The sequence below is a fragment of the Carassius gibelio genome, chromosome A1, assembly GCF_023724105.1.
Source record: "Carassius gibelio isolate Cgi1373 ecotype wild population from Czech Republic chromosome A1, carGib1.2-hapl.c, whole genome shotgun sequence".
Lineage (NCBI taxonomy): Eukaryota > Metazoa > Chordata > Actinopteri > Cypriniformes > Cyprinidae > Carassius > Carassius gibelio.
Window position 1 is genome coordinate 14,664,287 of NC_068371.1, and position 72,089 is coordinate 14,736,375.

Genomic DNA, 72,089 nt, shown 5'->3' on the forward strand with positions numbered 1-72,089 from the left:
AGCTGTCCTATTTCACTCCTAGATGATGGAGTACTGCTCAACTCGTCTCTACAGAGTGTTAAGAGTGTTACGATTGGCTGGAATACATGTCCACTGAAGGATTTTCATGTATATAGTCATTATCATGTTGAACGAAATGCCCAGCAATGCAGGGAATGAGGAGAGTGTATAATCTGTTTCAAGTTTTTTTTTATTAAATCCCACAGTGGTGTGTGAATTCATGACAGCACTGATAAACCACAAATCCCTCACAGCTTCAGCACTCACACATCCTTACTACCACTGACCTTCACTGTAGGAACCAGGCACTTCTCACTGTACTGCTCCACTTGCAACACTGAAACATTCAGAATGATTTTAGATCTGATTCTGAGATGATTGACTGAGTATGGATTCCCAAAAATCCATATTGTGTAAATATGGGCCTTGGAAAAGGCTAAACAAGTTTACTGTGCTTTGGCTGCAGTAGGTAGTTCCAGTGTGGACAACAACCATGCATGTCACATCTGATCGTTTCAGGGGCCTTGTCACAAAGTCCATTGTATTTTCACACTTAAAACTATGGTTTGGTATTCCTCTTGTACCCCTGTCTTCTTTTGTGCAATGAAATAAATCTCCTGACGGTTCTCTTCAGCATTATGCTTAAAGAAATGAGAAATTAAAGCTTGAAATTCTCCAACTTGGAAGAATCTGCTAATCTGCTTTACACAGATCGAAGTAAATTATGTGTATCTATCAGCTTCATAAATAAATTCTAGATCCAGTTCTTTGGTCAAGATAGTTTTATTAAAGGTAGGTTAATGTTTCCTCTTTCACTATTCTTGTTACTTAATGAATAAGACATGTTGTGGTTGATGTTGATAGAAATCCTCAAGCTTTTTCAAGATATTGCCTACATTCAAAAACATAAAATATACACGGTATGATTATAATTGCTTAAAATCACTGGTTGACAGTAGAAGGTCTCCTACAGTAATGAAAAAGGACAGCATCTCCAGAGACAGTAGAACACAACAGAGCGGTTCATTTAACAAGCCAAAGAGCGCATTTAATTGCTAAATCCTACACCAGATGAACAAAAAATCATTTAAAGTCACTGGAAAAGAAATGGAAAATCACAATGAAACGGATTAAAAGTGACCACTCATTCCCATGATGCACTGCAGGTGACTTCTGAAATCTGCTTTAATTTTCTACTACAAAATTTCACGTTAATAATTGTTTTAATAATTTTTTTTTGCATGTCTGTAATTTGTGATTTTGCAATTTCTGAGTGCATTTTCCCCCAGCAAATATTTGCAAATATTTTTATTTTATTTATACATAGAGCCAATAATTTATATTCAATATTTTATTTTACTTGATTTTATTTATAAATACAGCCAATGATTTATTTCAATGTAAAATCTTTTTTCTATTTTTTTTTTTTACTTCAGAATGCCATGTTTAATAAATTATATAACGTTTATTTTTAATTGAGAAATTTACTAGGAATTTATGAGTGAAATGTTTTTTGCAATGTATAGTCAATATTTTTACTTTATTCATACATAAAATGAAATGAAATATAGTCAATTTTGTCATTTTAACATTTAACAAATTTATGTCATTCACAAAGATTCATGGATTAATTAGTTTAACAGAATTAAAGTACATAGTTTAGTACAAGTGTCTTTTGAAACAATATTTAAATACTTTTTTTGCATCAATAAACGTTGTGAATGATAGAGAAAATGAATGGGAAAAATACTTGCGTTATCAAGATGGAAAAAATCATCAGTTGCAGTTGCGCTCTATATACAAAGACAAGTACTTCATGTTGTTGTCAGTTTACCACATTATAAGGCTCTATTTTTAAAGTGCACAATACTTGGAGGAGCACGTAGAGACATTACATGATAATGACGATAATGAGTACATATTAGTGGCCCTGAATGATACAAACTTCAGACAAAAACTCCTTCTGTAAAACAGATTTTTCTGTAGCTTTCTCTTGGATTATTAAAATACACAGTTGTGACGTCAAGCAAATAATGACATTCGTAAATCGAGAAAAACTCTCCCAAGACCTCAAAGTCTCTGACTCCATCAGAGATGGATGTTAAGAAATACAACATGAGATTCTGAGGATGGTCGACTCCCTCACTAACTAGGAAGAGGATTTGATGCTCGCCGATCTCCCCGGTGGTGAGGATGACGACCTGCATTACTGCATGTGTCCTAGTAATTCCAGTGTTGGTCGCAAAGAATAAACAGCCCAGAATTATTTGCTCACTGGTTCACTGATGGGACATAGTCTGGGCGACGGGTCTGGATGATCTTGGGACGCATGCGTTTGCTGCCCTCTGCAGTTTCATCTTCGCCGTCTGAGCTGTCGTCCTCACACACGTGTACGATCACACTGGGTGTGTTGGTGGTTCCAGTGTGGAGCTCATACTGCTCTCCTAAAAATGCATGCAAGCATCATGTTACAAATCCACAGCAAGTTCTACCAAGTAATATTGTACAGATACAGATTTCTTACAAAATATGCATTTGATAAAAAATACAGTAAAAATGTAACACTATAATATAGTTTTCTAATTCAATATATTCTAAAATGTAATTTATTTCTGTGATACAAAGCTGAATTTTCAGTATCATTACTCTAGTCTTCAGTGTCACATGATCCTTAAGAAATCATTCTAATATGCTGATTTTAGCCTCAAGAAACATTTCTGATTACCGTACTATCAATGTTGGAAACAGTTGTGCTGCTTCATATTTTTCTTGAAAATGTAATCACTAACACTGAAAAAAGAAATTACTTTTGTTCAGCAAGGACACATTAAATTGTTTAAACTGCAAGTAAAAACATTTGTAATGTAACAAATTTTTTTTTTTTTTTTCAAATAAATGCTCTTTTGAACTTTCTATTCATCAACCAATCCTGAAAAATAAAATGCTTTCCACAAAAATACTGACTTTTACTGACTGCATATGTTGTTGATATATATAGTTCAGGACTCAAATAGGTTTTCAGTCTCAAAGTATACCATGGACATGAGGTAAATAGGTTATACCTGGCCCTAGTTTAGTCACGGCACACAGTAGGTCATAGTTGACGACTGGCATAGCATCCTGCGACTGTGCCCAGCCAACAGGTGGTGATGCCGGAGGAGAAATTAGGAACTGCTTCTCTGGTTTAGGAGGCTCAAGGCGAGGACTGCCAATATGTACCACCTGTATGGTAGTAGAGAAATAAACAGAGAAAAAAAAAAAATCAGGAAGAGACAAAACATTTGCATTTATATTTCAGACAGTTCTATCCAGTGTGACTCACACTGCACTCAAGATATACATGAGCAATATCCCACAAGTAGTTATGCGACAGTTCGACAGTACGAGAATGGTAATACATAAAAAACAACAACGGAATGTCTTTAACCCCTCTTTTTTGTGCAGATCTAATTCCGCTACAGATTCAAATCTCAGTTTGACAGTTTAACAGTTCAAGATCCGTTACTAAATCGAAAACGTCACTTTAGAACTAGTAACGCAGGAAGATCGAGTTGCTTCATTGAAAGCTTGTATTAAAGTATTAAATGTAGTGTATTATGTGGAGTCAAATATTATGAGAGAGAGATGGAGTGAGCGGCTGTGATTACCTGCAACTGTTACAGCATTCATTCTTCAGCTCAATCTCATATTCAGCATAAAACATTACTTTGAATGTCAGCTGAGGAAAGTGATATCTTTGTCGTACTATCCTTTCATCTGTTAAGGTTGATTTCCGATGACAGCGCTGCTCACTGCATTTGTTGACTGCGTCTTACAAGCTGTTGTAGAAAGTAAAAATAACTTCCTTGTTTACAAATGTTTCAGTCTCTTTCAATATAAAATTATTCACTGTTGACTCCCTCATTAAAACCTCATTGTCGCCATCTAATAGCGGAATTATGTAACTGAATAATATTTAATAAACAACAACAGCCTTCATAAAAGTTGCTAGGCAATTCAGCCAAATGTACAAAGTCAGCACTCTTAATATACAGCATTAAAGGGATAGTTCACCCAAAAATCTAAATTACTCCATGATTTACTCACTCTCCAGTCCCTCCAGAAAAACGCAGATTTTTTTTGTGATTGTTGCGGGCAAAAATCCTTGATTATGCGGCAGGTTTTCTTAAAAAATGCGATGGAATATGCGGGATATTTTTGCAATCTTATGCGATGAAATAGCGGGAACTTGCAAAAACTGCGGTTTGATGAAAAAGACAAAAAAAGGTGACCCCCCCCCCAATTCCCTGTTCTTACTAGGCTACTACCTTACTGTAATGATTCATTTCTTATGACTTCCTATGATAAGCAAGCATACTAAATCACAGCATATTTAAGTTCACATTCTGTTTTATTTCAGACCTTAATTAACACATGGCTCAAACTTACAAAACATTGATTCAAATAAGTTATCTAGCTTTACAAAAGGAATATTCAACTACTTCGTAAAAATGAATACAAATAAAATATACACACAAATATACAAATGGTGTTTTACAGGAATTGCAAAGTGCAATCTCTTATTGCAACGTAAATTATTTTACATACTACTAATATACTTACAACTGTAATGTTTTGGTACTATTCTGTAACAAAAAAGTACAATCTTACAACTGTAGAGGTGCATCAACTTCTGAATGAAACTACAACAGTCCACTGTGAAAATGAAAGCTAACTGCGTAGCCTTTAACACTGGCCTATCATTCGCCATCCTCATCCCTCTCTCAAAATAATTTGCCCCCACTGTCATGTAACACACCGGGTAACTGCTTCGCGCGGTCTTTTGCGCTTATTTTTGTTGGCAGATGAGAATGATTTGCGTCCTTCGTCCTGGTTTCACCGCGGGCTTCACAGATGATGTTCACGTCGCGCAATTACGTCACTTCATAAGCTTCCCATTGGGAAATAATGGTGATTTACTTGTGTGAAGTAAACGCAACATTTTTCAACTTTCTGCTAAGATATATGTGACTTTTTTGCAACGAAAATTATTATGATTATGAAATCATGCGACCTCCACATATTTTGCTTCCTGAAATCGGGATTTTATGCGGAGAAAGTGCGGCGTATTTAAAAAAATGCGACCTCCGCATAAATATGCGGCCCTTGGCTGATTATGCATTAAATCACGCGATCGCATAATCGCGTTTTTCTGGAGGGACTGACTCTCAAGGGATCCTAGGTGTATATGACTTTCTTTTTTCAGACAAATCCAATTAGAGTTGTTTTAAATGCTCTGGCTCTTCTAAGCTTAATTACGGCAGTGAATGGGTGTTACATTTCAAGTCCAAAAGAAGTCCAATAAAGTGCATCTATCCATCATAAAAAGTATCCCACATGATCTCAAAGGGGTGAATGGGATTAATAAAGGCCTCCTGAAGTGAATCAATGTGTTTTTGTAAGACAAATATTCATATTTAAAACTATAAAACCGCAATGTCTAGCACCCATTCACTACCATTTTAAACTGGGAAGAGCCAGGAAATTGGATTTTTCTGAGAGAAGAAAGTCATATACAGGTGCTGGTCTTATAATTAGAATATCATCAAAAAGTTGATTTATTTAGCTAATTCCATTCAAAAAGTGAAACTTTTATATTATATTCATTCATTACACACAGACTGATATATTTCAAATATTTATTTATTTTAATTTTGATGATTATAACTGACAACTAAGGAAAATCCCAAATTCAGTATTTCAGAAAATTAGAATATTGTGAAAAGGTTCAATATTGAAGACACCTGGTGCCACACTCTAATCAGCTAATTAACTCAAAACACCTGCAAAGGCCTTTAAATGGACTCTTAGTCTAGTTCTGTAGGCTACACAATCATGGGGAAGACTGCTGACTTGACAGTTGTCCAAAAGACGACTATTGACACCTTGCACAAGGAGGGCATTGCAAAAGAGGCTGGCTGTTCACAGAGCTCTGTGTCGTGTCCAAGCACATTAATAGAGAGGTGAAGGGAAGGAAAAGATGCGGTAAAAAAAGTTTAAAAGCAATATGGATAACCGCACCCTAGAGAGGATTGTGAAACAAAACCCATTCAAAAATGTGGGGGAGACTCACAAAGAGTGGACTGCAGCTGGAGTCAGTGCTTCAAGAACCACTACGCACAAAAATATGCATAGTGGACATGGGTTTCAGCTGTCGCATTCCTTGTGTCAAGCCACTCTTGAACAACAGACAGCATCATAAGAGTCTAAAGAAAAAAAGGACTGGACTGCTGATGAGTGGTCTAAAGTTATGTTCTCTGATGACAGTAAATTTGTATTTCCTTTGGAAATCAGGGTCCCAGAGTCTGGAGGAAGAGAGGAGAGGCACACAATCCACGTTGCTTGAGGTCCAGTGTAACGTTTCCACAGTCAGTGATGGTTTGGGTTGCCATACCATCTGCTGGTGTTGGTCCACTGTGTTTTCTGAGGTCCAAGGTCAACACAGCCGTGTACCAGGAAGTTTTAGAGCACTTCATGCTTCCTGCTGCAGACCAACTTTATGGAGATGCAGACTTCATTTTCCAACACAGGACTTGGCACCTGCAAAGTGCCAAAGCTACTAATACCTGGTTTAAGGACCATGGTATACCTGTTCTTAATTGGCCAGCAAACTCGCCTGACCATAACCCCATAGAAAATCTATGGGGTATTGTCAAGAGGAAGATGCCATATGCCAGACCCAAAAATGCAGAAGAGCTAAAGGCCACTATCAGAGCAACCTGGGCTCTCATAACACCTGAGCAGTGCCTCAGACTGATCGACTCCATACCACGCCGCATTGCTGCAGTAATTCAGGCAAAAGGAGCCCCAACTAAGTATCGAGTGCTGTACATGCTCAAACTTTTTATGTTCATACTTTTCAGTTGGCCAAGATTAAAAAAAAATCCTTTCTTTGTATTGGTCCCAAGTTATATTCAAATTTTTTGAGATACTGAATTTGGGATTTTCCTTAGTTGTCAGTAATAATCATCTAAATTAAAATAAATAAACATTTGAAATATATCAGTCTGTGTGTAATGAATGAATATAAAATACAAGTTTCACTTTTTGAATGGAATTATTGAAATAAATCAACTTTTTGATGACATTCTTATTATATGACCAGCACCTGTACACTTATGATGCCTTGAGGGCAAGTAAATCATTGGGTCAACTATCCCTTTAAAATTACATAACAAATAACGTGATGAGATTTTGCCCTCAGTCAAAACTTAGGGTTACCAATGGCCAAAAATGTCTGGGATACGCCTTTTGCTTTCTACTGTCAACATTTATTGTGTGCGCTTTTGCAAACTTTATGTATTAAAGTTCAATAACATAGTTGCATGGTTAAGAACACAATTATTTACGCCACAACATGTGACAGCATCCCCTTGACGCCACCCACCCCCCAGGCACCCTAGCCAAAACTATTTTCTCTGGAACAAATAATAGATTGAGACCAAAGACTGCCATTTAGATTAGGCAAAAATAAATGAATAAATAAATATATCTCATGTTTAACCACTATACAGACATCAGAGACATCAAATTCTAGAAGAACTGGCCATAGTTTATAAGTGTTGAATGACTGCTGATCCCCCGAAACTCACATCTCCGAAAACAATTTTCCAATAGACGTTATCTTTATAAACAAACTGCATATTTAAAATCTAAGCATGTACATCCTCATGTAAAAACTCTTAAAACTACATTATCTGACAAAACAGTATTATTTATTATATTAGAGTGGATTTGTGCGTCCTCCATGACACTTGCTGTGAGAAATACCGCAAGCGGAGTGATACAAATAGTTTAACGGTTGGTGTTCTGATATAATTTAAATATTACAATCCTCTCAGCCAATCAGATTCGAGAACTAGAAAGAACTGTTGTATAAATGTAAATAGACCATGCATTCATGAGAATCAAACTAAAAAAATGTAAATGTACTTCCAAGATCATCCAAGATGTAAATCAGTTTGTTTCTTCATCTGAACAGATTTGGTGAAATGTACCATTGCATCACTTGCTCACCAATGGATCCTATGCAGTGAATGGATACCATCAGAATGAGAGTCCAATCAACTGATGACATCATCACAATAATCCACACGACTCCAGTGAATCAATTTATGTCTTGAGAAGTGAAAAGCTGCATGTTTGTAGGAAACAAATCCATCATTATCCATGATTTATGGTTGAAATATGAGTTCATAATCTATAATAACAATTCCTGTTATTGCCTCTCACATCAAAATCCATCCACATATTTGTTTAGAGCTTTTCTGGGCTATTTTGACTTGTAAATGGTGCTTGATCAGTGCATATTTCTCTCCTGATTCAGATGAGACAACTTTTCCACTGGAGGAAACGTTATTACGGTTTATGGACTCGAATTATGGACTTATGGATGTTTTAAAGTTAAAACATCATACATATGGATTTGTTTCTTACAAATATGCAGCTTTTTTGGCCTCACAAGATGTTAATTGATGGACTGGAGTCGTGTGGATTACTGTGATATTTTTATCAGCTGTAAAAATAAAATTAATCTTTCATTCTAATGGCACCCATTCACTGCACAGGATCCATTGATGAGCAAATTATGTAATGCTACATTTCTTCAAATCTGATGAAGAAACAAACTCATCCAAATCTCGAACGCCCTGAGTGTGAATACATTTTCAACTAATTTTTCAACTAGTCCTCTAAAGATGCAAGACCATGAATCTTAGTTCGTAAGACTATATAATTAATAAACTGTTTTCATTACTAAACAAAAAGTATCATGATAGCTTTTAGAGCAACTTGGAGAACGATGTAATACTTGTTTGTTATGGGTATTTACCTGAGCAAAATACAGACGCATCTCCTTTCCATTGAAGTCGCTCTTATGGAGTTTGACTCTGGCCTCGGCTGCTGCCAGGGCATTGGTGAAGTTGATCCGAACCCGTCTGAAGCTTTTAAAGAACTGGAAGGACGTGCTTGGATCAAACTCACGGAACAAAGCCTCAAACTGCTCCTGATAATACAAAAAGAGGAAAAACGTTAAATAACGGGACGGAGCTGAAACTAGACAATCACACTTGCATTTGATGGAGAAATACAAAAAAACAACATAATTTCCTCCATAAAATCATTTTACAAGAGGGCTGTGAACATCATATGTATGAAAGAAAAGCAAACTACAGGCCTCAATCATGAAAAACTTGTGTAGATTAAACTGAACATGTTCATTTACACAACAATGATTTTATGAACAAACAGAAAAATATCCTATTGGCTGGTTTGAATTGGTTTTCTTCAACAGGGCACTGCTGTAGCAAGCAAGAAATTCAAAATTTATTAAAACAGCAACATCTTACCAAATATTCGATATCTTGCTAGCTACGGCACAGTGTGTGGGACGTTTTTTTTATTTGGGGCTTGAATTTCATGAATGAGGTCCAACATACAATACTGTTCAAAATTTAGGGGTCAGTAAGATTTGTGTTGTTTAAAAAAAAAAAAAAAAAAAAAAAGTCTATACTGCACAACAAAGCTGCATTTATTTGATCAAAAATACAATAAAAGCAGTAACACTGTGAAATATTTTTGTACAATTTAAATACATTTTCAGCATCATTACTCCAGTCTTCTGAGTCACATGATTCTTCAGAAATCATTCTAAAATGCTGATTTGGTGCTCAAGAAACATTTCTGATTATTATAAATACTGAAAACCGTTGGACTGCTTCATATTTTTGTGGAAACAGTTTATTTCTCAGGATTCTATGATGAATAGAAAATAAATAATAAAAAAAAAACAGAAAAAAAACAGCATTTATTTGAAATAGAAATTATTTTAATGCATCCTGGCTGAATTAAAGTATTTGTTTATTTAATAATAATTTTCAAATATATATATATTTACTAACTCCAAACTCAATACCACAAAATCAACTGATTAAAACATGTAAGCATTCTGTTTCAAGCTTCAGGCATCTAATCCTTTTGTTGCAGGTAGTGAGAGTAACAGGACAGTAACAAGATCAACAGACCAGATTATAGTTTAGGCATTAGAGTCCTAAATATGAAAGAAACCAATTTTTTAAGTTGTGGAAGCCGACATCTAAAAAAAAAAAAAAGAAAGAAAACATGCAAAGCTTAGTTTAATGTAAATTAGCACCAGAACTTGAAAGATAAATTTATCCGAATGACAATTAACCTTGACTTGACCACGTCATTAATGAACAGTCTTACCCGAATCTGTGGCTGACAGAATATCTCATGGTCCACCAGTGTGGCCACCAGGCAGTAGCTGTTGCACTTTGTAGTCTTAAGATGCATAATTCAGTTTCAGTAGAACGAAAAAAAAAAAGTCTGTAAAGAAGCCTGTGCAAATTACAAGCGATTACTCCACCTCATGTGCTAGCAGAAGTTTCTAGCGTGCAATCAGCAGTGCTGTGAGGTCACGGCTTTAGTCACAGATTTATCTGCTGTTGCTTATAGCAGAGCTGATAGTGTTGAGCACCGCCTCTCTCTCTCTCTTTACCTTCAGCTCCTCCCTTCATTCCTCTCTTTCTCTCTGTCTCTCACTCTTCATTGCTGACTAATCCTAATGAGGAACTGGAAACTCATGACATCATCATCATCTCTCCCTTCAGCATGTTTCCACAAGGCCTGGGCAATCCTATTATCTCTCGCTTTTCCATATGTCATTTAATTTATATTATTTTTTTTTACATAATTCATTACCATTATCTGACAATGTGACATTCTTACTGCACAAACTCTCACGTTTCACCTGACACCAAAACTATTTCACAATAACCTTACTAAAGCAGTTCATGGTTCCCAAAATTTAAAAATAGTTGTTACCTTACCATAAATGTAAATGTTTAACATAACATTATGTCATTTTACTTTTTAAATGTCTAATAAATGTATGGCTTTTGCAAGTGAATTACCATGTAACTTGTTAAAACCAGTTAATTGGTTCATCATAAATAGGCTTCTCATATATGGTTAAAATCAGTAAACTGTTTAACATGACACTATATGCAGTTTGTTAATATATGTAGAATACGGTTAAATGGAAGGTTGTTTTATAAGTGAATCACTATATCATTTACAGTGAAAAGCAGTAAAAGGACATTTATAGAAAATTGTTAAAACCTGCCAATTGGTTAACTGTAAGTAACCTAATCATAAAAACTGTAAATATTTTATCATTGTATTATATGGAGTTTTACTGTAATTTGTTTTTTGCCCCAAGTGAACTACCATAATTTACAGTGAAACAATGTAAAAAGACATTCCTATAAGTGCCTGGGACTTTTGCAATTGCTGCATTATATGGTGTCGAGTGTTATCCTAATTATGTTTAGTCTTTCTGTGTATGCCACCCAAAATACTCTAGCAACCACACAGCAGTGCACAATCTACAGTGAACTCTGATTCATGATATGCCTTGCTATTGTACCACCTGTAATATGTTTATGGTGGTTATCTGAACTACTACTATATATTATATATAATACACATTTTTCATGATTTTCCAGGCCTTGACAAGAAAATTCCCTCCCATTTGTCAGTTTTTAAAGACCGTGGGAATCATTTACACCAAACAGCTACAAAAAACAAGCTGACTGTTGCGAACTCATTCTTGTTTTTGTATCTAAATGTGTTGATGGTAATGACTGCATGGTTAGACAAATCTTGTTTAAAGATTAAACTGATCAGCGGTCTGAGTACATGCTCTGTGTGTTCACTGTGGAAGGATGGTATATCTCTGACTCAATGGAAAAATGGAAATATGAAACCGAAAGAAGTTGATGGAAAAAATGCAAAGGGAAGGAGACAGTAGATGGGTGTTATGCAAAGACAAGTGGAGGTGAGACAGTGGATAGTTGTGCTGATATGTGACCAGCAGTACACATAAGCCCCTAGATGATATTTATATCTAGCTGCTACACAAATGAGCATGATGAAGCAACACATTATGTATTTACCTACAGTAGCTACATGAAAGTATACAAACACTTAAGCTTCTTCAAATGGCAATGCTTTAAATATTTGTATTTGTATATTTTGTATTAAATATATATATATTTTTATGTTCAATTAGATTACAGCATATTCTGATTCTGGTTATAATTCATGTACAATACTTATTCTCATACAAGCTCGTCTTTAAAAAATTTTTTATGATAATGATATTTTATTTAAACTAGGGATGTGTGCTACAACAAGTCTAAAATTAATAAACCCTCAGAAAACAGACCAAAAAAAAAAAAAAAAAAAACCTGTGTGCATATGCAATTCATGTGAAATACTTAATTTATGAATCAAATAACCAAATAATTATAGATAACTTATTTTCCGAATTGTTCTTATTTTCCATAAAACGGTTAAAGTTTACAACACTGACAGCAATAAAAATGGGAGACGGGCTGAATGAAAAATGGAATTTCACTCTCTGATAATAGGTGGCACTTGTGGACAAGCAGAAATACAGCAGTTGCCATGGTTACCCCCTGTAAACAAAGCAGAGAACTTTGTGTTTTTATACAAAGGTGACATGAAAAAAAATCTTAATGAACCCTTTCTGAAGAAAGTCAATTACCTTTTGACCCAATAGACCAGTTTAACATTTTCATTTTTTATTGAAAAGTTTAGAAAAATAATTATTTAGTCAACTACATGACTTTTAGAAAGAAATAAGATTGGAAGTTTACCAGTCTGGTTTCATGAAGCACCATTCTATAGAAACAGCCCTTGTAAAAGTTTTTAATGATTTACTGAGGACTGTGGATGCTGGTGATTAAGCTGTGTTTTATTAGATCTAACTGCAGCCTTTGATACAATAGATCACACGGTGATGCTTTCATGACTAGAAGAGTATGTGGGGATTCAGGGGAATGCTTTAAATTGGTTTAACTTATATTTGACTGCTAGAAGCATGGCAGTAAGATTTGGTGCATATAGGCTACATCAAACTCGACATCACTTATATTTGGTGTGCCTCAAGGCTCTATTCTGGCCCCTCACTTTTTTTACTTCATATGCTTCCTTTAGGAAATCTTTAAGAAATACAACATAGCATTTCACTGCAATGGGGATGACTTGCAGCTATACTTACCATTAACAAATGGTAATAATAAGAACACCTTATGTCACGCATCTCTGATCTAAAAACATGGATGGCCTATAATATTTTATATCTCAATTGAGAAAAAGAAAGATTAGGGCTGGTCTATATGAAGATATAAATCGTATGGACGAAATTAAAAGTCTATCGATTCATATTGTGCTCTATCATTTATTTCGTGGTGCCGCATAATACATTGTTTACAGCAATACGTTTTCATTATTTGAATGACGGCAGTCTACATGCAGTACACGTGTAGTCAAGAAAACTTAATGTTTGCATGCATTTTTAAGCACTGCAGTTTAAAACAACTGATTTTAGGCCGTTGAAACACAAACAACAGAGCTATATGCCATGATGTCTCTGTTTCTGTGTGAGAGGAGTGCGTAAGCCATGCATCAGCTGCTAATAGAGCTCGTTAGTATTTTTGCGGCTTTTAACGATTGCATAAACACTTATATGCATCCAAATGCAAGTATCCTCATACACTCATACAGCCATTTAGGTCTTAAGGCAATGTAAACCGTTCCGAGAGAAAGCACGTATGTAACTGTATATTGGATCTGGACTTATATTGGATCTCGACCCACCGGTCTCGATTCCCACGGAGGAGATGGAAGGATATAAAACTGGAGCGACGACAGTGAAGGATGAGAGAGGACCAGGCCTGGATTTTGTTTGGTTTTCTTTTAGTTTTGTTTGCTTTTTATTTGTGCGCATCAGTCGTCCGTGAGGGGCTGATACACTGTTTTGTGTTTATTTCGAATTATTATAGTTTCATTTGATTGTCCGCCGGTTCCCGCCTCCTTCTTCCCGATGATTATGGAGATTTTATTATTATAATGAAAAAAACTTATACACTGTGTAAATGCATTAGTCTTCACTGTGTTTCTAATTTATTGTATTTTTAGTCCTATTGCTTGTGATTAATTTTCTTGTTCTTATTGCATCACTGACTGTTTATGTATCTCCAGGGAGCTTGAGTTTTTATTTTTATTTTTTTATTATTATTATTATTTTATTTTATTAGTTTGATATTGACATTGGTGACAAGGATTATCAATATTCTATGGTATCAAATCTTAATATCATAAAAATGTTTCAATTATATATTATATCAAGATATATATTGTTATTGAGATGATAAGATTTTTTACACTCCCGATATCCACTTTTCAAAAAAATGTTGTAACAATAAGATCTCCATAATCATCGGGAAGAGGGAGGCGGGAACCGGCGCACAATCAAAACATTTTAATATTCAAAATAAATACAAAACAGCGCACCAGCCCCTCGCGGACGATTGGTGCGTGCAAATAAAAACCAAAACATAAAATAATGTCCCAGGCCTGGTCCTCTCTCGTCCTTCACTATAGTCGCTCCAGTTTTATATCCTTCCATCTCCTACGTGGGACTCGATACAGGCGGTGGGGCGCAGGTGCAGCTCATCTCCAATCACTACACCTGGCCTCAATCCTCGTTCACACGCCTCTCGGCCCCGCCCCACTTGCCACATACCCCCATCGCCCCTCGCAGGCTGGGGGGCACTCGCAAGACTGTGCTCTACTCTGCATAGCACACCCTAGAAAACCACCCAGAACACTGTAGCAACCACACAGCAAAATCCTAGCAACCACTCAGAACACCTCATGTATTATACTGTATGTATTGTACTAAATTAGTAAATATATTCTGTTTCTTGTAGGTACATATTGTCTGGCTTCTAATGCATCAACTTAAGGAGTATTTCATGCTATCTGCCCTGTGGTACATACGGCCATAGGGTGAAACACTATCTGTGCATTAACTTCAAAGCTCACATCAAACATTTATTCACCTGATATGAATAGCAATAGAGAAAATGCAGAACCAAGAGGTTTAAGTTTCTGCACTGACTGAGGCAGAGTTCAGTGCTAGTGGTCAAATATCAGCCAGACATTTCCACTAAAAACACAGAAACAGGCAAAGCTTCACCTTTCAAAACAAGCTGCTGGAATAAAGTGACCTGAAATGTCTAATACTTAACCATAACACATACACTGCAGTTCAAAAGTTTGAGGTCAGTAAGACTTTAATTATTATTTTTCCAGCAAGTCCAGCAAGGACATTTTTTTTTTGTCATTCCGTCTTTCTTTTTTTAATATTCAAAAACTTTAAATAAAATTAAATAACATTTATAGAATACAGGATATACATGAACAGAATATATACAGTATATATACATAAACACATTTTTTGCAATGATCACACAAATGTGGCAATCAAACACTTATGATGACGTGACAGAGATATATAACGGAGGCAGGGCATTTAACAATTTAACAATAAACTTTATTATCCAAAATGAGGCACTGAACGGTAAAATTAAAGTTTATTCAACTTCAATTATATTAAATTCCATTCAACTTTCATTCCATTGAAGTTTATTTCATTTCAGAACATTCATTCACGGATTTGCGCTACTGTCTTCACACAGATGAAACTTAGGTACTGGAGAAGTGTGACATAACATAACTTTGTAAATAAATACAATATAAATTCATATCTCATGCACTTTAATGTTTTTTGAATGTAACATGTACATTCTCTTTGAACTGGAATCATGATGGAATTCCATGTAAAATCCACACCGCAGCGCACTTACGGTCAAATTAGACGCTTGAATGCGCTTGAATGCTGCTGGCTGAACAAGAGACCTCCTTACTGAAGTGAAATTGTTGACTAGTGTGACACTGATGAGCGCTTTTTCACAAACTAAGTAATTACACCATTTCAAAAAATGTATCTGCATTATATGTTCTGTAAAACTAATTTTCATTTTTATAAATGTTCCATTATTTCACGACAGGCTCATATCGGCCACTAATATCGGCAAAACAATATATCTGTCGGGCTCTAAAATAAAGATTTAAAATGTATTCTGTTCAATGTACAAAGTGCATTACAATTTGACTATGGGTAAGTTCAGGTTCTGTTGTTTCTCTGTTGATCTGTATCCTGCTGCTGTTTGCACGTTAAAATAAATCCGTGGGAAAACAACAAAACCAAATTGTAGGCTATCTGTAATGGGTCACAAACACAGTCCATTGTATTATTTATTAAATACTAATTTATTACAATTAACGGTTAATGTTCAGACAACAAGCAATGGTTGCCGGGCAGTGAAATTAACAAAAATCAGCATGCTTAAGTTACATGCTATCTTTATGTCCTTTTGAGCTCTGTTGAATAAAGAACGTCAAAAGTCAATTTTCATCTCTGACTGAACTCAGAACCTCATGTTATGCACAAAATTAATCACATGGATTCTTTCACTTGTAGAAAAAGATTGAAGGAGCCAAACATGGTACAAAATGACAAAGATATTGAAAACGCTTCGTTTACTGTTGAAACAGCTGTAATAAGCTATTTGTAAAATCAGTTTTTATTAAATGAGCAGCTCGCTCTCAAATGTAAAACTGCTGGCCTACTGAGGATCGCGTAGCCTAATTTGTGTTTTCAAAGTCTTCAATGAGAAAGAAAAACTAACTAACTAACCAAATACATCCTGAAATGCGCCTATGTTGAATCATCAAACACCAAATTCATGACATTTAAATGAGTCCCAATTAAGTCACTCAACAGTATCAGAGATATTTAATTATGCTTAAATTAAAAGGTAACACAATAATATCTTACAATCATCTCTGCATATAAAACTGAGATATGAAGAAAACACGACAGACTTCACCTTTACATCAGATTTGGTCAGTGCTTTGTCTTATGAAAAAGTGCAGCTTGTTTATTCATAATTTAGTAAGCCTGACAGACACCTGGCCTTCGTGGCTAACACATTTTCCATAGTTTTTATGGGATAGTTTTAAATTCCACATTTATTCAAAGTTCCTGCTATAAATAAACCTCTTTGGAAATAGCGATATTACATAATAAGCCTGATTTTAAACAACAGTGGGATGAAAGTCATGCATAACAGAGAAAAATAAATGTTTCATAAGTGGCTTCAAGAGATACATGTGAGCTATATAAGACAGCGATCAACCTTTGACCTCAGTGTCAGTGGAAACATGCAAAGCAACAAATGCTATTATTTTCCATGTGAGCAGCTGAGGTCAAGGATATTTCTAGGAGTTTAGTTCCTCACTGAATGTCCCTTTGTATCAGTAAAGCAGGTGTGGAGCTAAAATAAGCCACGGCTTTGTGGAAGCTTCAAACGCGCTCACCATATAAAGACTCCAACGGGTGATAGACATATTATTAGAATGGAAAATGTGGGAGAAGTTGGAAAATGGACCATGTTGGTTATCAAATCACAGCACTAATGGCCTGTTTACACTTGGTTACTTCATGTGGTTTCGCTGATCGGATAGCTATCTGATTTGTTAAAACATTCCATTTTCACTTGGCCACATAAATGTGTCTCTGCAAAATGGAAATAAATCCAAACTTCCATTCCTGCGCTATATGCATGGGCTATGACATGTCATATAGCCTATAAAATGCTTCCACGTTTATTATTCTAACATTTTGGAAGGAGTAAAATTTACATATGTGGTTTTAACAACCAGATGCAATTACAGTTGTCCAGTTTCATCTGAAATGCATCCCATACCACCTCCTGAAGTGGTTTGAGTGATCAAATTTAAAGGGGTCTTATAATGCTAAAAGCACTTTTACAAGTTGTTTAAACTGAGATGTGTGTTGGCAGTGTGTGTACACAACCACCCTATAGTGATAAAAATCCACCAAGTGTTGTGGTGGATTTAATGTTTTTCCCTTTCTCAAATCGAGCTGTCTGACCGTGTGATTTCACACGGTTGGAGGCCCCTCCCACAATTGTTTGATTGACAGCAGCATTTCAGCATAGACTGGACTTGTGTCTTACCTCAGACCCACCCTGAGTGAGCCGTCATCAGTCCGAGATGCAGACAAGCATGACTCCTAAGTGATTGAGGTGTTTTGTTGGATGTAATAATGGACATATCAGTAGTCATTTACTCCCGACATCTGAGCGACTGAATTCGCAGAGGATTAACTTACGCTTGGATCTGAAAGAAATGCGCCCTTGATCTACTTAAATGCCTTTATGTTTGTGCAAATCATTCATGATCCAGCCTCCTGCAGTGAGTATAATGTATTTATATGAATCATTGCAAATTGCCTTGTGAATGCACCAAGGTTTTCAGATTTCTAAAACCTGCACAAAAATCCCTTTATAAATCCCAGTCAGTGCATCGTGTATCTCCACCCTGTTTCCTCCCCGAAAACACCATATATGGAGCATATATAAGTTTTACTATGCATAACCTCATATGCACATTCCATCCATGTGATACCATGATTAACACACACCGTCAAAGGTACAACATTATGATTATAATATGCCATTTTTTACGTATTCATTTTTTTTTTTTTTTGCTAAAAATCATCCAGTATCATTGTAATGTTTTATTATAAATATATCAAAATATCCATAAGAAACTGTTTAAAATAGTTCTCACATAAATATTTTAGTATGAGTTTGAGTTGATCTCATTCATTTCCACTGGTCAAATAGTATATCAATTGTTTTAAACAATTTAAATAAAATTTAATTTATGGAGTTTTGCTGACAAGGTGAACATCTTTTAGCTTTTTTAGTCTTTATTTATTGCATTGTAAATACAATTGTCTGACTCACTCATCACTGACAAAGGAGACAGTTTTTGACTTCAGGAGAGTGCACACTCAGCATGCTCCTCTGATTATCAATGGTGCGACTGTGGAGAGAGTGAGCAGCACCAAGTTCCTGGGTGTGCACATCCCAGAGGACCTCTCCTGTGCTAACAACACCACAGCACTGGCCAAGAAAGCACAGCAGCGTCTCTTCTTCCTCTGCAAACTGAGAAGAGCCAGAGCCCCAGCCCCCAACATATGCACCTTCTACACATCACTGTATGCTAAGGCACCTTCAACGTGTCCAGCCGCAAGTCACATTAACACATAGTGAGAGTAGCTGGGAAGATCGCTGGTGTCTCTCTCCCCTCTCTCCAGGACATTCATGGAACCCGTCTTACCCGTAAAGCCCTCTGCATTGCAGGTGATCCAACCCACTCGACACACAGCTTCTTCAGTCTGCTGCCATCAGGGAGGAGACTGCGAAGTCTCCAGGCCAGGACCAACAGACTGAAGGACAGCTTAATCTATCAGGCAGTCATGAAGCTACACTCCCTCCCAGACTCTTATGTGCTGAACATGTGGAAGAACTGACAATAAAGCAGACTTTGACTTTGAAAGTATTTTAAAAAGGAAATGTGCAAAGCTTACAGTTTTCTTCAAGTTGTATCCTTCAAATACAGTGATATTTTTCATAATGTTGTGGAGATGTTATTGGAAGCATAGTTACAGTTTAATAATCATGCTTAGAGCCATTTAGAAATCGTGTGGAATAGTGGAAGCATAGTTACAGTTTAATATTTTGATTAAAATATAAATAAATAAAACCCGTGTCCAGGGACATTTTTTTCTTTTTTGTCATGCATTGTTCAAAGAGCTCATTGGTGTTGAAATAGATTTGTTATACATTATCCAGGTTCACACGTAGACCTACTCCGTTTGCAGTAAGCGCATGCGGTGCAGAAGCATCATCGAGAGCGCGTTTATGTAACGTGAAAGCACATTAAAATAATGCACGACCGCAAATCTTTCTGTTCGCACACAGATTTCCTTTGCTCTGTCACAAAACCAGACGTGCTTGCTCAGAGACACGCTGCTCTCGCCTGGAGAGAGTGTGCGCACTTAAAACGTGTCTCCTCTCAATTAAACTGTGTCCTGTGTGCACTCACAGCTCTTTCTATGCTCATGTGCTAGTTGTTAATTATTTTCGCACGTTTTTATTTCTAGCCTTTTACCGTGTGCCGTGTGAACGCTCTGATCCGTTAACATGGGCTCGGAAAAAAGGCGCATCAAAGTGTGTGAACCTGGAGTTAAGTAGGCATATGCCCAGTCTGTTCTGTTCTCGCGCTAGGGGTGTTTCATTCTGATTGGATCGGATAGCATACTGCTGGAGGTCAGGGCTGCAGAAAATTATGCTTAAAGCGATTTAGAAATCGTGTGGAATAGTGGAAGCATAGTTACAGTTTAATATTTATTTTTTGTTATTTAATTATATATATGAAATGATGTTATTAAGTTATGACTTAGACATTTTTACATATTAACGATATTATTATTTCTTTTAGTAGTAATTGGTGGCCCACCTGAAATACCACCGCGACTCACTAGGGGGCCGCGGCCCACAGGTTGAAAACCACTGGGTTAGAGATAATAGAAAGGCAACAGTAACTCAAATAACCACACTTACAGCCAAGGTATGCAGAATACCATCTCTGAATGCACAAGACGTCAAACCCTGAAGCAGATGGGCTACAGCAGCAGAAGACCACACCGGGTGCTGCTCCTGTTAGCTAAGAACAGGAAACAGAGGCTACAATTCACATAGGCTCACCAAAATTGGACAATAGAAGATTGGAAAAAACTTTGCCTGGTCTGATAAGTCTTGATTTCTGCTGCGACATACAGATTGTAGGGTCAGAATTTGGCCTAAAGAACATGAAACCATGGATCCATCCTGCTTTGTCTCAACAGTCCAGGCTGGTGGCGGTGTAATGGTGTGGGGAGTATTTTCTTGGCACAAGAAAAGAGCAATTTTGGAATGTGGTGGAACGGGAGATTCACATAATGATTTACAACTATGCTTTACATGTTGTCCTTTTGATCCCCCTCTACAAAACTTGGATTAATCAGTAAATACACATCCATGACTTGTAACATATGGGCATTCATAGCTATTAGTTTATCTTTCTTCGGAAAAAAATATTTACAAAATCAAAAATTTGAGAATTGAGAAGGGGAAGATTGAGAAATCTGGTTGAATTACACAGAATAGGTGCGTTCGACTTCACGCAGCATTGTGCAAACCGATCGCTATATGACTTGAAGCAGTGCATGCCAGTTAGAAATGTTGTCCGTCTTGAGGCGGCGCCGACGCCACATGACTGTCACATGTGGCATCAAAGTACCGCGAGAGCATTTAGAGAGCAGCCGGCTGACTCAGCCGCCTCAGTTCCTCCAGAGCGGCTGCAGGAGTGCTGATGACGACACTGCTGTTTCACGATTGGCCAGATCCACCACATGACAACAACACATGTGTTTCGGGTTAGACAAACCTTTTCGTTTCCAATAATGGCAACATATCTGTGTTTTTAGAATGGTAAAAGCTTTTAAATGTAGTCGCACTGTTGTACTGAGTCCCTGATAAAGGCATATATGCCCCACTGTATTAGTATTTAAATAGCGTATGTCTCTATGTTTAACTTTATTCTTGAAAATATGGCGCAGCTTATATCGAAAATATAAGCAGTATGTAAAAACAATTTCTGTTGCTCATGAAAAAGTTTCTAAAATGTCTGTGTGTTTTACAAATACTGCATTTAATTCACTTCATCTGTGACAAAGTATGCAATGCATTTTTGAACATAGAACCATGGCAGTTTTTGTAAAGGTGGTGCACACATGACATACACATTAATATGAACAAGTATGTGTCCTGTGGAACATTAAAAAGCTGATGTTGGAAATTGTACGTTTATTATAAAGTAAACATGCATCTTATGTTTAACAGAAACATAATCCAATTTCACTTGTCTTGGTACTCTTTGCAAGTCTTGCTCCATCACAATACATCTCTGCTACATATGCCAAACGAACTGAGCCAGTCTCCTGTGCCATGGTATAAGCCACACCAAAAACATTACATACTGTATGTGTAATATTTACAATAAGGTTTACAAGAAATTCCTTGGAATAGTTCACCCAAAAATGAACATTTGGTGAAAATGTCTTCACGCTCAGGCCATAAAAAAGGAATGAGTTTCTTCATCAAAACAGAATTGGAGAAATTTAACATTACATCACTTGCTCGGCAAAAGATAATCTGCAGTAAATTAGTGTAGGCAGAGAGTCCAAACAGGTGATAAAAACATCACAAGTTCATTAGGGAAAATCTTGTAAAGCTGTGTGTTAGTAAAAAACAAATCCATTTTTACATTTTTTTACTTTGAAAATGTTGCTTTGAATAACACTTTCTCCAGTGAAAAAAATCATCTGGTCTGAATCGGGAGAGAAATATGCAGAGATCAAGCATCATTTACAAGCCAAAACAGTTCTACATAAAATTTTGGGTAGGTTTTGATGTGATAAGACGACAGGGGATGGACTTTTTCATTGGAAGGTGGAAGTATTATTATGGACTCATTATTTTAGCTGAAAGCAGTAGTTTATAAAAAAAAAAAAAAAAAAAAAAAAAACCGGGTAACACTTTAGTATAGGGTCCATTTCACACTAATAACTAGTTGCTTATTAGCATGTCTATTATTAATATATTGGCTGTTTATTAGTGCTTATAATGTACATATAATGCATGACATCCATATTCCTACCCAATACCATAAACTTAACAACTACCTTATAAACTATTAATAAGCAGCAAATAAGGAGTTAATTGAGGGAAAAGTCATAGTTAATGGTTAGTTAATAGTGAGAATTGGTCCCTAAAATAAAGTGTTACCAAAAAAGGTCTTGATGGATTTGTTTCTTGCAAATATAGAACTTTTGGCTTCACAATATGTTAATTGATGGACTGTAATCGTGTGGATTACTTGTGGATTATTGTGATGTTTTTATCAACTTTTCGGACTATCATTCTGACGGCTTTACCAAAGTACATGTTAAAACATGGTATTAAAACATGACTAAAAACATGACTAAAAATACAGTATTAACGTGATGCATAAAAAAAAGAGAAAAAAAGAAAAAAACAACATAATTTTTGTTTGTGCAGTGCTCATGTACTAGTCTTGGGTCTGATTTCAGATCTACTATACGGCTTTGATGAAACACTTACTTCCGCGAGGTCAGGTCTCATTGCTGTGGTAAATAGTAATAATCGAGGCAAAGCAGAGCGAGAGCACGCCTACCTTTAACTGCTGCTCATTAAAAACCTCTTCGGGCACTTTACACGCGATGAGCGCGTTGAGCTGGTCGCTGAGCTGGACTTCAGCAGTCGCCGCCCCTCCGCCGCTCTCTGACTGCTGCATGGCAACAGATGTAACCGCGGCGTTCGGTGCCTGAGAACTTAACCGCGGTGCCTTTGATCTCAAACGTTTCAGAGCTCAGCTCATGACGTCATGCTTTCTACTTTCTGCAAAAGCAGCGTCTCCAAACAAAGCAGCGCGAACCCTTACATTGACGCACGCCACTGTTCATGCAATGCTACTGCACATGAAATGAGCTGCATAATACTACTAGTAAACCCGTGATGTATTCCTGAAACGAAAATTACGTCTACACTTGCGACAGACTGCACTGGAGGCCAAAACAGCAGAGGTTACGTCATTATTTCCGCGTACGCACGAGCGATGTGCATGAAGCATTGGCTGATGTAAGTAGCCGTTGTGAAAAAAAAAAAAAATATATATATAATCCAAATGCAAAAAGAGGCGTGGAAGTCACTGAAGACACGTTTAGGTTTGTGTAAAGTGTTCAGTGCATGCTTTTTAAATGTGATTATCACAGAGATTATCACTGTTAAGTGGTCTTTGAGCGCCCTCTTTTGGTCAGATTTGTTGCAATGCAAAAAGTATTCTAAACTTATCTATCTATCTATCTATCTATCTATCTATCTATCTATCTATCTATCTATCTATCTATCTATCTATCTATCTATCTATCTATCTATCTATCTATCTATCTATCTATCTATCTATCTATCTATCTATCTATCGTTTTGTATAAATATTTCAGTTCATTTGAGGTTGCACACAGGATAGAGATTTCCTAATCACTTTAAATACACACTCTTCCCTTAAACCGATCATCTTGAGCTGATCTGGCTCCCAAAGGAGCGGATTTGAGAGGGCAGGCAAGTCATGAGGGGATCAGGGGTGGGGGTGGGGGGGTGGGGGGGGAGAATAAGTCTTAGATACCTCTACAGAACATACACTGCAGAGGTAGACAGAACAGCTTTAGTGTGCTAGTTATACAACAAGGTCTACTGAGTTAAAGCAAAATCTAAACAGTTTTCTAGCTTTTGAATTCTGGCCCAGCACAAAAGTGATATGACAATCAACATGGAAATTTCTAACGGAGCTGTTATCCACTGTCCAGTAGGGTCATGCATGGAAATGATAGATCGGCGGACTGGGGAGGAAGAGGAAGAGGAAGATGAGGTTGAAACTGTCCGAAGAGGTGGATGAAGATATCCACATTGGAGATGATGATGATGATGATGATGATGATGATGATGATGATGATGATGATGATGATGATGATGATGGAGTAGGCAACGCAATGTCTCAACAGACATATTCAACCTAGAGGAGGGGGGTATTGTAGAAGATGTGGAGAGAGCAGTTATTCAAAGCAAAACTACAAAAGAGGTAAAGGCTGCACAGATGGAGGAAGAAGTGGACAAAAGTGCCAATTTAACTATGCCTGAGCTGCAGGTAATGGTTGAACTGGCAACAACAACGCAAACACAAGTTTCAGAACTTCAAAATGACGCTGAAGCTCAAGCTGAAGAGTTTACAGGAGCCATCAGAGAAGTGGACAAGGATCGAGCAGAACACAAGCTGGAAAAGCTGTACGAAGATGAAAAGGAAATTAATGAACCACAAGTGCAGACCTTGAGTGAAAGGAAGACAGAAATACAGGAATTCAACAGGTAAAAAGTAACATACTGTTGCAAGAAGAGGAGTATGAAGAGGTGGAGGTGAAGGTGGAGAGTTGGGAAGATGAGGGTGTAAAAAAAATGATTTTTGTGAAGAGGAAGAACCAGCTACATTTACATTTACAACCAAGATGTCTCTATTGGAGGACTGCAAAGTAGTTGGAGAGCCAATGCACAAAGATGCCTTAGCGACAAATAATGATGAGGAGACGTCCACCACTTACAGTGCAGCAGAAGAAAGGTTCACCTGAGCAACCGTCAAATTATATGATTGGTGAAACCATATGGTCCAGAATTAAGATCAATTAGTGAAAAGCATTGTGCAAAAATGTGAAACACTAGAGCGACTGCAGCAGGTGGTGGGGGACACAGATCTGGAAAACCTTGAGAGAATAGTAGCAGCTATCCAATCAGCCAGTCAATGGACCCGAAAAGACAAGAGGAGCTGATGAAAGGGAATTGAAAGGATTCAAAATGAGTCACAAAGAGTTGTAGTGATTTCTGAGAAGCCAAAGCAGGTCAAGAAGGAGGAGCTTCCTGTAGAGGAGGGAAGCTGAACAGAGATAGAACAGCCGCTTGATAAACCTGAGGTTGTAGAAGAGGGGGTGTGCAAGAAGCAAAAACAAGTCGCCAATGATGAGCGGGAGGTTGCTGTGGGAGATGATGATGTAAAGGAACATCCAAAACAAGTCAACCAAGAAGTGGCAACACCTATAGAGGAGGGGGCAGGGAACTGGCTTGAAGAGCTCAAGGCTGTCATTGAAGATGAGCCCAGGAGGAAAGCCCAGGGGGGATGTAAAGTGACCATACCGGACTGGTCAAAGGCCAGTGAGAGTTCGGATGACCATTTCCATGAGAGAACTGTAAGTGGGGACGGTGAAAAGGAAGTGAATCTCAAGGCCAAAGTTCAAGATGTCACCATGGCCAATGGATTCCCTGGGCTACCAGCTGCTGTAGTTCAACAGGAAGAAGAAAAAACCCTGGTGAAGGAGACAAGGATGGCAACTCCAGCTCAACAGAAGGGCAGTCATCATGGCCAGCAGATCTCCCTTTATGTGAAGGTAAATTTAATGTCACTTCTAGGCATATGGTGGTGATCAAGATTTATCTCTAAAATGGACAATTGGAAGGCAATGAGTGTCACAAAAGTGTAATGTTATGTATTTTTTTTTATTGTGAGTTCAGGTTCTGCTTTAATACTGTAGGCTGGCATAGTCATTATGCAACCTGGTAACGTACATTTTAGTGATGGCTAATACCTAGATATAGCAATACATTTAAATTAAATATTTCTTCAGTAGCAAATCGGCATAATTATATTAGAATATAATATAATTGTGAATGTGACACTGAAGACTGGAGCAGTGGCTTATGAAAATCCAGCTTTACCTCACAGAAATATATTACACTTTCAAATATATTCAGATTTAAAGCAGTTCGCTTTCTTAAATAAGCTACCGCAGTTTTACTGTAGTAATAATCAGTATTGTTAGTAACGGTTTTTGCAAAGAATTTTGAACATATAATCAATCAAAAGGCAAATAAATAAATAAATAACCACACTGACATAAATAATGACGTGAGCATTGTAAAGTATTAGTTTTAGGAGTGACAATGACAAGGCTGTCTTGTTAACACTGCTAGCCATATTAGCATATAGTTTCTTACAATGCATGTCCTGCTCAGCAGATGGTGTTATTATAATCAAAACTTATTGCATGATTTTCTTTGCTCTACTGGTCAGTTGCTCATCTGTTATCTTGCTTCTAGAAAACCAGACTTTAATTCCCAGGCCACGGCAATGTTACTGGAACAAGTTGGTTAAGCTGGTTGTTGTGCAGGAGCACCAGCTCTGTATTATTGCTGGGCGACCTGCCAAAATTAGCATGAATGTGCCAAAAACATACCTTATACTGGTAACGAATACATTTGAACTGGTCTTTTAAGCTAATCATTAGCTGAACCGGCTTAGGTCTAGACTGTTATTATTCAGGAGCCACTGACCTGATGAAAAACTTAAAAAGCTTAAGTCGCAAACAAAATGAAGACTATATATGAAGTAATATATTGAGGCTTAAGGTTCAAGACAAAAGTTTCAAGAATTAAGGTTCAAATCATTAATTCCCATCTTGTTTGTGATGTACTTCATAAATGATTGTTGCATGTGAAATAATGCACTTAGTTAATTGAGATTATTGTCAGGAGGGTGTTGAGCTGATGTATTTATCTGTGAGCTAAAAATGAATCTGACACAACCTGCAGTGTTTCTTTCTTGCTTCTAGAACATTCCAGTAGAAAGTGCCATAGAAAGTATTCTTTTCAGCCAATATTAGGAAAGATCTGGCTGTAGGTATGACCTTTACAGTTAACTTGTTCAGACGTTATTTTAACTGAAACATAGATGTGCATTTCATCTTTTTTATTATGCACATTCAGGTGTTTTAAAAGAACATTTATTTGTTTATTCATTTATCTATTTGTCTGTCTGTCATTTAACAGACAGACAGACTGCGAGTGCAATAGTAGGTTTGTTTTATTTGTATTTTAAGCTTTGGTGTTCTTAACAAAGCAACACAAAAACAATAGTAGTTTTTAATTATTAAAAATAAATAAGTAAATATTGGAACAAAGTGCACACGGCCAAATTCTTGTTCTATGATGGAGGCTGAGCAGCGGGACTTTAAGCCTGGTAGAAAATGCCCTTAAATCCACTCCTGTAACAAAGACTGCCTTTGTGCATGTTTCAGTAGAGCAAAGTGAAAAGTGCAACCTCCACACTTTCTCTGTACATTTCAGATCACAAACAAATAGAAACAAACCTCATTTAGTGTCTGGTCACAGGTTTCTGTTGATGTTGTTGTTTTGCTTTAGTCAGCAGGATCTGAGTGATGGCATTGCACACAGTTATCTACATGTGTCTGTTTATTCAGTGTCAAACAGCAGATTCTTGAGTGTGTGTATTCCTCTATTCTTGTATTTCTGAGTGAGTGATGAGTTTGTGCTGTCACCTCCATGTCTCTGTCCTGATAGTGGACTGGGATAATCGTCTCCAAGCATGTTTGTTGGCCTGAGCTTTTGAATGTTTAGCCAGTGAAGGAGACTGACCCTGTCCAGCAAAACTCGTGTGCAAAACTCAACTTAATCGAGAAATTATACAGCACCGATTCTGCGGTTTTCCGAATACATCTCGATTCTGAGTCGATCCCGAGCTTAGTTTTGAACAGCAGACGGCACTGCATGCTTTAGAAACCGCTGTACTCTGCTCGTTTCCGAATCCTTACACACACCTGAAGCTAAAGTAATCATTCATAAAGTGCGAAACGTTTGAAGCGTGTTGTTCTGAGTGGTGATTAGCATGTAGTTGTGTGGTTTCTAGGGTGTTCTGGATTGTTGGTACGGTGTTCTGGATGATTGCTAGGGTTCTCTGAGTGGTTTCAGCATGTTGCTAGGATTTTAGGAATAGTGCTTAACTATGTAATGCCTTTGCTCTTCCGGATGGCTGCTGTGCAGTTGTTTATTGCTCCACAGTAAATTTGACATAAAATGTGACGCACAATGCAGTTTAATTAATGTAGGTCTAATTGTAGTGCAGTTACAGGCATGCTCATATTCAAATGTGGTTTATTAAATCAGGTTTTAGAATCTAAATTGACAATTGCAGTACTCATAAAATACGATGCTCTGCCCTCTACTGGTGTTACATTGGTCTGTTTTTCCCTCATCACGGAAGCCATTTTTATCCTTTTAATATAGGCAGCTTATCTTCAGGTGACCAGACCTCACATAATCATTCCACACCCTCCAGACTCATGAATACATACAGTAATACAGTAGTAAATCCACTCCATCCTAAAACCGAGGCCTTTAAAGCAGCAGACACTTATGTACACTACTGCAGAAATCATTTGTTTTGTAATTACTCTTCATATTGTTATTCACACTCACACAGTTAGAGAGAAATGCATATTGTTTATTTCTAGATTATTGTGCTGGAAATTATAACAGAGATTCCCATCATCATCATCATCATCAAGTACATGTTTTACAATGATGTCCTATAAAACTGTTTCATAACACACATCTCATGAACGGCGTCTCTATTGCTTTTGACAATGAACAAACGTTTCAGTGTCTCGTCCTGCGTGTTTGACCGTTTTTTCCACCGGCCCCAAACACCCACAGAACACGAAGACAGACTCTTCCCAAATTAAATCAGTCATTCTGGCCGCACAAAGTACATGAGTTTTCAGAAAAAAAACATCCAGTGTTATCTGAGAAGTTGATTTGATTTGTGAGTCATGTAAAAGCAGCATAGCAGCATTATTTCATGATGGCTTGGTTCGATGTAGCAGCTAAAAAATTGGGATTTCCTAGTATTGAGCTGTTTGTGAAGGTAAGACGTTCCCACATTAAACCTTTGAATAAATAAAACATTTATTCCTATTAGATTAAAAAAAGTAGGCTTTTATTTAGTTTCATTATATATTAGATGTCACAAAGCGACTCTTGATGATTCACTTTCTTATGATATGCTTTATTCGACTGTAGTCTCATTGTTTAAGATTAAAACAATATGCAATCAAATACTTTTCTTATTTAAAAGCATTTTCCCAGACAGAATTAAACTGGAAAAATATTGGAACATATTAATAATGGCTGTTCAATAATAACCCAATTCTCTAAACAAACCGCCTGCTGACAAGCAAGTTAAATGGCCTTGTTTTTCATATTTTGAGCGTATGTAGGGTACTGCAATATTAACGCCTATGTTGGGTTGATTATTGACTCAAAGTCTCAAACATTATGGACAGAATTCCTGGTACAGTGCTCTGAATAAACATCTTGGGATGTTGTTTGTTCTGTAGCTGAACAGTTTTAGCTTATTTTGCTTTTTAATGGGTTTTTGTAACGTATTGTGGGATTCGATGAGGCTGAGGGCTTGTGAAAAACTAGACGCTGAGTAAATTATGAAAATTTTCATTTTTGCGTAAACTATTCCTAAAGGGTAAATTCCTAAATGTGCCTATTCACTTTTTTTATTATTATTATTCTATGAGACAAGGGGATAAAAGAAGCTTGCCTGGATTTGAAAGTCATCTAAATATGATTTATTAGTAAATAGACACTTAAAAATAACTCCTTTAGTCAAATATGTACTTTTGTTTTGTATGTAAATTTGCTTATTTAAATAACTTTGAATATGAATAAAATGTAAATACTTCAAATGTATATATCATTAAGTATATTCCAAATGTCAGGTCCCAGTAATGACCTCTGTGGTATTATTCTGATCATCCCTTAGCTAATTAAAAAAATTGTAAAAAGATTGTGGTCATTTAATGGTCATTTTAGTAATTTAAATAAATCTAAAAAATCATCATTTTGCCATACAATGTCTTCATGCATCAGGACATTATTGCAGTGAACCAAGAAAAATTAAATCAAAAGCGCCTCCAAACCCATTGTACTCTATAGTACTGAAGAGCACTCATGTTTGTACTGAAAGGAATAATAAGGAATGAAAGGAAAGATCTGTGTGTCTCCCAGGCCGGCAGTGATGGAGAGAGTATCGGGAACTGTCCGTTCTCGCAGAGACTCTTCATGATCCTCTGGCTGAAAGGAGTCATCTTCAATGTCACCACTGTGGACCTCAAGAGGTGAAGCACCATATTCACAGATAAAAGACACAAACAAGATCTCGGAGAACACATATTTCCATTCAAATGTTTCTATAGCTTAAATACCGTAGAGCAGGATGCAAGCCGTGACAAGGCTGTTGGTTCAATTCCCACTGACTGTATAAACTATATTTATTCCTTGAATGTGGATGCGTTGGATAAAAGCATCTGCCAAATTCATAAATATAAATGTAGTACAATTATGATTCCTAATAAGATAAAATACCCCTGCAGATGTTATTCTGATGTTATATTTTATTCAGACATTATTCTGATGAACTAAATCATGTAGGAATTGATGGATAATGGATGAATGATGTATATCAGGATTTAATTTAATTCTGTTGACATACTTTTGCTTACAAAATAATGAGTATAATTTAATTTGCAATCCTAAAAATATTGCTTTAGGACTTTTTGACTACATTTACTGAGGATAGTGTAGAGTTATTTTAGTATTATTTATATATAGTATTTATTAATTAGCAACAATTGTAGCAATTTTGTTATATACTTTTGACATTTTGATATGTATTTAGCTCTTATGAATTTTTATTTCAGTTTTAGTTATTTTGTTATCAGCTTTTGTTATTTTTAGGTATGTGTGTGTGTATTTACCTTTTTTTAGTTTTCGTAATTTTAGTATTTTACATTAAATCTCATTTAAGTTATTTGCCAACTAAACTATTTTTGAAGTTTATTTTGTATTTTTATTTTAGCTTTCAATTTACTATATATATATATATATATATATATATATATATATATATATATAGTGGTACCCAAACTTTTTAATGTAAAGGGCTAAAAAAAGTTGATTTAAGGGCATGGGCCCAAAGTAAATGTTGTACTAGGCTATATCCAGGTATATTATACTAATATTATTAAATTAAAAAAATACAACAATAATTTAAAAATGACATGTTTTTTTTCCTCTTCTTGTGATATGGCATAGCAGGCTAAATCAAATGTCATTATGAGCCAACTTTGATGGGCATCTGTGCTTTAGTTAACACTAACACCATTGATGATGGCAGGTTTGTTGATCTGTGCTCCACAGGAAACCGGCGGATTTGCAGGATCTTGCTCCAGGAACCAATCCGCCATTCATGACCTTCAACGGAGAGGTGCTAGTGGACGTCAACAAGATTGAGGAGTTTCTTGAGGAACGACTGGTCCCACCACGGTATTTTGGCTTCATTTGTCATTGCTTCAGATACTTGTTACATTTCCTAAAATAACTTTATTTACACTTTGTATTTAACATTGTGACATTTTTTAAGATACCCAAAGTTGGCTGCAAAGCATCCAGAATCCAACACAGCAGGAATAGATGTGTTTGCCAAGTTTTCTGCCTACATCAAGAACCCTCGTAAAGAAGCTAATGAGGGTGAGTTTAATTGGTTTTTATTAAAGATAGACCCTGCTGGTTGTGAAATTAAACTCTTTTCTTCTGTAATTCTGTTTTGATTTGGTCTTGAATATTGATCTGCAAATAGTTGACCTCAACACAGTTACCTCTAACTTTGAGCTTTGACCTGTAGGTCTGGAGAAGGCTCTTCTGAAGTCTCTAAAGAGGTTGGATGAGTATTTGCAGACGCCGCTGCCCGAGGAAATAGATGCAAACAGCGTAGAAGATCCTGGTGCATCAACACGCAGTTTTTTGGATGGACCAGATCTCACGCTGGCTGACTGCAATCTGCTGCCCAAACTGCACATAATAAAGGTGTGTCTTTCCTTTCCATCTCACATTCATTGTCTTTTTGTTGCTTTTTGTCTTTAAATCCTCCCATTCATGAAAGCCCAAGACCTTTTAAGGCGAGACACTGCAGGTGAATAGGGCAAAAAAAAAAAAAAACTAATAGTTATCACCTTACTTACCCAGTTGATTGATTACATTGATTATTGCACAAAAAAAAAAAAAAATGTATTACAAGTTTTCAAAAATGTTATGTTTAAATATGCAAATGAGGCATTATTTAATGAAATATGTGCTACTTTGCATAAAGGTCTAGTACAAAAATCTGAACACTAGATGAAGTCAGTTTCAAATTTTTTGTTTAATTTTTTTTTGACATATTAGAGTCAAATGTTTTTACTGAGGGAATTCTGGTTATCTTTTTTTGTCACTCCATAATTCAGAAAATACTTTGAAAAGCCAGAAAACTTTCACAATTTTGGGGGGAATAAAATGTTGTATATAATCAAGGAACATATATATGAACAAATAAGTTTGGTGTGTGTAAGTGCTACTGAAGTGGAGATTTATGGCTCAGTGTTGAAGAAAAAACTAATTTTGAGAAAATGGCCTTTAAAAATATGTATTGTAATTGAAATCTATTGACACAAACAGATAAAGTGCTATAAAAGAAAAACTTAACAGTGTCTTTTGGATGTTTTCCTTCCACTAGTTTGAAAAAGCACTTTATGAAAAACCAAAAAGCCCAAAATCTCAAAATTGACAGGTGCTTGAAAAAAAACAAAAGTGTTTTTGCCTGCAGTGTCTCACCTTAAAAGATTTATAAATGTAATTTAATCTAATCTAATGAATCAAATTTAGATTTTAATCTCAATGAGAAGTTGAATTGAAAAAATGTGCATTAATACATTTAATAATGCCTTTCTTTGTATTTGGAGTGTAACCCTTTTGCTTTTTTACTGACAGAACAAAATATGATGGTCATATTATCTTGAATCACTAATAGTGCAGAATCTAAAATATTTAATTAATTATACTGATTTTACACAATAAAATTGTTGTACTACTTCAACCACTAGTCGGCGCTGTCGGAAACAATCAGCTACTCGAGCATGCATTAACCATAATGCGTACAAAGTGTTTGCAAGTTTGATGTAAATTTAAGGATTACATTATGGCGTGTTTATGACATTTTTTATGACCTTATCTATGTTGCATGTAAAATTAAAATATGTAAATAGGGGTGTGCCTGAAGCCGAATACCTTATTCTGAATGGCACGGATAATTAGCCTGACTACTTCAGACTTCCTACTTCCGCTCAATTTAATTTCGCTTCTGTACTCAGTCTGATACAGCGTCAGAGCTTTCTGTTTGCCACCGGTCTGGAAACAGCCGGGCCAATAAACGAACAGAGGGCGGGCTGAGAGCCGTGACGTAGATGCTAAGCGCCGAGTTTTACATTGTAGGTTAGAGAAATCGAAAACCGAAATGACTGCGGAAATGGGAAACGAGACACGGGATGCAATTCGCTCTGTTATGGAGAACATTCAACTCTTTTTCAAACTGAAGCCAGAACAAGAAGAGTGTTTAACAACAGGTTTATAGTGGAAGTTCAATCATAGATTTGAGTTCGATGCATGATGTCTGTGCTTCGATGCGGCTGTACAGGCGCATAACATACGTCATAACTAAACGTATCTGATTGGCTTACGGGTAACCAATGATTTTAAACTTCAGACAAGTGCCCCCTAGCGAGAGAGAAAACACTTCTCTATTATGCCATTCCAGACTCTGTCTACGAAGCAAAGTGAAGTAGCAGAGTCTGGTATTACCAGGCTAACGGATAATGGCTTAAAAAATGAATAACAGACAAGGAATAATTTTGCCAGAACACTCAGCTGTAGCTGGCACAGGCTGGAGTTTGCTAGATAACAGTTGAGTCAGGGGATCAGCGCAATATTATACACAGACCTCTAAAGTCACGAGTGTGAAGTGAATCAATGTAAACTTTATGAGTGAAAAGAGCGCAAATCAAACACAGCATTGCTGTTGTCTCTCCGTGCATTTCTCAGAAATCAGAGCTTTGCAAGAGTAATATCACCTATAACAATACATCATACACGTTATATTATTTGTATATATTTAAAAGGCAATTCTTTAAACCTTAGGCTACGATATGATATGAATGAATGCAATAAGCACAGCGCGCTCACCAATCAAACAGCTGCGCTGCACATCTCAGTCTCTCAAAAACCAGAGCAGGCTAATAATCAACTTAGATATGGATACGTTTTCTATTTGGCGTACATGTTTACATCTTTATCTTTTGCTGTTTTGTGCGGCACACACACATTTGTTTAGTGAAGTTCACTAAACATTAAGACTTGCTTAAAGAGTTAATGTAATGAAAATGTGCACAGTAATTTGATGCAGTTGTGTTCAAAAGGATCACTAAACGTTTGTCATGACATCTCTCTGCTTGCATAATAAGTATTATTTTAGAAATTAATAATTATTTTAGTTTAACACGGCATAATTGTTCAGTGATAACTATGAAAAAAGTACTGTAAGACGTTGTATCCAAATGCAGAATACGAAAAATATTGTGATTGTTACAGACACAAATACAAATACTGGTTGTTACATGAAAATGTAAATATGTTATGTCATAATAGTTTTGAGAATTTATATATGTAATTGTTGCATAAGGCTATGAATTAATAAGCATTTATTGATAATAAAAAAAATACTCTAAAATAACACTCTCAGACTCTCTCTCTGTTGTTATAAATAATATATTTAAAATTTATGTAATATAAATAATTAATATTTTATATAAAAATAATTGTAAATAATGAATATAATTTTTTACATTGTGTCTGTGTGTGTGTGTGTGTGTGTGTGTGTGTGTGTGTGTGTATGTATGTATATATATATATATATATATATATAAATAAACTGTATGACCAGTTTTACCAGCTCAATACTCTGTGTTGTAGATTGTTGCCAGGAAGTACAGAGGTTTTGAGATTCCTGCTGATATGACTGGGATTTGGAGGTATTTGAATAACGCCTACCAGAGAGAGGAGTTCATGAACACCTGTCCTGCTGAGCGCGAGATCGAGTTTGCTTACCTGGACGTCGCCAAAAAAATCAAATAGTTCAGGATGACGAGACAAGCTCTGCTAGCTCCATCACATGCTTGTGTGTGTGTCGTATGTGTGTATGTGTGTGCGCTCACTGGTGGAGATGCATTAATACTGTGCATTAGATTGGCACCCATTTTCTTTCAATCAATGGCAGGACCAGAAAAAAACAGTTACTATTATGTTACTAACAGCTTTTTATAAGTATCTATCTATCTGTCTTCATGAATGATATAAATAGACTAGATATTGTATAGTCATGATGTTCACCAAGGCCTTGACCAAATCTCATAATCACTTTTAATCTATGGATCTCTATTTTTATTTCTATTTTTGGCATTTTTGAATTCCTTCTTCTGGTCAGGTCAGTATATTTACATTTCCTATTTACAATATATATAACTCAAGCTTATTTTACAGTAAGTTTAATGAAACCATCCTTTTGTATCATCACCTGAGGCTATTTTCCAGACGTTTATAATTATATTTCTAGTTCATTGTTTTTATCTTTTGTGCTTCTTCATTTATATTTGATATTGTTTTTGTTTTTATTTTATCTATGAACTATGAACTTATTAAAATGTGCTATTTATGCAACTATGTAACCTTGCATGAATGCCTTATGAAGCCCTGACGAGACTTTAATTAAACTAATCAGATTTCATCATTAAGTCTTTATGTTTTTTTTTTTTATTTCCTATTCCAATCATGACCAAGGGTTGTGTAAAAAGATTTTGATATGCGAGTCAGTGATGATGGTTCGACTAGTTCTCTTGTATTTTTTTAGGGTCTCATTAAATGTCCCCCAATCAGATCAATTTAGAAGGCATAGTAGCAACAGCGTGTCTTTCTAGTCGACTCGTGAGGTACATCATCATCATAGTGACCTCTAACTTTGAGCTTTGAGTGCAAGCACTAGTACAGTGAGGCCAATCACAGTAAAGCACGTCACTCTTTAAATACTGTCTTATTTTGCAATGATCACCGGGAGAGATATCTGTATAAAAATAAAGTTCTCTTTATTATCACTGAATCTTTTGAATGCTTTGTCATTTTTATTGGTGCTTGCAACAACAAAGACATTGTGGATCGAAAATTAAGAGCATTTCGTGCACAAAGTCAAAGGTACACACGTCACAGAGGTCAGAGGGGTCAGTGGTGTTATTGATGGTCCGCATCTATGTTTGAGAGCAGGATTTGTTGCTGGGTGAAATGCTGGAGAAATGCGTTGCTCTACTCAGTTCTGAGAGCAGTACTTCCAGAAGCACACTGTTTTTGGAGAAAGATAAACAGTTTATTTTATTATTTGATCATGCACTCAGCATTGTTTGTTATCCAGAACAATTGGTTTGCATCATACCTCTCTTGTTGGTTTTCTTAGTTGATGGAAGAGACTTTTTAAAGGCTTTTCCGTTGAGCTTGGGATCCATTTGGTCAGTGCTGGCCATCGGTGAAATCCCACCACTGTCTATAGTGGACGCTGTGGTGGATTTCAGGCTTCCATCTGTCACTACCTGAAGGTTATGAAACATGATTTAAAGCACAAACTGAACTTTTTAAAAAAAAAAATATATATATTGATTTATAATCTGAACATACCATTTTGTTCTTCTTCCCGGTACTTCGTCCGTTGCCATTTCCTTTAAAGAAAGAAACAACACAACAAGAGGCAAGATTTAATTCAATTAAATTAAATTACATTTGATATTTTTCAAATGTTTGGGGTTGATATGATTTTAAATGTTTTTATTTTTTATAATCTCTTCTGCTCACCAAGGCTGCATTTGTCTGATCAAAAATATTAGTGTTATTTTATCATTTTTATTTAGCCTTATTTTTCATCTTAGCTTTATTTCAGCAGCTGCAAAGACCACAATTTTATGTTTCGTAATTTTTAAAAAAATCTATTATTTCTTCTATATCATTTCAACTTTATTTCAAATAGCAAAAAAATAGCATTTTTTGTTTACAATTACACTGATTTTATACCAAACAATAAGAAAAAAAAATTGCAAATGTGAAATATTATTACAACTTCAAATAACCGTGTTCTATGTGAATATATTTTAAAATGTAATTTATTCCTATGTAGCTAATCTGAATTTCCAGCAATATTACTCCAGTCTTCAGTGTCACAGGATCCTTCATAAACCATTCTTTGAGGAATAGAAAGTTAAACAACTTTTGAAATATTTTAAATGTACTATGACTTTGGATCAATTTAAATTTTAATCTAAAAAAACAAAAAAAAAAAAAAAAAAACAAAAAAAAAAAAACAATAAAATACAGACTATAATCTGTCAAAGTATTTGAGGTTTTGGCTGACCTCTGGTCATGATGGTGATTCGATGGCTCAGGGTGCTGTTCATTAACTTGTGAAGCTCTTCGAGTGCACTCAGCATCTTCACCAGCTCCTCTCGAGCGCCCGGTTCCCCCGTGATGGGATCAGATCGTTCAGCTGCTGATGCAGGCACGTCGTTTTCGTCTGAATCATTCACCTTTGACCGTCTGAACCGTCTGCTCTTCTCCATTTGCCGCTGGGAATCGGGTGAACTGGTTGTGCGGTCAATCCTCAGAGATCCATCTCGGCCGCCGGGCGCTGGCAGAATCTCCTCGTGACCATCAGAAAGCAGTGTTAGTGTCTTTAATGGATTATTGACACCAGTGCCTGAGGTTCTGTCTCTGATATCTGGGTTACTTGTAGCTGTAATTATTTCGTCTAAAGCTCTCATCACTACGGTCTTTCCATCTCCGTCGGGAAATATCGTCATTGGTCTGGTCTTCAGTAGTTTCTCTAAAATCCTCGTTACTCGTGCTGCGTTTTCCTGAATGTCCGCGGCAGTTCTTCGTGTACCTGGACGGAAAAACATGCATTTTAGGGGACTTTTAAATATGATAAAGCAATTGTTTTGGTTTCCAATTAAATAGTAAAAAATTACAATGGAAGTCAATGGGAATTGATCAACTTTCTTCAAAATATCTTCTCTTGTGTTCTTTTAGTGCTCACTGGAATGCTATTTAATTAGTTTCAGCTACAAAAAAGTGTTTGCATGTCTCTAAAATCACAGTTTATGGAGTGATGCATCCCCTCTGTTCTGTGAAAGGGTTCGTCTCATTTAGTAGTGTACCGTTGACAGGGAATTGTTCCCATACCCATAGAAACAAGTCATTGGGAATGGCAGTGCAATGAAACATCCTGAGAACCTTGAATAGAGAGACATCCCAAACTTCAAACATCCCTTAAAAGGCCTATTCTCGGCTTGGACAAACAGACACAACATAACAGATGATAAATGCCTTTTGTCTGAGGAACTTTCCTCATCATCATTCTGATCTTAGAGGTGGATGCTGACAAACGGCTTGTTCCCATCATGTACAAACACATGTGGAGCCGCTCACGGCCTGCGGGCATGTTGACAGAAGTCTTGAGGAAGTCCAGGAGTTGTTAGGACGACCACAGTGCATCTCAGTGATGTCATAAGCGGGGTTTTTGGTCTCGTAGAAAGACAAAAAAAGACGTTTGCAAACACTGAACTTGCCGTCACTCCATTAAAAACTTTTTGAAGGGTCTCTTGATAAGATACTAGTGGTATTATCATCGTTACCAAAGGCAGTCATGACCTTTGTTGGAATGAAAAAAGTGCACTACAACTCTAGATTCAATGTATGGTGCTAAATTAGCATGAAATGAATTGTAGTAATTATTTTATCAGTTTAAGAACTGAGAAAACGATTAAGGCTAGATAACTTCAAATGAGCATTCTACTAATGATGCCGAAGAAACGTTTTGTTCATAATCTTGTCCAACGCTATCTCACGGTCAATTCGTACGTATTTGACGAGGTGGCTTATTCGTACGAATTTGTACGACCTCACTCGTACGATTTTATACGATTTGTCTAAACCCCAGTGACGGTTACGTTTAAGGGCGGGGTTAGGTGTAGGTCATTCGTACAAATTCATACGAATTGTGCAACTCGTAAAATACGTACGATTTGGCAACAATCTTATGATTTTGTACGAGTGTGGTCGTATGAATTAGTACGAATAAGCCACCTTGTGAAAAATGTACGAATTGCCGTGAGATCGGGTTGTCTTGTCAGAACGTTCTGAGAACATTCAGTTTTACCTGGGTTATTGTTGTACACTGTAGATACACAGTAAACATCCAGGTAAAGAAATGAATCAGAATTAACCTACATGAAACCCCTGAGCCAATTTTAGCAGGAAACCTAAACGAGGAATGAGAGATTTAGGGTTTGCACTCACTTGAAGTGTGGACCGCACAAGACCAATAGAAGACCACAAGAGCCGGCGCCACTGGACTAATTACTTTGGTACAGAGCCATCTCTGAGTCTGTAGGCTTGACAACAGTGAAATAACATCTCACAGGAGAGAGACATCGCAGATGAGGTCTCTTTAATATCGCAAATGTCTCTTCTACACTCTTAACAAATAAAGGTTCTTTAGTGGCATCTATGCATCTGTGAAGAACATTTAACATCATGGAAACTTTTCATTGCACAAAAGGTTTTTTCTTAGTGAAATAAGGGTTTACAGATTATTCAAATGTTCTTCAGACTAAGAAAAAAAAAATGTTATTTTAAGAACTGTTCACCAAAACGATCAGGGTGCCAAAAAATGGTTCCTCGGTCTCTGTGGAAACCACACTATCATCAACCTCTCACCTCTCAGATCATTCTTATGAGAAAAATACCCCAGCAGTCTCACATGTGAGTTTCAGAATAGATCTCAACAATGTCACAAACTGTTCTGAGCTACTATCCATATTTTTGCAGCTCTTAAATTGAATATATGACAACTGTTTAAACACTTTTTACTTCAGAGTTTTTATTTCTCTGAAGGAATTTTAGGAGAAAAATCTGTTTATTCTTGAAACATGTATACTCCATTAAATCTTTTCGATTTGTTTGAAGGTTAGGACCATATGGATAGAAATCCGTGTTCCTTTATAGCTAAAATTGCATTTGTTTCATAATTGATTAATTTTACAACATTAACACTGCTATTTTCTTGTTTATTAATGTAAATCTGTATTAGATAAAGCAGTATATAAATGAATGTGACTCGCGTCAAAGTATGGCACTATACTGCTATTTTTTTTTTTTTTTTTTTTTTTTGAATTCAGTTTATTTTCCTTACCACACTGACAGATGTTTTTTTCTTTATTTAAGAATAAATACATCATTTTGGTCAATTTTTCAGAAAAAACAACAACCAAACAAACAACAACAACAACAAAAAACTATAATTAATAGGCTATCTATCAGACCTCAGAGTTATTTTAGATCTTAATTAAATGTATCTTGATTTTAAAATGTTTAGACATTTGTCCTGGAAAACTGGAATAATACTGAGCTAGAAAATCTTTTTTTTTTTGAAGGGTAATGCCAAGGTCATGGGTTCATTTCCCAGGAAGTGCATGAACTAATTAAATGTCTCTTGATAAAAGCATCTGATAAAATGCATGAATGTAAGCCGTGAGCTGGTTTGGGTTGTTACCTGTCTCACCTCCATCAGCTGGTTCTTCAAAGGCATCTGGTTGTCCAGGCATTAACGGAGCAGCATCCAACACTGAGGTGACAGTCAACAGAGCAACGGTGGTCAGTAGTTTCAACATATCTCAGTGACCTGAAAGTGAGACCCTCGAGCTAAATGAACGTTTTCGAGACTTTTAGATCAATCTTTAGTACACCTGCCACACTCTTTTACACTGATGCGCCTCTAAGATGAGAAGGCTTGTCAAGTGTGTTTTACCTAACAGTATTTTACACCGCGCTGCTTCTACCGTCACGCCACATCCACCAGCCCTTTTAAAACGGACACCCACACCGACACTGTCCAATCAGGCCGCTCATCCCTCCCTGCCACGTCCAGGTGTTTTGTGACATTTGGGGCTGTGTTTGGTGTCGGGGTCTTCATTGTCAAGGAGGCAGCAGGCTGTGGGCCCTTCTGCGTCAGAGGCCCTTTTTACTCCGGCCCCTGTGCAAACACATTAAGAAGTGCCTTATCACTGCTTGCACAGCAGCACACCCGATGACTTTGAATTTGATTTGAGTTTGATGTGTGCGCCAATGCAAATAGCCTTCATGCATATGAGAAGAAATTAGCATGACTTAAAGTGCAAGATGCATCTGACAATAAAAAATAAAGTAAATAAATGCACTTCAAACTTAAATTAAACGGAAATTTACCTGTGTTCATGTCTATGCATGTCTATATAAGTCACACCACTTATTTACAGTATCTCAGTGTTATTTTAGAATTATTATTTTTTTTATTTATATAGAGACTTAATTGATTTAATTCCATAATTAATTTATATTTCAGTTTTACCTTTTATAATTTTAGTGTTTTAACTTAAAATTATATATAGCAACAAGCTATAAACAAATTATAAACTTATCGTATTGCAGCTATTTTAATATTAGTTTTATTTATTTATTTATTTGGTGTGAATGCATTTTGAGGTCTATATGGCCAGTCATGAAGTTCTATTTAAAATATTTATAATAAGTATTGACATAACTTTGTCATGATAACATCTGTATGAGTTTTCTCTAATGACAGATCAACAGGCATTTATATGAAAAAAAAAAAAACATAATCATCCATGAGATTTGATGTCATCACACCACTTTTTTTCACATTATCTCAGTTATTTTAGTATTATTTCAGCATTATAGTATTTATACTTTATACTATATTTTGAATTGACATTTATCTATAGTTTTTTTTATATATTAATACTGTATATTATTAATATTAATATAGAGTTTTAATCAATTTATATTTTGGTTTTAGTGTTTGTAATTTTAGTGCTTCAACTTAAACTTTAGCTTAATAAAATTAGTACATTTAATACAACTAACTGAAAACAAATAATAAACGTAAAAACATTAAAATGTTTATTTACAGGTACAAAAAAATGCATTGATATCATAAATGTTCATTGCTATTTTAGAATTAATTAGTCAATAGAGCTTAATTATTTTATGCATATATTTTATTTTATTTCATTTTAAGTTTTTGGAATTTTATTGCAGTTAGGTGCCAAACAACATTTATGAAATGTTTTTACTTTATACATATGAGAAAAAATTAGCATGATCTGACATATTGCTGATAAAAAAAGAGACTACTATGAGAAAATAAATGAACAAATTATAAACATAATAAGAAAAATATATATTTTAATGTGTGTGAATATAAATACATTTTGAGATATATGTAGACAGTCATGAACCTATATTTATAATATTTATAAACACATATGTATTGATATAACTTTGAGATGGAAAAATATGTATTAGTTTTCTCCAATGAAGCTAAATCAATGTAATTTGTATGAATTTTTTTTAACATAATTTACCTTTGTCCATGAGTTTTGATGTCATCACACCACTTTAAAAAAGGACAGTATTCCAGTGTTAAGTGTTTTTTTCTATATTATACTATTTATTTATATTTATTATTTTAAATTAACATAATTTTGTTTATAAAATTGTTTATGAATACTATATATTCATAATATTAATATAGAGCTTTAATTAATTTAGATTTTAGATGTATTTTTTTGGTTTTAGTTTTTGTTATTTTAGTGCTTCAACTTCGATTAGTTTAATAAAATGCATAGCCTACAATTTAAATTTTAACTAATTGAAAAAAAATAAAATAAAATACACTAAGGGGAAAAACGTTTATTTTACAATTGAAAATATTTAACATTCTGTAAACTAGCCATGCATTTTTTTACAGTACCTCATTGCTATTTTTGTATTATTTATATATTATTATTAATTAATATTTTGAGGTTGTTTTTTTTATATCCCTCTACTATTATTTACGTTTCTAAATAAAATTTTTTTTTTATTTAGAAGTTCTAAAGTTTTAATTCATTTTTTTTTTTTATTATTATTATTATTATTCTACAGCATTTTGGCCCATTTTATAGTCTAACGATTTGAGGAATCATTAATGTGTAGAAACCTAAATATGAGCTATAGTGTTTCAGCAAGCATCTCTAATTAAAGCAAATGATTTTAAGATAAGTAATAAAGTACAAGCAATTAAAACTGTAACTTTCACTCTCTCCCGAAACTCTGAACAGTCTGGATGTGTCTGCATGTGTTCCTGCTGGACATAGGAAGTGTCAGTTTGTGTTTGCTCTGACAGTGATGTCACAACAGAGGGACAGAGTGGACGGGTCTCAGTGGAGGTTCCTGGGAAGGGACAAGTTAAACCGAGAGCATCCAGCAAATCATTACCCTTTCAGCCAGAATACAGTCACACTCCAGCCAATAAACACCCACCATCTCTCGAAAGTACATTGTTTTCTCCTGCTGTAACCTTCTCTTGCTTGTTTGTTTGTATATCAGTGTCGGAGTCAGAACCAGATTCGGAGCCAGAACAAAACCCAAGACACAAACTGCCCAGTTTAATGAACCTTTTGCATTGTTCATGTTACTTGCAAAAGCATTCTTTTGCAACATATATCACACATATCGTATCATATTTCATATATGTCATCCCTTTGTTTATATACAGTATATAGAAAAAAATATTATCTTTTTTTTCTGTCAGATCAGGATAATCGCTTTGATCTTTGCCTCTTCATCTTCTGAAATCTTTCACTAGAGGTCAGTGTTGTCTTGAGTATGATGCCAATGTGAGAGCTGGAAAACGATCAGCTGTTTAATCTTAATTTGAGTTTTTTCCTGCAGTATTTTAGACTAAACATAGCCTTTTAGACTACTGAAAACACATCTGTTTACTTGCGCATTCATACTGTGCTGCATTGCACTGCATTAAGTGTATGTCATTCATTTGTGTCACGATTTCAGCAAGAAAACGAAGCAGCGCAACCGTTTCCAACATTGATAATAAACAGAAATGTTTCTTGAGCAGCATATTAGCATATTATTGCAATGATTTCCGAAGGATCGTGTGATACTGAAGACTGGAGTAATGATGCTGAAAATTTGGCTTCAAACACAGCAATAAATTACATAGGCTACAATATGTACAAATAGAAAACTTATTTTAAAAGTGTAATATTTCACAGTATTACTGATTTTACTGTATTAAAAAAAAATAAACAAATAAAAGCTAATAATAAAATAAATGCAGACTTGGAGAACAAAAGAGACCTCTTTCTAAAACATTAGTGGACCCCAGATTTTGAATGGCAGTGCAGTAGTTCGTGAATTATTTATTTATAAGAAATAAAATTTGACAATAGTACAACATCTGAACAGGATAACTAAACTATTTCCAATAAAACCCTCCAGTAACACGTGGTGCTGAGGATGAGCGTGAGGTCTGGAAGGGAAGGTCAGGCCGCAGAAAAGAGCGATTTGTTTTCAGTGAAACCGGAGATCCTCCCCCACTTACCGCCGGCGCAACCTACAGCGGAATCAATTACCACTTGTCAGGATGAAACCGAAGCCATGCAACACAGTAAGGGCACGACCTAAGAATCTTGTGTGAGAGGCCGTGTGTGATTGGGATTTTATTTGTCTTTTATTTGTTTGTTTGTTTGCTCGTACAGAGCAAGGGCCTGGCTCAAATAACGGTATTCATTTATTTTCTATTAAGAATAATACTTTAGCTACTTTTTCTAGTTTTAGGACCTTGTTGTACCTAGGCCTAAGTACAGTAAGGTTTTCGGGCATATGACCTATTATACAGCATAAATATAGCCTATATTTGCAACTGCAAAAAAAATAAAATAAAAAAAATAAATAATTGTGTATTGGTCATAAGCATCATTCATAAATATTCTTATTTATTAATCATATGTGTATTTGATCATATAGCTGTTTGCCACTGTTTTATAACTACAAGTCACTCTATAGGTCGGTTAAAGCAACGTCTCTTTAAGACCAAGACTAAGGGTATTCTGTAATCTTTGGTTATAATTATTTTAGCACATAAAAAAAAAAAATATATATATATTTTGTGCCATGCATCAATATCATACACTGTAAAAATCACACACGTTTAAATCAAAGCGCTACTACGTGCTGTTTACTTCTAATTAGTTGTTTAATCTTCTAGAACTTTCTGTATATTTCAAAATTTATATATTTAAAGTTTCAGCATTCAGACCAAAGTGTATTTATGGAGCAAAAAAATACATTTCCAATCTTACAGTAGCCTACATTTGAACTTTATTCATTATTTAGTTTTATAAAAAACATGGCATATGTTTTAGGGCAAAATATATTTAGAAATTAAAAAAAAAAAAAAAAAAAAATCTGTAATAATGGCAAAAAGATATGTTGGTATAAAATAACTCTTGTGTATACAGCAAATATATATATATATATATATATATATATATATATATATATATATATATATATATATATATATATATTTGCTTTATGGCTATTATCTACTTCATTTTACTTTTACTAGAAATTTACTTAATCTATTTAATTAATTTTTTACTGGCCTATTTGTTTTATTTTACAGTGGTAAAAGAAAAATAAATACAAGTGTGTTGAAAGATGCTGAATGAAGTGTAATGTGTGCATGAATGTGTGAATGAGTGTGTGTGTGTGTGTTGCACGCCCGTCTGCTGTCACTCTACACCTCACGGACGCTGTGGCTCACCAGAGGCCAGTGTGGTTCAGGGAAGGTTTGGAAACGTCTGAAACCTCTAACCACAGGAGCAGGCCGGCCACCCAAGCCGACAGTCTGTGGGCGAGAGCCAATATGTGCTGCACCGGTGCCACCCGCCGCTGTGCCACAGACCAAAGACACTCACCGCAAACATCATTGTGTTACAACAGACAGACCGAAAAATATCACCGTTCTGCGTATCGTTAGGGATGCTTTGCCATTATCATGGGTGCAACAACAACACACACACACACACACACACACACACACACATTTTCTTACTTATTTTGTTTTATATTTTTTTTATTTGTACTTTATTTTTAAGTAAATATACACCATATCTTAAAATACATAAAATGTCCTGTCTGTTAAAGATAATATTACTCACAATTAGGTCTCTTTTGTTCGCCAAGGCTATACTTATTTGATAAAATACAGTAAAAACAATAATATTGTGAAATATTACAATTTAAAATACTTTTTTTTTCTCTCTATACGAATATAATGTAATTTATTGCTGTGATGCAAAGCTGAATTTTCAGCATCATTATTCCAGTCTTCAGTGTCACATGATCCTTGAACTCGTTCTAAGATGCTCCTTTATATAACTTAGAATGACATCTTGATCTACAATATTACAGCCAGTAACAGCACTGTATGATATCACAATGTGTCAGACACGAGATCGAAGCTTGACCGTTCTGAGGAACGCTAACAGATCAGAAAATAAACGAAAGGAAAGAACAGGATGAGTAACAGTTAGGAGCCTTTACAAGCGTCCTGAAGGAAATTGAGGACGACGCTGCGAGTGACTGGTTACTATTAGGAGACACTAATGGGTGTGACATTGATAAGGACCGTAACCCGATCGCATGTTTTTTAGTGCTAACTTCTGCACTCCCGTCCAGCCATCAATCATTCTTGCACCCCGGGCGAACTCCCTCGGCTCTCTAAATATTTAATCAGCTTTAAAAAAGATTACGGGCCAAAAAGGAGAGAAAATCATCATGTTCTTTCCCTTTTCTCTCTCTAGGTCTTTTTCTGTTTTCATGTTGTGTTTGAACAAAGAAAGTACACTGTCAGAAAAAAAGTGCAAATATGGTAACTTTAACATCTTGTAACGGGGGCTATTTTAGTATTATTAAAATAATATTATAATTTTCTTATATTTATTTTCCCCCTTCTGTTTTCATTTTAACTTAAGTTAAGGTTTTAGTAATTTAGTAAAATCTTTTATTTATTTAAATTTCTATATAGTTGTATTCAGTTGTATTTTATTTTTGTTTTAGTACAGTAGCTTAAATTAAATTAAAATGACAAATGTTGCCTTGGCAACTAGTTTAAAATATATATTTGAATGTATTTCATTTTATTTCAGTAACAAAGGTGTCTTATAGTTTTAGTTATTAGAACCCAGCTAAGAAGGAAATGACTCAGAACTTTGACTAATGTTTTGGCAATATTAAAGTTAACTCAAAAGTTAACTTTTTTCATAACTCAAAGTTATGAAAAAAAAAAATATATATATTCTTCAGTGATGTCAACAGAGCATTTGCTCAAAGTTATCTGTTTTTTTTTTTTTTTTTTTTTTGCCTCAAAACATTATTTCTACATCGTTATAGAACTTTTTATTTCTGAAACATGTTATTTGGCCATTCATATAACATTTTTAGAATTTTACTGCTTGCTTCAGTTACATTCTCATAACGTTCCCTCAACATAACATTCATTTAGACATTTGTTCAAGATCTTTTAAGTTCTCAAAACGTTAGCACAAAAACATTATTTAGACATTTTCTGAATTATTTTAATTGGAAGGTCATCATTTTTTTACTACTTGTTTAAAATTTTTCTTTTTTCTTTTTTTACTTAATGCCAGATCTCTACCTACAAATATTTTGACTGACTTCCTCCAAAACAGATGCAGCATTTTAGTGCAGATTCTTTAACTCACACCTTCCCTATCCACACATATTCAGCACTCACAGCTGTCATCCAGGGCCATTGACTCATTCCCAAAGTCACCGGACACCTGAGCCCGTGCTGCTTCCATCAGAGCCATAATTAAAGTATACATTACTGCACACAGCATAGTGTCCGGTGACCAGAACAGAGATCCGATACCTGAGGCTCTGATTCTACAGCACCGGGCTCCCATTAGCAGGTATAAATTATACATCCAGTACCATCGTACTTATAGCACAGAGAAAGCAAGAAGGGCGACAAGAGAGAAACAAGTGACAAAAGAGAGTGAATGATCAGTGAGGGACAGGTGGGCTTTGAATGAGGAAGACTTTAACCTTGACCTAATGTAAATGATGTCATAATGATGTTTTATTTCCTTTCTGTGTAGAATTCAGTTATTCGCAGTGGTGTACTGGTGCTTTATAGATGCTTTTTATTACCTGGAGAGGACTTGAAAACAGACATAAACCATATTTAGTTTTGTTGTCTTTATGTTTCATCAGTCGAAACGTTTCTTTTTATTCAGCTTTACTGAGATTGCTGTGGCTGCGATAGCTGGATGCCTTCATCCACATCAGGGATTCCCTCGCATATCATAAGTTATTACTTCTAGAGTCAGTAGACTTTAAATATTTCACATTATAGCTGGGAAAATTGTGGCCTAGTGGTTAGAGAGTTTGACTCCTAACCCTAGGGTTGTGGGTTTGAATCTCGGGCCGGCAATACCATGACTTAGGTGCCCTTGAGCAAGGCACTGAACCCCCAACTGCTCCCCGGGCGACACAGCATAAATGGCTGCCCACTGCTCTGTGTGTGTGTTCACAGTGTGTGTGTGTCTTCACTGCTCTGTGTGTGGATGGGTTACATGCAGAGCACAAATTCTGAGTATGGGACACCATACTTCACTGTATATCATGTCACTCACTCACTACTTTAAATTTACCAATCCAATGACAGCTTTGAAACTCCTGAAGTGTTTCCTATTTTGCGCGCCACAGCATCAGACATTCAGCCAACAGTCGATGAGCGTCAATGACGTCTGAGGCTGAGACGAGCTCGGTCCTGACCGCATCACTGGCTGTTTTTAGGGAAAATTCATATTTATTCACATGCGATGGAATTAGCTACGCATGTGCTGGACTGTCATGATTTTGGCTAATGCAGTACACTGTTGAATGATGCACATCAGAGGGATTTAGAAACGGGTTTACACAATGCTGACTGATAAAGAAGCGCACACACCGCTGGTTATTCCTAACAACTTTTAAAAATCATTTTAGAAAGATCACATTCACATTGATGCATTTTCATTTATATTAAATTTTTTAACAATTTAGTTTCAGTGACTTTTTGATTTTATTGCCTTTTTATGTTTGGAAAATACAAGCTAAGAATTTAAAGATGAGTGTTTTTGCGTTCCTGACGCCAAACTGCGTTAGGGTTGGTAGGTTACCAGAGCAACAACACTCAGCTCGAGGGTTTTCATGCGACGACTGACGTTCAACAAGACCTGACAAAACATTGTTATCATTTATCATGCTATTCAAGAAATCACAGTTATGTCCTTTAAAGTAGCTTGAGAGATTCGAGTTACTTTGATAATGCTAGATAGCTTTTTGGCTGCACAAGACCAACCTCAGCTGACTGTGTCTCAGAAATAGAAATGCTTTTTAAAAAGATGACTCTCCAATAGTCACAGTATAATACTCTAAATGCACAGTCACTTTCACGTTTTGCCTCAGCCAGCTCAGTTACATCCGGTACAGCTCTGGAAGCCGTTTTTGGGAAGCACAACGAGACACAAATTTTGGGGAAACTACTGGATTCAGTCATTAATATTTAAACTTTCAGAAAGCTATAACTAGAATGAGATGTAATATATTTTTATGTTTATAACATTTAGAAAATACTAATGTTGTTGTTTACAATACAACAAGAAAGATTTTGCTTTATATGGAGGTGAAGTCGCTGGCTGAGATTCTACCGGAAACACACAAGCCGAGTTTGTGCATAGAGTTTATATAGAGACAAACCTAACCACACTCTGTCTATACAGCATACAGAACAAAACTGATGCACCACAATCAGCAGCTGATTTTGTATCGCCCCTCAACTAGCTGAAGCAACTGGATCTGATCAGCACTTAAAAACAGAAAACCTCAGAAAAGCCTCTATTACAGCTAACGAAGACTAATACCAAAAGAGGCTCAGAAACAGCTTTTTCACAGCATGTTTTAAATCATTTATGTCTGTGATCCAGCCCAGAAAAATATTAGGTATGTCATGATTTAATTGCATTGCAAGCATTCCTGAAGCTCAACGCATGGCAGTAACAATGTCAGGGTCATGGGTTCGATTCCCAGTGAATATGTAAACTAATAACATGAATCTTTTTAATGCAAGGCAAGGCATTTAACCATGAATGTTACTACTGCCACGTTCCAGGCAACTCATTACCCGTGTTTTTCCAACCTTCTACCCGTGAAAGTGCACTGGAACAGCTGTCAAACCCGTGACTTCTCACCCGTGAACTTGTACTAGATCAATGTAATCCCAGTTCTGAGTTCTGATGTCCCACAGCACGCAAAACAACACTGGCAGCCCCTACAGATAATATTGCCCACAGATGCAGTGTTTATTCAAGTGGTACATGTTGAAAAATAGACTTTAAGACAATATAACGTTGCAATAAAATTAATAATCTAGCTGCAATTCCTTGTTTTTATTAAAAGTTCTTATAACTTTATGGTTGCATGGGGTAGGGTTAGGTTTAGGGGTAGGTTCAGGGTTAGTAACTAGTTATTACATAGTTATTGTAATTACTGTAATAAGTAGTATGTACATGAGGAACAGGACTGTAAAATAAAGTGCTACCAACTTTATTAATACTTGATGTATGTTCTCATAATGTTGAGAAATAAATGTTCTTAGAAAAGCATTCTTGAAACATCCTCATTATGTTAATTTGATGAAATTTCTCATGATATTGAGAGAACATGTTCTAGAATATTAAACATAATTGCTCAAATTTGAAATTTTATTGTTGAGGATAACCCCTTGAGATGAGACATACATAATGTTATATTTTGGGTAAAAAAATTAATTAGTAGAACATTTTAGACACCTTAAAATAATTGAATCACAACAAGAAAAGACTTTGAACATACTTAGAATCTTAGAAAAATAAACATACAAATAACATTTGTGTGGAAAAAAAAAGTTAGTAGAATGTATGAAATGTTTTAGGAAGTTAATAGTTTTCTAATGACAGCAAGAAAATTGGACATTTCAGCATTTTTAGAATATTAAAAATAATCATACAAATAATGTTTTGGGTGAAAATAAAGTTAGTAGAACATAGTAATGTTCTAATCAAAGTAAGAATCCTGGACATTTTAATGTTCTTAGAATCTTAAACATTCAAATAAGTTCTAATTTGGACAAAAATAAAGTCAAATTTTGTAAGAAATGTATTTGTGATCTTTAAAAAAACATTATAATCATGACAAATAAAACTGGACGGGTCAGCATATATGTTCCCACGACGTTTTATGGATGATTGCTGAAGCATTGCTATGTTGTCTCTAGGGAGTTCAGACTTGAGTATCTTTTCTATGTAAGAGAAGAAACGGAGATATTAAAGAGATCTCATCTGTGATGCCTTCAGGTCCAGGGGTCAGTGGGTTGGCCAGTCAGGCAGCGTGAGTCAAACTCCGGGGTGGGTTTTGACAGTGACAGCCGATACACTTCATCTGTGATTACAGGACTTTTCCATCTCATGGATCTGCCTGCAACTTCCACAGTATTGATCCTCTAATAAAAGTCAACATGGAGAAGCAGAAAGATGCGGAATGAAATTACTGCCATCTCTTCCTTACTTTCTCTCTGTCTTTCAGCTCGTTCTTTGGCTCCTCCTCCATTTCTCTGGGCTGGCACAGAGGATGAGATCCAGTTTTGACAGATGGGGCGACTGGGACTCAAGTGATGTAGATGAAGACAGATTCTGACGTGGATATTCTGGGTGAGGAGAGGGTGAAAGGACTGCTGCACAAGTGTCTGAAAGAATGTAGTCATATTATTTTTGATATTTTTATGTTACCATCATATATATCTTAAAACATAACACTCAAAATTAGTAAAGACTGAAATAATTGTAGCTATAATATATAATGAGAGCAATGTGGTTGAAATATTGTAGACTGTGTTGAAATCAGCAGAAATATTTAGTTACTTCACAGAAGTAAAACGACACTATGGGTCTGATCATTTTGCTGTAAGAGTTAGATATTAATACTTATGGCCACAACAATACAGCTGTAATAAAAATAGCCAGAGCATATTATCTTACTTTCAGATATTTTTACCGTGAAATGTACTGAAAAAAATTTATAGACTTTTGTATTGTTACAAGACTTAATTACTTTAAAAATGCATAATCATTTCAGAGGCATTGAAAAGCTATTGATGTTTTTGGAGTCAATTAACTTCTCAGTTATGCCATTTAAATCCTTTCCACTGAACAAATGAAATGCACACTGCATTCTTCAAAGATTGTTTCGTGCAGCAGAAAAAAAGTTGTACTTGAAGAGTATCACTCAATCATTCTCTCTTACAATCAGACTGTTTGCTTCTAAGTCATGCTTTTATTTTCTTACAAGAATGCACTTTGAAATCTGTTTAAAGACGACAATGTCGCCACCGTGATTTATGACTTTATTTGAAGGTTGGGGGGGGGGGGGGGGGGTTGGGGTAGTACCCATAAGTCCATTTCCAGAAACAGTATTCATTCTAGAACCTGATGGAAGTCACAAAAAATAAAAAATAAATAAATAAATAAATAAATATATATATATATATATATATATATATATATATATATATATATATGCACGTGTGTGTGTGTGTGTGTGTGTGTGTCATTATGCATTATTAGATCTTATTGCATTATATATTATTAGATCATAAATATATCAACGATTAATTGAATATTTAGGTTATTTGAAATAACTTTTTTTTTCAGCAATTTCATTCTTCTGACAGAACTGAAACCTTTTTTTCCACACCATAAAAAATGTAAATGTTTGTTTTATCAAGCATTATGATGCTAAAATGTTTTCTTTTGCATACAATATCATGACAGCATCATGGAATTTGCTTATTTAATTGTTTGTGCACTACTATGCTAAAATACAAAGCACAAAAATGGGATAAATAAATATAGGTTTTTGTGTTGCTTTAAAAATGTTGTCAGAATGCATGACTGCTTTTGAATGGCTGCTCTTACTGGTATAGTAATAACAACTGGCTCATGTTAACTACCGTATTTTCCGGACTATAAGTCGCACTTCTTTTCATAGTTTGGCTGGTCCTGCGACTTATAGTCAGGTGCGACTTATCAAAATTAATTTGACATGAACCAAGAGAAATGAAGTAAGAGAAAACATTACCGTCTCCAGCAGCGAGGGGGCGCTCTATGCTGCTCATTGCTCCTGTAGTCTACACTGAAAACATAGAGCGCCCTCTCACGGCTGTAGATGGTAATTTTTTCTCTTTGTTCTAAATAAATGCGACTTATAGTCCAGCGCGACTTATATATGTTTTTTTCCTCATCATGACGTATTTTTGGACTGATGCAACTAACACTCAGGTGCGACTTATAATCCGAAAAAAAACGGTAGTCAAACATTAACCCATTTGTGTTGGGGGTGGGGTTACCTGTTTGTCTGACCAGTTAGCAGAAGGGTGAATGTTTAGGAAACCTGTTTGCTAAAAAAAACTTATAACACTGCAGCTTTAAAAAAAAAAAAAAAAAAAAACAAGCAAATGCCGAAACTGTGAATATTTATTTTCCACTTTCATCCTTAGGGTTCTGTTTTGCAGTCTGTTTGATACTGTACTTTTGTTTGTTTCCGCAGCATTGCTCTGGCATCTCGCATGGAGCACTGACTAGCTAGTTAAATGAGAGCCCCCGGAGACCCCTGCTAGTTTGAGAAGATCCAAGCGAAATGGGATTGTTCTCTGGGGAACAACAGAGGAGATTGGAAGAGCCCAGGGGAGAAGCACTGAAGAGCGGAGGCCAGGCAGCCCATGACAGCTAAACAACCAAGGTTCCTCCTCTCTCTGCCTCTCTCGGGCCAATCCTGTCTAGGAACTAGTGGGCTGAAACTAAGAAAGGGGGCAAATGAGATGTTTTAAATCTGAGGTTGAATGCAAATACAGTGGAACCTGGTAAACAGACTGTTTCTTTCTCTTAAATAATGTATAATAATTTGATAAAAGTGTTTTTATTCTAATTTTGGTAATACCTACAAAGAATTCCAAAAGTTTATTGCACATAAAAATAAATAAATAAATAAATAATACAAATAATAAAAGAATTATATATATATATATATATATATATATATATATATATATATATATATATATATACGTATATATATGTGTGTGTGTGTGTGTGTGTGTGTGTGTGTGTGTGTGTGTGTGTGTGTGTCCATTGTATACATTTGGCTATAAAATAAATGTCAAATTATTTAAATATATATATATATAAATGAAATACTACTAATAATAATGATATATGATAAATATTGTATAATAACAATGAATGATAATGAAAAAGATAATGTGTTTGAACATTTTCCCAATGTTTTCCTCTTTTTAAACCACAGAAACAGTTTTTCTCTTAAACAATATGTATAATATTTTGATCAAAGTCTTTTTTTTATGTTTTTGGATTTATTAGAGTTTAGGTCACCCCCCCAGAAACTAGTTTCCATTGCACATAAAAATGTAAATAATAATAATAATAATGAAATAATATCCATACATTTGGTGAAATGAATGAATAAATATATAATTTATGGTTTTAAGTACCTGATAAAGCATTAACAGAGGGTAATAACAAAAGTTTATCAAGACATCATTAACTTGGGGCCCATTTTTCTTCAACATTTGAGCTTTGGACTCTTTTTGGAAATCAGTGCTTCAACGCAATCAAGGCAAAAGTTAACACTGTTTATTTAGCCTTTGTTTCATGTCATTAGCCTTCATTTCAAGGTGTCTCCGACATCTTCTGACCTCCCCGAAGTGAAATGCTGAACCTTGACCCCAGTAACAGAGATTCCCTGTTGGATTTGTGTTCCACAACAGGATGAATCCTTGTTACTGAGAGCGAGAGGTCAGATTTTTCCCCTGGAGCTCTGAAGAGTAGAGTTCGCCACCATTCTGCAAATAACAAAAGAAATACAGATTTGACTAAATCCTTCAGTAAAATACACTTATTATGAATAAGATAAGTGCATGATTAATTAAAGCCTCTGTGTGGGCATGTGGTGGTCGTCGAGCGTCCATTGTGACACAGTCGATGGCAGCTAACAAAGCAGGGTTAAACAGATCGAGTAGAGCGTCTGATTGTTTGACCTTAACTCCTGTTGTTCTCCCATCCTCCTGCGTTTGTGTGTTTGGGGAAGGAAACTTAAATCAGTAATTAACATAAATAATTAACTACTCCCTGGGATTAATTATTAATGTGTCAGAGGAGTAATTGCTCCCGCTTGAGATTAAGATAGCACCTCTAGAGCCGAGAGAAGCCCATGACTTTTGCTTACTTTCACCTTTTAGTTTGAGAACTCTATCACTTTTAGGGTGATTTTTCAGAATTGTTTGTCCAATGTGGTTTTAGTATTATTAATATTCTATTATAGTAGTATTTTGACTGATTTTTTATTTCTATTTGTAAATTATAATTTTTGATTTAAATTTTAGTTTTAGTTTTTGAGATCTTAAAGTGTTCCTGTGTTATAATTCGGTTTTTAAACACGTTTTCCTTGTCATTTTCTTTCACTAGCCTTCTAAGCTGACACACGCTCTTTCTCGGTCCTTGTCCTCTTGTCTGTAATCCTGTCTTTACATCTTTATCTACTCTGATGCCTCTCTCACTGTTTGTGTATTTAGAGCATCTGTATCATGTTGCTGAGATCTGGCTCGTTAATTGCTGGGTAATTACAGTGCTTCTGTTGATCTGTTCATTTCACAGCTCTGCTACAAAGCTTTTAGGCTGTCTGCTGGAGCGCAGACTCTATTGGATTTGGCTCATGTGCCCGTCTAACGCTTTGAGAGCTGCTCTAATGTGCTGTCAGCCGCTCCGCATGCACTTCCTCCGTCGTGATGCGCTCGTCTGTCTGGACAACTGTTGAGTGTGCCTAATTTGACCAGCACCCAGACAAACTGATCTGATCTAACATCACACACGCTCAAAGTGTCGACGGTAACAGATTGTGTTTTCTTTGATGTATTGCTAAACACATTCCATTGATATCAACAGATTCACAGCATTTTCTGACGTAGTAAAGTGCTAAGATTGCATTATTTTAGTATCACTGAGATACCACTGTAATATTTTTTTAATATTTACATTTTTATTTTTATTCTTATTTTCAGTTTTAATTTTAATTTAGGCTAAAGTTTTTTAATGTCTCTATTTAATGTATATATGTGTGTGTATGTATATATATATATATATATATATATATATATATATATATATATATATATATATATATACACTAAATCAGTTTTTAATTGAATATTAATAAAATTACATAAACTATGTATACTACATTTTATGTTTATAATATTTAAATTTTGATTATAAAAAATGTAATGAAATAAAATTGGTAAACTATAAATATATATAGTATAGTTTACCAATTTTATTTCATTTGTAGTTATTTTAGTACATCAAAATTAAACTATTATAAACATAAAAAAATTAAATGATGCCTTATATTTTAGTACATCAGCTTAAACATGTTATTTAGCCAAATTATAGGTTTCCATTTAAGTTTTCGATTTCGATTTTTTATTTTTATATTTTTCATCTAAAATTTTAGCAAGTTTTTTTTTTGTTCTTATTTGTTTTTAGTTATTTCTATTTTTGCATTTCAGTTAAAGCTATTGTAGTATATCAAGTTTTTTTATGTGTCTCTGTGTGTGTGTGTGTGTGTGTGTGTGTGTATATATATATATATATATATATATATATATATATATATTATTTCAAGTAATTAAAATGTTTTTTTTATGGTTTTAATTAACTATAAAAACCCTGTTTTAAAATGTTAAACACTTGCACATATGCACTTATTAAAAAAATATATATATATAAAAAGAAGCTTATTTTACCCTTATTGCAGAAGACTTACCATGTGACTGAAATGATTTCAAATGCATTGTTATACTTTAACAATTAATAATTTGAGGCCCATTCTTACCCTCAGATGTACAGCAGAGACCTTTCTTAACTTCTGCTCTTCTTTGGAGATATGACTAAAGGAACTGAGCACCTGCTGATATCGTCCTCCTCTTCAGTGGCAGTCAGGGGCTCTGGACTCCAAACTCTGAACACTGCTTATCTTTACAGCCGCTAATACGAACCCAGTGATGGGACCAGCCCGTGTTAACCATTAACACCCCAACTCACACCCTTATTTTATCCCGGTGAGTTCTTAATGTATTGTTTTATTATGGATTTATCATGTCTTATTTGGCACACATTGTTATGAAGAAAATGTAATTATATCAGCCATATTCCACTGCAATGTGAACAAAGCAGCAGTTTCCCATTTTGCCATGCATCAAAAGTCTCACAGTCTTTAAAAACAACGCAGCCTACATAGAAAGGCAATTCTGCAAGTTTATGATGTGAAATGCAAGTCTTATCAATTTGCATGCCGAACCTTTACAACATCCATCAAGCGCTGGCGATTATCAGCAGACGTGTTCATCAGATTCAAACGGCACGATGTTCTTAAACCAAACGTTCATGCACAACCTCTGCCTTGGTTTTCTCTGTAATCTGGGAAGAGTTCAAAAGTCAGATTGATAATCAGTTATAATTATAACGATAAAAAATGGACCAGAACAAACTGTCCTCAGCAAAGTGACTCAACAAACAGGATCATTTAAAACCTCACAACCATGACAGTCTCCTATAATTAAACAAAGACCATACCATTTATTCTATTAGTATTTTGTTGTTTCTGCAGTGCTTTATATTGCACAGCAGCATAATTTCCCTCAACTAAACGTAGCTCGATCTCACTCCGTAACCAACTTCAATCAGGCTAATAAGCAATGGCCAATCCAGAAGTCTTGGCTGCTATAATAAGGCAATTAAAGAGAGCTGGCAGACAGAGACTTCCCACGATGCCGGGACTCCCAAGACGGGCCCTGCCAATGCCAATCTCTAATAGGGCCCAAAGCGCAGGCCAGGGAAGATGCAATTGGATTTGAAGCCAATCAATCATTCCAGCTATTGACCTATGATTGGATTTAGAAGACATGTCAGGGCCGCTTTGATTTTAGCTCGGGCCCAATGAAGCTGGATGTGAAGGTTTATTGTTTCGGACGGACCAAGAGCGTTGTGTGGGCTTTGACACGCTGCCAGAAGAGATGGATGCATATAATGACTGCTGTATCCATCCATCAGAGTTAGAATCCGTCATCTCATCTTTCACAGGAGTGGCATACAACATCATCCGCTGCTTTTGGGGTCTGCGCTTGTTTGTGAAGTTTCGCAAAAATCTCAGCATCTCTAAAGCAGTTTTGTATTGTTTCTAGCTTGGTGGATGATTTTGCTATTTCAGTGAAATTTTGGTAAAAAATAAAAGATGCTTAGTGGACATGTTCATAGAAAACCGATTAAATGCTTGTAAGTGTGACTGCATTGTGTGGATAATAAACAACCAATAGGAGGACAGTATTTGTCTATTTATGTGTGAAGAGGAAATGTTCATTTATTCTACTTGTCTATGCTGTACCAGGGTTATTATTGTAAAAAAAAAAAAAAAAAAAACATTAAAAAATATTTTCGTTATTTGAAATAAATTAATATTAATTGCAATCTGACATAAAGCACTGATGATATTGCACAATCTGCCTTAGCTTTTATGCAAGATCTCACCTGACTCAACCTGTCTGATAAGCAACAATCATAAAGGTCAGAGAAAAAAGTTATACAGCGTGTGTCCGGGTTTAATATGTAGTTGAAAAAGTACATTTCTAAGTCAGTGTAAAATGATATATTTTTGTGTTTTAGTATTTTAGTGTAATACTTTTATTCAGCATAGGTTGAATTAAATCGATCAAACGGGACAGTATAGACATTTATAGAATGTCATAAAAGATTTATATTTCAAAAAAATGCTGTTCTTTTGAACTTTCTATTCATCAGAGAATCCTGAAAAATGACATTTATCAGTTTCCACAAAAATATGAAGCAACAAAACTGTTTTCAACATTGATAATAAGAAAACATGTATCTTGAGCAGAACAATCTGCATTAGAATGATTTCTGAAGGATCATGTGACAAAGTCTGGAGCAATGGTGTTGAAAATCACAGGAGTCTAGAACAACATGAAAGTCTGGGATAGTATGAAAAGTATTTCCTTACAGTACAGGTTTATCATCATATAAAAAACCTATAGTGACAGATAATGAAGTTGAATGAACTAAACCTTTTTTCCTTTTTTTTACTACAGTAGATTTGAATCCACAAACAACAATGAACTAATATAGTTAATATAGTACCATCTTCTTCTCAAAAGATAGTTATTGATGTTGAAGCTGTTAGGCGAGCATTTCAGTCTGCTAATATCAGAAAAGCTGCAGGTCCTGGTAGGTGTGCTCCAGGCCTTATAAAGAACATGCCAATCAGCTAATCAACTCAAAACACCTGCAAAGGTTTCCTGAGACTTCAAAATGGTCTCTCAGTTTGGTTCTCTAGGCTACACAATCATGGGGAAGACTGCTGATCTGACAGTTGTCCAGAAGACACCCTTCACAAGGAGCCACAAAAATTCATTGTCAAAGAAGCTGGCTTTTCACAGAGTGCTGTATCCAAGCATGTTAACAGAAATTTGAGTGGAAGAAAAAAGTGTGGAAGAAAAAGATGCACAACCAACTGCGAATCGCAGCCTTATGAGGATTGTCAAGCAAACTTGATTCGAGTTTGAGTGAACTTCACAAGGAATGGACTAAGGCTGGGATCAAGGCATCAAGAGCCACCATACACAGACGTGTCAAGGAATTTGCTGAACCACAGACAACGTCACAGGCGTCTTACCTGGTCTAAGGCGAAGAAGAACTGGACTGTTTCCCATTGGTCCAAAGTCTTCTTTTCAAATGGGAGCAAGTTTTTATTTCATTTGGAAACCAATGTCCTAGAGTCTGGAGGAAGAGTGGAGAAGCTCATAGCCCAAGTTGCTTGAAGTCCAGTGTTAAGTTCCCACAGTCTGTGATGATTTGGGTTACCATGTCATCTGCTGGTGTTGGTCCATTGTGTTTTTTTAAAACCAAAGTCACTGCACTCATTTACCAATAAATTTTGGAGAACTTCATGCTTCCTTCTGCTGACCAGCTTTTTGAAGATGCTTATTTAATTATCCAGCATTTCCAGGATTTTGCACCTGCCCACACTGCCAAATGCATCGAAAGTTGCTTAAATGACCATGGTGTTGGAGTGCTTGACTAGCCCGCAAACTCACCAGACCTGAACACCATAGAGAATCTGTTGGGTATTGTCAAGAGGAAGATGAGAAATAAGAGACCAAACAATGCAGATGAGCTTAAGGCCACTGTCAAAGAAACCTGGGCTTTCATACCACCTCAGCAGTGCCACATACTGATCACCCCCATGCTGAATTGAAGCGGTAATTAAAGCAAAAGGAGCCCCTACCAAGTATTGAGTACATGTACAGAAAATGAACATACTTTACGGTAGGCCAAAAATTCTATATTTTTTTTTAATTAGTCTTATGAAATATTCTAATTTGTTGAGATGAAACGTGAATTGGTGGGTTTTTGTTAAATGTGAGCAAAAATCATCACAATTAAAAGAACCAAAGACTTAAACTACTTCAGTCTGTTTGCATTGAATTTATTTACCGTAATACACGAGTTTCACAATTTGAGTAAAATAAATGAATTTTTCCACGACATTCTAATTTATTGAGATGCACCTGTATTTTCTTACTAACAAAACTCAAAGAGTTAAAGTGAACAACATTCAGGCCTGCCCCTGACGTTCATGCAACACCTGTTGTTATTCATGTCGAGAACGTCAGACGGCTAGAAGCATATTAGGAGTAAAAAAAAAAATCTTTTGGAGCAAGAAAGCAGATTGTTTTATTATTTTTACAGTCTGTAATTATGAGTGTTTTTTAGTACTGTAATTATTTATGGTATATGAGGCTTTCTGTAATTTTTATTTTTTATTTTTTTTTATTTTTTTTCATAAATGTAGCCTTGGTGAGCAGAAGAGACTTCTTTAAAAAAAAAAAAAAAAAAAAAAAAAAAACCTTTTAAAAACTTTACTCCATACTTTGTAGCTTGAAAAAATAGTGTATATTTTAAGTGACTATATATATCATCATTCATGTGGCATGAAATATATAAAAAATCATAAATCGTTCAAGGACTAATTTGCTTGAGGAAAGCAAAAAAAAAAATGCTCCAAGCTTTTGCAGAGGTTTTAGAGTATCTTTCTCTTAAACTTTGTAAAAATTAATGTCATGTATGGCGACAGACCTGGTCCGGTAAAAGAGTCTTGTGTTGTTTTTAGTTTCAGGTGGTGTAGCATGACCTAGATGAGGAGACCAACGGAGAAGAAGAGCTATGGTAATGCAAAGAGACCTTCAGCGTCTGTCCCTGTCATTTAAATTACAAGAGCCAGATTAATTTTCCATTTGCGGACCTCTGAAAGATGGCAACATCTTCCCAAAAACATTCCGCTGATAAATGAAAAGCAGCGGCACTCTAGAAATAATGACATGAATTACGGCACACTCTGTACTGCGGCAATCGCAGCGTAGCTATTGGATATAAAGTCTGATCAATATGTCCTCTGAAGGCCTGCAGAAGGACGAGTGAGGAAAGCCAGTCAGGCGACCAAGGACGAAACCTGAATCGAGTAGAGTGACAACGTAAGGATTGTAGTTTTGTTGTGCTTTTTTGATATTACAACATCTGAGGTCTGCATCATGGCTAAAACTCATGGTTCTTGGGTGGAAGGTTGCTAGTTCGAATGAGCCATGAACAAAAACACTGAACCCTTGAGCAAAACACCAAACACCATGTTGCTCCAGGAGTGCCATGCCTGTAATTAGTCTACTGTAAGTCACTTCAGATAAACAAAAACATCTGCTTAACAACGACCTGTTCTCAGAAGAGTTTAACTCTGATTGCTTGGTTAGTTAAAAATCAGTCATTGTCTAGTGCATTGGCTCAGTTTGGTCGTTGCTGACATGCTAATGACTCTAATTTAATGGATCACTAACCACGTGTTTTGTTCTCTTCTTTACAGTGCCACACCATATTTATTTGATGCATTTGTACATGAATTACCTTTACTATTTGCTAGCTGGAAATATGTTTTAGTAATGGGATTTTTGTCAGGCTATGATTCAGACCTATGAAAGCAACATGGGATGACACAATATTTCTGTCATATTTCACCCTAAAATCAAAAGAAAAAAAGGTAAACCTTTAGTTTAGGGACCAGTTTTCACTATTAACTAGCTTATAACATCCATCATATTGTCTGTTTATTTGTACTTGTAATGCACATATTAATGTCTTATTCTGCATGACCAAATTTCAGATCCCTTAAACCTACCCCATACCTAAACTTAACAACTACCTTACTAACTACTAATAAGCAGCAAATTAGGAGTTATTCAAGGCAAAAATCTTAGTTAATATCGTTAATAGCAAAAATTGGTCCCCGAAATAAAGTGTGAACTTAAAAAATAAAATCTCACAATACCAAAAACGTACAAATTTAAGAATTTTTCCTTATTTTTGATTTTTCTATTGCGTTTTATCAGACGCTCTGCTTTTATTCCTACACCTCCTTTCAGTTGGCCCATTGTCTCGCAGGATACAATTGAATTGCCGTCTCTCCTGCTTGTGTGGCCCTTCAGGACTGCAGCTGTGCATTATCCCATTACAGCCAAATAGTTTTGACACCCACTGACTAACCGATCTCATAGATAATATCATAAAGAGTGTGCTCGATACAAATCAGGTCAGGATAACTCATTTAACCCCACCATACATATTTCTTATGTGTAACTTGAAACGCTGGAAAAAATGAAATCGATAGAAATGTTTCTTGTTAATGAAGATGTACCGGGCTGCCGTTTTTGTGGCCTGTGTGGCTTTCAGAGCTCGCTGTTTGATCTTAAATAAATCTCCCACCCACCACTGCGGTCAAATGGGCGGTCATCACAGACCCCTATATCCTCCCCCCTTTAGGCGTTGGTTTGTGTTTAAATGTCTGTGCGACAGGGCATGTGAGTACACAGATCCAGGCTGTTAAACTAGAACTAAATCACATTTGGGATCTTTAGCAGATGCCAACAGCGCTGAAAACTGCTGACGGTCTAATATGAAACAGGTTACTAGTTTAGAGTTATGTGAAATGTACATTAGCACAGCGTTAATACCTACATTTTCTATGAAATTTTCGGTAACACTTTAGAATAGGTAACACTTGTTAACTATACGACATTTCTCTCAATAGATTCTTTATTTGCTGCTTATTAATAGTTAGTAAGGTAGTTGTTAGGTTTAGGTATTGAGTAAGATTAGGGATGTAGAATAAGGTCAAGTAGAGTAAGGCTTTAATATGTTCTTAATTAGCACTTATACATGGCTAATAATCTTGTAATATGCATGCTAATAAACAAGCTATTAGCTGTTAGCTATTCTAAAGTATTACCAAATTTTCTATGAAATACGAAAGTAACATTTTATTTCTAACACAGAATTGGATTAGACGTTTTACAAACGGTGATAAACACAAACAACTGTTAATTTCATATTAATGTGCCAAATCCCATATTATGACGACTTGATTGTTTATATATTGACCTTTTTATTTTCTGTTTCTATTTCTGCTTTGCTTAACAGTGATTTTATCAGGTTGTCACGTTTGGTAAAATCACTTTTAAACTTTTACTTTAATAAATTTATAAGTTATATAAGACTTAGTGACAGAGGATAGTGAGTTTATTATTTATTTATTTATTTTGTTAGTTTTATATATATATATATATATATATATATATATATATATATATATATATATATATATATATATATATATATATATATATATGTGTGTGTGTGTATATATATATATATATATATATATATATATATATTTAAGAAATTATTACTTTTATTCATCAAGGATGCAGTAAATTGGTCACTATTATCAGTAAAGACATTTATTATGTTACAAAATATTTCTATTTCAAATATGCTGTTCTTTTGAACTTTATATACAGTACATCAAAGAATCCTGTAAAAATAAAATGAATAATGGTTTCTACAACAATATGAAGTGGTTCTTATATTATTTCCAACGTATGAATGATTCTTGAGCAGCAAATCAGCATCTTATAATTATTTCTTTGGTTGACGTGCCTGTGAAAACACACACACACACACACACCCCCACAAACACAGAGTGTAGTGATAAAGTGAGAGCGGTCAGCCCCCCTCACCCCTCCTCTATCACATACATCACTGACTCCCGTTTGCATGACGGTACGCATTGATCGGCCGTCATACTGATCACATTACAAGCCGACCAGATTAGATTTGCATTTTTAATCTTCCTTCCTAAAAAACTCCATTGACCGGGAGATGAGAGGGGAATTTTTGAGATGCATAAATGTTGGACAGAGGCCGTAGAGGTCAATGGTGAATTTAAGTGATGTGCATTAAGAGACCGTAAACCTCAAGCACAGATTCAAGGTGAGACTGGTGCTCAAGATCATGATCATGTTTACACAGCCATAATATCACCAACACAGTCCTTAAGATTATCCTAAATTAGCCCTTATGGATTAAAAAGTACAAAATCCCATTACCAATCTTGTTTCCTCATCATGAAAGTGTCAAAAAGGTTTTTCATTTTATTTAATTTAATTTTTTATCAAATACAGGCACACTTGACATGTATTGCACGTTGAATCACCTTTAACTGAACTATTGGACTGCAGTGAGATGTTCAGGATATGTTGAAAATTCGATAAATATTTACAAGTCATGAGGCATACCTTTTGCTTTTTTGCAAAAAGTGACACACATGTACACTACAATTAAAATATTTGTGGTCACTAAGATTTTTTGTTTTGTTTTTTGTTTTTAATTATGTTTTTAAAAGAAGTGTCTTATGCTTGCCAAGGCTGCATTTATTTGACCCAAAACACAGTAAAAACAGTACAACTGGGAAATATTATTAGAATTTTAAATATTTGTTATTGACATACCAATGAGTATATTGTAAAATGTGATTTATTAATTTGATGCAATGCTGTATTTTCAGCATCACTACTCCCATCTTCAGTGTCACATGATTCTTCAGAAATCATTCCAATATGCTGATTTGCAGATCAAGCAACATTTCTGATTATCATTAATGTTGAAAATAGTTGTGATGCTTCATATTTGTGGGGAAAATGTATTACATTTAATTTTTCAGGATTCTTTGATGGGCATAAAGTTCAATATAATAATAATTATTATTATTTAATTTGTGTGTGTGTGTGTGCGTGTGTGTGTGTGTTTTGCAGAATAAATGCGTACAGGTTCGGAACTACACTACTAGGTGAACTATCTTTTTTTTTTTTTTTTTTTTGGCAGGCCACTTTGAACTTTCAAGAGTCTGTCCAACATTATGTTGGATTCATAATCAAGTAAAAAGACTGAATGAGACTATAACCATGGTTGAGTGAGACTGACCGCGAACTAAGAGTAACCCTAATCATTAACACTATAATACATACAACTGGCTATAGTAGGGAACATTTAACCCTTTGTTTAAAAAGATAAAACCTTTTCATTGTTGCTTATCTTGAATTCAGCCTTAGTCTTGATAACAATCGGAGTGTATGCTGCTTTGATAAAGGCTTATTGCTTGATAGTTTATGGCCTTCTGCCTTTGATTTCACAATAGGTTGGCTAGAAAGTGGTGGAAAAACAAGTTCATGCAAACCACATCTGAACTCATGTTCCTGAGATCACCCACACCACCCACTATGCCATCTTGCCTGATCAAGTTGTATATCAGTCTCTGATCTCAAGAGGTGCACTAGCAACAGATGCTAGAGGCTGCGGTCTTTAGCCTCGTTAGTGCACCTGGCTCCCATGCCAGTGACCTGGGTTCGAGTCCCACTCGGAAGGGGTGCAAGTAGGACCCATGGGGTTATATATGCAAGTATCCATGGCTAAAATATTCTCTGAACATATATTTGTATAATACATATATTTGTTTCCAGGTTAATTTACTTCAGAGCTATCAGCGCAAGCTTGACCTATTGACCAGATTCCAGTGGGTGTGGATAAAGCACTATTATTTCAGTAGTCATGTCAAAGCAGTAACTAAATCAACATACTATCATTTAAAAAACATTGCAAGAATTAGATGTTTTGTTTCCAGTCAAGACTTGGAGAAACTTGTTCATGCCTTTATCAACAGCAGGGTGGACTATTGTAATGGGCTCCTCACTGGCCTTCCCAAAAAGACATTTAGACAGCTGCAGCTCATCCAGAACGCTGCTGCCAGGATTCTGACTAGAACCAGAAAATCTGAGCATATCACACCAGTCCTCGGGTCCTTACACTGGCTTCCAGTTACATTTAGGATTGATTTTAAAGTACTTTTACTCGTATATAAGTCACTAAATGACCTAGGACCAAAATATATTGCAGATAAGTTCACTGAATATAAGCCTAACAGAGCACTCAGATCACTAGGATCAAGTCAGTTAGAAATACCAAGGGTTCACACAAAACAAGGGGAGTCTGCCTTTAGTTACTATGCCGCCCGCAGTTGCAATCAGCTTCCAGAAGAGATCAGATGTGCTAAAACACTAGTCACTAATCTGATTAGCTGTTCATTTATTGAATGAGCACTGTGCAATGTCCAAACTGTTTGCACTATATTTTCACTGTTTTTTTTTCAATTTAATTTAATTTTTTAACGTAAAATCATTTTCTAACTGTTTTTAAATGTTTTAATCATTGTAAAAGTTTTAAAATTGCTTGTTTTATTTTTGTTATTATTTTTCTTCATGATTATTTTACTTTTTTGTATGTAAAGCACTTTGAATTACCATTGTGTACAAAATGTGCTATATAAATAAACTTGCCTTGCCTTGCCTTGCCTATTATAAATAATATTTATTTTAATCTAATGTATTTTTTTTATTATTTTTTTGTCATCTCACATATGGATCTGAATTCATATAGACGTTTTCTGTAATGTATTATTTTATTTATAATTTATTTTTTCAAAGATTTATTTGTGGCATTCTTACCTTGATTTGACAGGACAGTGTAGATTTTGACAGATGCTGGCATGCTGCTTACAAGGCTATCAGTGCCGACTATAATTTCTATAATAAAAATACATATATGATACAAAAAAATATAAATTCTATTCTCAGTGATTTAAGATGAAAGATTTAACAAAATGATTGAAAAAAAATTGCACAACCACCAATTAGGTCGCAATATGCACTATGTATGTAAATGGCCATTAAACAAAAGAAGAAGAAATAAGCAGTAAGTAAGCGGTTCATCACTCTTTTGAGGATGTCTTGTGGATGTCTTGTGTGTTAACCATTAACACACTCTGAACTTACTCCCAGACACGTTTTTGGAACCAGCACTCCTCATATAAGCAAGGTATGGGTTAATCAACTAAGACTTCAGGGTATATGTGACGGTAAGTTAACCTTGTTTTCTGATATACCCCCAGACAAAAAGCAGTACAAAATAGGTAATATACACATACTAACTGAGGGAGCTAAACAGTAACACCTGAACAAAATATTTAACTAATGAATAACCCAGGAGACTAATTAGGAACTCAGGCAGGTAAACGGGAACAGAGAAAACTAAACCAAAACAGAACATAGAACAGCAATGAGTCACCTTTCTTTATTTTAGCTGACCAAATGTGATGTATATATACTCTAGCATCATTTTTGATCACGGTGAAGTGAGTTTCCTTAACACATATCCATGTTGTGTAAATAACTAATGGTTTCGACCAAATTTTTTTGGCTGCCAAAATTCAGTGCATCACTAAGTAAAAGAGTGCAAACTATCTATACACTGGACAAAAGATTTTGTAGAGTCCAAAAGTTTGCTTCTAAGATCCTTATATGTTGTTATAGCCTTTGAACATCATGTTATTGTTTAATGATATCATGGAAAGTTGACATTGAAGTACCCAAGTTCCCAAGATTATTTGCGCTGTACAATTTCCTTTAAATGTAAGGGTAACAGTGGCTTGTTTGGCATGGAAAGGACTGTTAACTGGTATAATCCCTACACCCTGTAGAAGCTTCAAAGCTTCTGCTGTGAAGGCCAAAGCCTTTGTACTGTATATGGTCATTTCTATTTCCAACATGCTTATATTTGTCATTTAGACCGACTTCTTCTAAACTCCGGTTGCATTAAAGAAAGTGGGGGTGCAAACAGAAGTCTCCGCCACCTCCTGTTCTCTTCCTTATTTCCCAATCTGTTTTGTCTTGACATATCCATTAACTCATAAATCCAATACAGTGGAGCTCAACAGAATTTATCTTCTATGGGTCTACAAGTGAGGTTGGGTGGAGGGAGCGAGAGGAGACTGGAGAGGAGGAGAGAGGGATGGGAAATGATGTGAAGATCAATTGGTCCCTGGGCTGTCACTCCGCTCGCTCATTTTCACATCCATCTCCACCCCTCCTCCCTCCATCCGTCGGAGACTGACACCACCCCTCCTTTCTCTGGCATGCCCGGCAGATTCTGCAGGCGCGGCTGTTTTGGGGCCACAATAATCCGATTGAGCGTGGGATCAATGACAAGCTGTGGTCAGCGATCTGTAGTCGCTCCGGCTCCCATTGCTCGCTGACCACAGGATCCCCAAACCGCTGACCGCCCAACCAGCATGGCCTGACCACTAATTTGGTCCACTATGCCAAGGCTCCCGGCCAAGGCAGGCAAGTGAAACTGGCATGAGAAAAGTCTAAAATAAACTGCAATTATGATTCCAAGTGTTTAAGGTTGGACACTTTTCTGTTACTGGTTCTAGTAATAGCATGAGTTTACCTTAAATTTATAAGTTATAATAATTAATTATCTTGGTCCCGTTACACATTAATTAATCCCAGATTTTAGATTTAAAAGTTTCCCAACTTTTGTTAACTTTATGGACCAAAAGTTATGCTTTTTGTCTGAAATTTGAGAGGTCAAGAAGTCTGCACCATTGCTTCTTAAGAGTTTTTGTTGTAACTAAGTTAGTTCAAATTAAAGTACTTAAATAACTACTTACTGTAAATCATCACTGTATGTACAATATGTTGAAAAACACTCACTTTGTTCTGGTTGGACATGTTACTGCAGCTCAACTGGTTCTTGTAGAATTGCAAGGTCATTGGTTTACCTTAAAATTAATGATCTTGGTCCCGTTTATGCAGACATTGATGGCGGAATTTATGCTTGAAAGTTTCCCAGCTCTTGAGAAAATAATGGACCAAAAGTGGTTTGATAAATCTGCACCATTGCCTCTTCAGAGTTTGTATTGTAAATGCATTTGAATAAAAGCTATCCTAAATAGCGACTTACTGTTAACAATCACTTTATGTACAATATATTGAAAAACACTCACTTTACAGTACATTAGCTATTTCTTTAACTGTATTTATTGCATTGCCTGACCACTAATTTGGTCCACTCTATAAAATGTTAAGCATGTTCCTGTAGCTCAATTGGTTCTTGTATAATGGCAAGGACAATGGTATATCTCAAAACCAATGCTCTTGGTTCCCTTACTCATACTTGAATTGATGCCAGAATTTGAAAGTTTCCCAGCTCTTGACAACTGTATGGACTTAAAGTGATGCTTTTTGTCTGAAATTTTAAGCGGTCGATAAATCTGCACCATTGCCTCTTCAGAGCTTCGCCCGTGGGTGTTGGTCGGCCGTCCTCTCCTCTTGATTGTGTTTGTGTGCTTCTTGTGTTCTTGCGGTGTTCTCGGGTTTCCTTAATGGTTCCCAGGATGCATTGTGGCTGTGGCAGGGGGGGCTCAATGAGACACATGAGATGCAGTCCAGCAAAGGATATGGCCATCATTGACATCTTCCACAATTCATATCCTCAGCCATTGCAGAGAATGTACACATCAGTAAACACCTTTCCAATTCATGCATTATCCACTAAAAGCATTAGGAAGTTGGAATCACAGGTGATGGAACCATTAGAGTAACGTTTTTGTGCCATTTTTCCAAAAGATTATAGCACACACAATCTCTCTCAATAACCTTTCCTCTTTCCCAGGAGGCTTCAGTCTATGCGTGGAAAAACTTTTCTACATAGTTCACAGTTTTTTTTTGCGATAATTGCACAGAATCAGCATTATTCTGGTCAGAGGTTTGCTCGATATCTTTGTAGAAACTAATTAAACAAAGTCGGTGCATCTGATGTGGATGGATGGCTTTTTAATGATGTCAGCTGAAGTGAATATGCAAGCGTTCCAGCGCAAATGGCAGATTGCAGATTGATTTTTCTAGGGCGTCATTACATATTATTAAAATCTCACGCACCGAGTGAGAAGAACATTGTTGAAGACACTGGATTAGATTGCGCCATCTTGCAGACATCAAACTGTACATTTAGTCTCCGTCAACTATCTTCTCACAGAAATGTGCTTCACCATTTTCAATGCTCTTCTAACTCACAGATATTATTGTCAAGAAATGCAGTACTGATGGAACTGTAATTAGTGGATAGTGATTAGATTTATGCTGTTACTGCACAACAGATTACACAGTTAGAATAAAAATAAGCGACTAGACTACTTATTTTCACGTAATGAGCTTGCAGTCACACTTTGAAGCCAAAATAATGAGACTATTGTTTTCTCTAGAGCTGCTTATAGCTGAATTGAACTTGTTTAATAATTGTTTCACTTTGCAGCACTGACAGTTATTGAACTGAATTTAAAACAACTTTACATTGTAAATTTTGGTTTACGTTAAATTGTTTTTAATATTTAATTAATTGTCTGTATAGAATTTTTTTGTTCAGTGAATGCCAAAAAAGTCTTATGATTTATCCTCTTGTGATTGAATTTGGCATTTACCAAAAGAATCAGTCTAAAAATAAATGTATCAATTTTATAGATGACATTAGGATTTTGTCTTCTGGAACAGGATGTTCTTGTTAGTTCTTGTTGATGTTGAATGCTCCAGTCTGTATAATTGTTTAAGATGTGTATGCACAGTACACTCTAGGTCAAAGCACTAATTTTTCATTCATACATACGAATGGCCTCAGAGAGCCACTGTCCCCGTTGCAAGAGTTCATGGGTGTAATGATATGCCTTTCCTGTGGGTCCTTGGTGCCGATCCGGTCCAGGCTCTGGCTCAGGGTACCATTGATTTCCCAGCACAGACTGGACGGCCCACAACAGATAAGAAGAAAGAGGATAGAAACGCAGTCTCTCTGTCGGCCCATAGTCTGTACCGCTCTGACAGCCGCTGTACGTCAGTCCAAATTTACTTGCTATTTGCTATTTTTTTTATTTATTTGCATCTACTGTAAATATCTAGTGTTGATGTCTTTTCCGAGTTTTAGTCCTCATATCCATGATAATATGATATAGCATGATATCTTTTGGAAACACAAGCAGGTTTATCTGTCAGTGTATTTTCAGCGGTATGAAGTTACCCATAAGCACCTGAAGAGGGTGTTGCTGTGTCACACGATATACTGTGCTGAAGACACACCGGCATCACTTTCTTATTAGTCTATCCACTGTTCCTGGATCAGCTAAACAGCAATCCCAGATGGGAATCGTCATTGTTTTTAGCATCAACGATTACCTCAACCATCAGCTTTATCTGCTTCAGCTCCCAGTAAGAAGCATTGTACTGATTTTTACTCAAATATGAGTTTGAAGTCA

At 35.7% G+C, this 72,089-nt stretch overlaps 3 protein-coding genes across 5 annotated transcripts; 1 reads left to right on the plus strand and 2 right to left on the minus strand.

Annotated features, from left to right (window-relative positions):
• Positions 1-764: 764 nt before the first annotated feature.
• Positions 765-23,565, minus strand: LOC128013048 (calcipressin-1-like). 2 transcript variants are annotated; one of them, XM_052595798.1, is made up of 4 exons: positions 23,167-23,565; positions 8,870-9,043; positions 3,063-3,222; positions 765-2,444 (listed from the first exon to the last, which is right to left on the minus strand). In XM_052595798.1, the coding sequence occupies exons 1-4, from the start codon at positions 23,284-23,286 to the stop codon at positions 2,272-2,274; spliced, it is 627 nt and encodes a 208-aa protein (XP_052451758.1). In that variant the 5' UTR covers positions 23,287-23,565; the 3' UTR covers positions 765-2,271. The 2 variants fall into 2 exon arrangements, with proteins under 2 accessions (XP_052451758.1, XP_052451806.1); XM_052595846.1 differs by lacking the exon at positions 23,167-23,565 and adding an exon at positions 10,264-10,693.
• Positions 23,566-24,499: 934 nt separating this feature from the next.
• LOC128013169 (chloride intracellular channel protein 4) lies at positions 24,500-36,474 on the plus strand. 2 transcript variants are annotated; one of them, XM_052595974.1, is made up of 6 exons: positions 24,500-25,978; positions 30,465-30,574; positions 31,656-31,781; positions 31,879-31,985; positions 32,140-32,321; positions 35,295-36,474. In XM_052595974.1, the coding sequence occupies exons 1-6, from the start codon at positions 25,838-25,840 to the stop codon at positions 35,454-35,456; spliced, it is 828 nt and encodes a 275-aa protein (XP_052451934.1). In that variant the 5' UTR covers positions 24,500-25,837; the 3' UTR covers positions 35,457-36,474. The 2 variants fall into 2 exon arrangements, with proteins under 2 accessions (XP_052451934.1, XP_052452012.1); XM_052596052.1 differs by lacking the exon at positions 24,500-25,978 and adding an exon at positions 29,088-29,310.
• A 34-nt stretch (positions 36,475-36,508) lies between these two features.
• On the minus strand, positions 36,509-41,125 carry urp2 (urotensin II-related peptide). The gene is made up of 5 exons (XM_052596176.1): positions 40,975-41,125; positions 37,768-38,295; positions 37,041-37,081; positions 36,802-36,955; positions 36,509-36,710 (listed from the first exon to the last, which is right to left on the minus strand). Exons 1-5 carry the CDS (start codon positions 41,081-41,083, stop codon positions 36,679-36,681), a joined length of 864 nt encoding a protein of 287 aa, XP_052452136.1. The 5' UTR covers positions 41,084-41,125; the 3' UTR covers positions 36,509-36,678.
• Positions 41,126-72,089: the final 30,964 nt, after the last annotated feature.

What these genes read in the sequence shown, in the direction of transcription:
- urp2 (XM_052596176.1), bottom strand. Translation starts at nt 41,083, where the DNA reads ATGTTGAAACTACTGACCACCGTTGCTCTGTTGACTGTCACCTCAGTG. An exon ending in CCGGGAAGAAGAACAAAATG is followed by an intron (nt 36,956 to 37,040) that starts GTATGTTCAGAT and finishes CATAACCTTCAG; the next exon opens with GTAGTGACAGATGGAAGCCT. An exon ending in TAAGAAAACCAACAAGAGAG is followed by an intron (nt 36,711 to 36,801) that starts GTATGATGCAAA and finishes CTCCAAAAACAG; the next exon opens with TGTGCTTCTGGAAGTACTGC.
- LOC128013169 (XM_052595974.1), top strand. Translation starts at nt 25,838, where the DNA reads ATGGCCAATGGATTCCCTGGGCTACCAGCTGCTGTAGTTCAACAGGAA. An exon ending in AGATCTCCCTTTATGTGAAG is followed by an intron (nt 25,979 to 30,464) that starts GTAAATTTAATG and finishes TGTGTCTCCCAG; the next exon opens with GCCGGCAGTGATGGAGAGAG. An exon ending in CCAAACTGCACATAATAAAG is followed by an intron (nt 32,322 to 35,294) that starts GTGTGTCTTTCC and finishes TCTGTGTTGTAG; the next exon opens with ATTGTTGCCAGGAAGTACAG.
- LOC128013048 (XM_052595798.1), bottom strand. Translation starts at nt 23,286, where the DNA reads ATGCAGCAGTCAGAGAGCGGCGGAGGGGCGGCGACTGCTGAAGTCCAG. An exon ending in TTAATGAGCAGCAGTTAAAG is followed by an intron (nt 9,044 to 23,166) that starts GTAGGCGTGCTC and finishes TTGTATTATCAG; the next exon opens with GAGCAGTTTGAGGCTTTGTT. An exon ending in TGCGTCTGTATTTTGCTCAG is followed by an intron (nt 3,223 to 8,869) that starts GTAAATACCCAT and finishes ACTACCATACAG; the next exon opens with GTGGTACATATTGGCAGTCC.